Source organism: Numida meleagris, chromosome 6, assembly GCF_002078875.1.
Source record: "Numida meleagris isolate 19003 breed g44 Domestic line chromosome 6, NumMel1.0, whole genome shotgun sequence".
Taxonomy (NCBI): domain Eukaryota; kingdom Metazoa; phylum Chordata; class Aves; order Galliformes; family Numididae; genus Numida; species Numida meleagris.
In genome coordinates this window covers 45305860-45377948 of record NC_034414.1, presented here as the reverse complement: position 1 = coordinate 45377948, position 72089 = coordinate 45305860, and the positions used below count along the sequence as shown (strand labels likewise).

At 42.9% G+C, this 72089-nt stretch overlaps 1 protein-coding gene across 1 annotated transcript; it reads right to left on the bottom strand.

The window, feature by feature from the left end:
* CALM1 (calmodulin 1) lies at nucleotides 60431–71240 on the bottom strand. Its single transcript, XM_021402001.1, has 6 exons — nucleotides 71087–71240; nucleotides 68562–68592; nucleotides 67602–67745; nucleotides 65523–65629; nucleotides 64015–64150; nucleotides 60431–63793 (listed from the first exon to the last, which is right to left on the bottom strand). The coding sequence occupies exons 1-6, from the start codon at nucleotides 71087–71089 to the stop codon at nucleotides 63765–63767; spliced, it is 450 nt and encodes a 149-aa protein (XP_021257676.1). The 5' UTR covers nucleotides 71090–71240; the 3' UTR covers nucleotides 60431–63764.

Here is a 72089-nt window from a genome sequence, read left to right as displayed (position 1 = left end):
TTTGAGCAGATTCTGGAGGACTCAGACATCAAGTAAGGGCAATGACAAAGCTTTCTGATCTTCTCACTCTGTTAAACTGCACTCTTTCAGAGCCTTAAATAGCAGAGCAATGCCTCAGGGTGCAATGGTGAGGCCTCTACTGGGATTACAATGCATCAGTTATTTCGTTATCGTTAAAAATATTTAGAAGAGGACCAATTTCAACACAGCTTGGTATAAAAAAAAGGGTGGAAATGAAAAGAGAAAAGGCTTATTTGTGCTTTATCTTACATTTCTATCTTAAATGTATCAGTACATATATTGTCCATTTTTCTCTCAATTCATTATCCAGACATCATCAATCTCTTTAGGTGCTGGTACAGTACACTGGACTTCACAGGACTATTTAGGCCCAGTCACACTTGCATTGGATCTGCATTTGTAGGAAGCATAGTCCAAAGATATTTCTATGACCAGGGTCACAGGGTGTTAGCATTGCACTGGTAATAATAGCAGTAGCCGCAGGGAGGACATCTTGGCCATTTACCTAATTTCCATAAAATATTTTTCACGCAGAACAAAAATTCAATACGGAACTAATAGAACATAGTGAAATAAACCACCAAAGGGTCGACTTCACCTAGGAATATCTGCCTCATTCTACTTCTGTCTGTTAGTTTCTGTAAAGGCATACTAACAGCTGCTCCTCTCAGTGCCTACTGGGGTGGCCAAAGCCATTAGTGACAATGAAATGCATCTGAGGGAGGTGCCATGGGAGGGCAAAATATGCTGTAGACCATCCCTGCCCCCATAACTTGCCAGCATGGGATTGGAATGGGATCAGAATCTGTGTCTGCAACATTATCACTCCCTCAGTACCCCTTCAGATTTTAGGCTACAAATGGTCCCATTCCCACGCAACAAATAAGCATCCTTCCCTGCTTTGGTTTCTCTGCAGGGAAAGTAAAGAGTATGGTATAGCAGAAATGAGAGGCTGAACTCAGTGCATTGCCCCACATTTCCTGGAGGGTAAGTAAGTGGCTTTAACTGTCATGTCAGAGGTGGACTCTTCATTCTGTAAATGCAGAGAAGATGACAAATTACAATCGGACATGAACGACAAACATATCCACAATTGTATTAGACAGGATTAAAAATATTTAAAAGGGCAATTCATTCTCGTGTTTTAAATCCAAGCTAAATACTAAGTAGGAGTAGAAGAAATCTCTCTAATTGGCAGATTATTCTACAGTGAATCAATGCATTATCTTAAAACTTCCCTGAGGGAGCTGATCTTTGGATGAGGATATTCTCAGACACAGGGTACTGGCTAATGCTGGCTCTATGACAAAGAGGTGGCTGTTGTTATTTATCTATGATTTCTGTTTTTATTGTACTGTTTAAAAGTCAAACCGCAGACTTCATCAGGCTGATGGGCACGTGTTCAGACAGACATGCTGGTTGCTACTTAAAGCCTTTCAATACCAAGGGATAAACTGAGCACATTTATCAAGGTTAAACAGGTCTGACTGCAATCATTCTATCTGTCTCTAACATGCTATAGGATTGCAAAAGATTGCAGAATGTGAATTCTTATGTACTCTAGCACCCCAGCTATATATATATTCTGGGGCTCAGTAAAGCTACTCACAGATGGATGCAGACCAGGAGAAACACACAGAAATGTAGAGCAGCTTGAACTCAGTTCCTGCCTCACATCTGCAGCGCTTGGTGATGAAGAGACTGAACTTCACTTCAAGGTCTGCATGTCCAGTTCTCCTGTACCTGCTGCCTGTCAGAGGAGAATGTAGGCACTGAACAGGCACCTCAAAGCTCTCTAAAAATTGAGGATTCCAAGATGTGTAGTCACTTTTGAAAATCTTGGCACTGGAAGAAACAGAAATGCATCAACACGCAAATGTAGAAAAGGAACAGAAACTGGGAGAACTGGCTGCCATACAGAAAGCTTCTGCTTTTGAACTGGAAGGTTCTTTTCTATCAAGATATTCTCCAAAACAATTATAGTTAGAATGAATTCCTACAGCCCTAATTAGGTTATATAGAACGCTTTTAATCAACTCCCTAAATATATTGGTGTTTGTCTGAATAGGCATACAAACCAAACTCATCTAAGATCCATGCATCATCAATGTAAAAACATCTATCATATCACATAAGAGTAGTCCACAATCTTTTATCTTCTTATTCTCACAAAAACCTTTTAAGGGAACAATATGATTTACTAATGTATATAGGTTAAGTAAGATATCCAAGGTCACTCAGCTGTAGCTGGCCAGGAGCATTTTGATGATCCAAGTTAGTGCTCTATCAGTGAACAGCTTTTCCACAAAAGCATCTTAGGCTGTGCAGAAAAAATAGATGTAAAAATATAATAATCTGCAAATAACCCCAATTATTGTTCTCCTTCACCAGTAACCAAAGCAGGTAAACCAAAGGCATATTCCCTACAGATAGCTTTCAACGAAATCTGTTTTAGGAAAAGAAGATCTGTCGAAGGAAAACAAGACCTATGCCACTTTTAGGAGCTTCCGGAAGCTGTGGTTGTATGCTTGCATTATGTGTTACTATACTTATAACCCTTTTCCATTCAAAATCTGCCCCATGCTAAGATTCCTATCACAATAATGGGCTTTCTGAATGCCAACCCTTTCTCTTTCCATTTTACAAATAATCATGTAGCTTGATGTCAGATTTGCTGTACCTAGCATCCTACTAGGAATATATTGAAGAAAAAGAGAAGTTATTTCCTTCACAAACACAGTATTTAAGAGCCAAGAATTTTTAGGAAGAGAAGGTAATACCCAAAGACCAACATCTACTTAGTGGCTCACTCTACTCATCCAGTCCTTTGGGATAGTTTCCATTTCCAGGCAACGCAAACTGCATTGTGTGACAGGGAGGTGATGACAGACACTGCAAATCACTATAGCTACCTGGCACTGCCAGCATGTTCTTACTCATTCTTGCTTGCTTGCTTAACGTGTACCCTTAGCATTGCCAGTGAGGACTGCAATAAATGGTAGAAAGAAGACTTCACTGAACAGCCCTGGGCTGACATGGAAGAAGGTGTCTCCCCAGACCAGCATGGAGTCATCTGCAGCCAGACCCACTGAGCACAGAATGTCCACGATAACTTTGCTCCTTTTGTATTTATTATTATTATTGGCCTTCTGGTATTGACACCCTATGGATTGTGGCTGTCCCTAATGCTGGTGAGGGTCCCTGCTGAGGGGTACTGTGCAGGCAGTGTACTTCCTGATGTGGGGTGGGTCTGGGCCTAGTGCTGTTTGTGCTGTCCTTGCATTGCAGAGGTGGGTGGAGATAAGATACAAAAAGATTTTATCAATTTTTGTGTTGTTCAGGTGAGGACGGACCCTACCGTTCCCAAAGCAAGCCGTCCCAGATAAGCAAATTATGCAAGTTAAAGTACAAGATTAGCTCACAACAAAAAACGATACTTCAGAGAAGTACTAGGCAATTAATAATGTGGAGCTTGTAGACCTCATATACCTTCCAGCTAAAAAAGCATAACCTTTTGGGCTCCTTCTGTCTATGGATATGTTTAGCCTAAATCTCATGTGAACAACTTGAATCAGCAGAGAGACTGGCATGGAGCGCTAAGAGAAGTATTTATATCACTTAGTGGCACTACACGTATGCTGTCTTTGAAGTTGCTGTGTTACTTGCCATGTTGTATCATGTCTCTTCTATTGCTTCTAAAAGGCTCTGGACAATGCTTGGATTCATTCCAGTGGAAGTAGGGATTACATTACTAACATTATTCTTAGATTGTCCACAGTGGGATACCCAGTGTTCCCACTAATCCCATCACTGGCAAAAGCTGCAGACATAAGGCTAATTCTCTCTTGGAGGTGCCAAGAAGACATGGCTACTGATGATGGAGGACAGGAAAAACTTGCTAGTCCAAATGTCCCTACAATTTCAAGTATTTGATGATAATCATAATAAGCTCAGGCTCTGTTAGCAGTTACCTACACCTCGTCCTTTCAAACTGCTCTTCATTGTGAATCCCATGCAGCAAACCACACCTTCAACTTCAAGCAGATGAATAAAATTAAAAGATCTAGCATTACATTGTTTTACCTAAAGTCAGTGGAGTTGCTCATGTACTGAACGCAATAATCAGTTTACTGGGTCTCTGCTCCATCTTGTTTCTGTTATTGGTTTTGCCTCTCTTTATTGTAGCTTTTTGCTACAAGTTGTTTGCCTTGTAATTCTGCCTGTTGGTGAGAAGAAAGTCCTGATAATGCAGCCTAATATTTCAGGACCTTTGTACATTTAAATATCCTGGTTTATGACAAGGGCACTTTGCTAAATAATATTTAAAAAAAAAAAAAAAAAAAGCTGTCAAGTGCCCAAGTGCCCTTAGTAAGTGGACATGTCCTTTTCAGAATATTTCTTTCTACTTGGTTTCTTTTTTTTATATTTGACACACAATAGGTTCTGAGTGACTTGTTATGTAAATTACATTTTGTTTAAGTTCAGCTTTAGAGTAAAGGAAGACTAAGTAACTATTTAAATGAAGGAAGAAACTTAGAGCCTTACAGGAAATACTACTGAATGAGTAAGACCCTCTAGCAGAGAGAGTACAGTATGGTGCAGGGGGAATACTAAAAAAACTGATCAGAAAGCCGATCTGTGTCATGTACATTTAAATGAAAATTGTCAAATTTGGAATGTTGCACAGAAAAACATCTCCTGTCAAAAAATAAATCCCCAAATCACCTAGTCCAAACACATGAAATTAAGTTAGCAGCTTCAGAAATATTTCTGAGTCTGGCATAAGGCTATGTTACTAATAGGTTGATGAGACAGGCTTTTTCTGAAGAATCTTTCATGAAGCTGCTGCACAAGCCCTTTTCAAAATAAGGAAGTCTACTTCCCTAAGGACATAGGCATTAGACAGCACTGCAAAACTGCACTTTGAGCTCAGCGTTATCCACAGCCCACTGACACATTCCCCTGCTCATGTTTGCTTCTTTGTGCCTGCTTAATGCTCTCCCCAGGATTCCTGGTCTGATTTTTTCTGGGGGGGAGGGGAGGCTGGAGGTGCCAGGGAACAGTTTTTGCCCCAGATTTGCTATTGTTTCGGCCAGTGGTTCATTTGATGTTTACTGCAAGGGTAATGTTATGTATGTGAGGCTCTACTGTGCAGACAAGGTTCCCAGTTTGAGCAATTGGCAGAGTTTTAGCTTCATTAATCATAACCCATTCATGTCAATAGTAAAATTCTTCCTGACCTCAGTAGAGCCAAGATTTCAATCTAGACAGCCTAAGCCTGATCAAAGCAAGTCTACACATGAGACAATGATCATCGGCAGAAAACAGCTGGCTATGAGTCCTTGACCAGACAAAAGAAATTGTGAAAAATTTTGAGTCAATGCCCTTAAAGGCAAGAGTTCAGTCTTGTGCTCTGTCACACTGGGAATTCATGAATTTCCACTCAATCCTGCAGAATGAACTATTGTGTGGTGTTAGGCAGATCATCCAACTGCCATCTAATACCAGCTTTCCACCCCTAAAGTGGGAATAGTTAAATCTGAGCATGTAGTTTATTGCTCTGAGAATCAAGAACATGGCTCAAGCTTTGTCTGGTGCAGGTGATGAGCTATGCAAGATCTCCTCAAGCCAAGCCTGCTGTCTCAACAGTACCCTACTATTGAGATTCAAGCTCTGCAGAAAATACAGCTATATACTACCTGTGGATTTCAATGTGTAGAGAAGGCAGCTTTGCACATACACAATACTGAAATAGAATTCAAGCAATGTTGTGCTAGTGTCCTTAGCTAATCTGGTCTTTGCTTAGCAGGTAATAAAAATCATGCTGCAAAGCTACATGTTCACTATCACTGGCATTCAGATTCACATCTTTCTGGTTCATTTTGCCAGTGTAGACTAAATGTTTGAGACTTTGTATGTGGGAAGGAACTGCAGTTGAGAAAAACATTACAACACCTTGGCAAGCCCTGACTCATTATTAGGGTGTTTTGGCTTTTTTTTTGTACAGAATTGTCAAAACTGAAAGAAGAAGACTAGAGGGTAAAATTATGGATTTAGACCTCCATTTCTTTCTTTACTAACGCACCACGTACAGATCTTTGCACTCCTGTAGTCCATGCCCCTTACAGATTCAGTCGCTCTATGTTGCATGCTGGTATAAATTCATCATGTCTCACTGGAGCCCAGTGCCTGTTTCTCCTGCACTGCAGCAGTGTGATTTCACTGATGTTAGTGCTGCTGCAGGGCCACTAGGAGCTCTGCTGGCTCAGGTACCTCATGTGAACAAGGGTTTCTCTCTGATCTGAATCAAACACAGACCATGATTAGAACCACTGACAGCAGCTGGATTATATATGCACAACAACACCCTAGTCAGTCACTCCAATCTACACTCTGCCCATAACAAAATTGCTCCATCAGTTGCATTTCAGTAATGTCTTATTAAAATACATTCTACAGTATATAAAGCAGAAATGAAAACAGAGGATGATACACAGGGGAAGGAAAAGATTTACACCAGCTGAATGTTATTGTTGATAATCCTGGTCCTAGAAAATGATGGAAAGATCTCTTTCTTTTCCAGAGCTTTAAGCCCTCCATCTTACCCCTCCTTTGTCAACAGCTCTAAAAAAGCGCGTGAATACCCAGAAGTAGGTCATGATTGCTAATATCCAAGGATACCATGTTTCTGTGGTTACCTTAGTGCTCTCTCTCTTTTTCCTCCTCCCTCCTCCCTCCAAGCAAAGCACAGCCCCCGTTCTGCTGTTCCACACCAATGGTGCATCGCCAGCTGCAAAGCCACCGCTCCGGATTTATACCTGCACTGCATAGGGTCTGCACCACAGTGCTGGGTTCACATCTGAACCAGTGATGCCCATGCAGAGATATGGGAGAGGCAGGATGCTGGGACTGGGTACCACACTGTGTCATCCAGGCTGTCCGAACCCTGTCAGACTGCATCAGCACCTTCTCCAGGTGACAGACAGGACGCAGCAGCAGAGATCAGCCCCCCCAAACCCACAGCCAAGCCACGTCTGACAGGTGGGAGGTGGGAATAAGTGGGCTGATGAGTGTCAGGACATCCCCCTCACCCCAGGACATCACCAAGAGTCAATCTGAGAAATCAGATGCAAGGCTACAGCATTACTGAAAGCCCAGTGCCCACCTGCATGGCTGAAGGGGATGTTTCCCTTGCACGTCTCCCAGCTAGTATGACATAGAATAGGCTCAGGCTGTGGACACAGAAACAGAGAGGCAAAACTCAAGCCATAAACACAAAGCAAATCACACCATGGCAGCTGTGTACAAAACGGGCCGGCTGTGCATTAGAAAGCTTGAGAAAGGAGCAGGCTGTGCGCAGAAAGGCAGGCTTCTGAGATGTGACAATTTTAGCACTGATTCATCACAGGGTAAATTCACCACAAGTGGGGCTGGGCCACGGCATTTAAAGGGCTGTATACTGACTTGCATTTGGGCAGGCTTCGTATCAGGCTTTTGCTCAAATGCGATGTTCTTTCCCTTTTTTTTTTTTTTTTTTTTTTTTTTTTTTTTTTGGCAGGACTCATGGAATTGTAGAATTTACTGAGATAGACAGCTTAGCAGCTGTGGTTCATTTTCGGCAGTCCTACAGAGTACAGTGACTGTTAAGCACTCTGACTAAATTTGGGACATATTTGCCCTTATTTTTTGTTGACACCAAGGTTCGTGCCCACCAGCTGTCCTGTTATACTGCTCAGAAAGTGCCCACAGAATTGGGAAACATACTGGTCAAAACAACAGTGTTTGCAGCACTGGGAGCAGAGCTCCTGCTGGTACACACCAGCGTATTTTAGGACCATATGACTAGAAGCAACTGAATTACTGAATTCAGTCATGGTTGCAGAATTCATTTAATACTTGTTTAATCCAGAAGAGTCCAGGTGCCATCTTCTTACTCCAGGCAGTTCCCAGTGCCCTTTCAGCCACTCTCTGACAGTATTCGCACAGAACTGTGTCTCATTTTTAACCATTTTATGTACCTACCATATTTTAACCAACTTTCCACTTTGTCAAATGAGCACTTCTGACCAACTTTTACCAAACTCATATAACCTTTATACCTGCCTTCCTGCGCTGTTAGCCCAAGAATCACTTTTTGGAAGTCAGTCTTGATTAAAACTGAAGCTGTAAGCATTTTGATTTTTAATTATAGCTATTCAAGAAATGTATTGAGGATCTTCAGGATTTGGGTCCTGTGTGCTAACTGCTCTGCAAAGCAGAAGCAGGTAAAGAAGGAAGTCATCAGATAAAGTGGGTTTAGTAACAACATCAAGCTATTGTGGACACATAAGCTTTTCAAGGAATTCTAGGCAAAAAGAACTACCATATTATATCACAGGCCACTAGCTTCCACCCAATATCATCTGTGCTGAATCTCAAAAAAATGTGTAGTTATCTGAACCTCTTGGAAAGGAGTTTAGCCCCGATTTGCACTTCCAAAGATGGAAGATTTGGCACTTAACGTTTGTCCCGGTCAGAAATAATTCCTGCTGTTAAAATACAAATTGTGCCTGATTTTTCCTTTAAATTTGTCTGGTCAGCTTCAGTTTGCAACTACTGTATCTTACTATACTTTTCTCCATTAAATTAAAGTGTTCTTTAATACGTGGTGTTTTCTCACCTTGAAGATACTCAAACTGTAATGAAGCCACTTCTCAATCTTCTTTTTGATAATCTTAACAAGCTAAGCATTCTGAGTCTCTTACTGGAAAGTATTGTAACAGTAATTCTAATTTTCTCAAAGCGTTTTTGGAAACCTTTCCTGCAACCTCATCATTTCTTCAACATCCTGCTGAAAATGTGGACTCCAGGGCATTATCCAGTAGCCCACTAGAGCTGTCGCCAATGCCATTTGCAAAAAGGAAAAATCACTTTACCACAAAAAATTATTCCCCTTTCTACTCATCCAAGAATCACATTTCACCCTCTTTTTAAATTAACATGTGTCAGCCAATGAGTTGTTCATCCAATTATTTATGGATTTTCATTTGTAATGTGTCTAGATATACTGATTTAAAATGTTAGCTAAGTCACACACACAGTTTGACATCTCCAAACCCTGAAAGTCAAGAAGACACTTTAAGGATGCATTCTTCCACGTATGTACCTGTAACATACAAGAATGCAATTGCCCATGCCTGTCAGCCTGTCCCTTCTCAGCTCATACAGTCCACTATCCCCACCACTACCCACAGCATCCCATGTCTCTGTTTTCCAAACCCAAAAACAGCTCAGTGATAATGCAACTTTTCAAATCGCACAATTCTGGCATTGCACTGTGTCTCTGAGTCTCAAACAAGTTTTGCCTCAGAGAAGAGGCCATAGGTTGCCCTTTCACAGAGCACAGGATGATGTGGTGAGCAGGGAAGGAGGCACCTTTCATACAGAGACACAGCAAGGGAGCTGAACAGAGGGCCAAAAATGTGCAGCAGCCTCACTGGATGATGAAACAGAGACAGGAGACATGCAGGCAGAGGAGCTGCTGTGCTGACTGCCTTTTTGTGCAAACGCTCCTTTTTTCACCACCATCAGCCTCTGATCTTCAGCTTGTCACTGACTGCTGTATCTTTTCCTCTACCCTACTCTCCTCTACAATGTCCTTTCTCCTACTGCTTTTATCCTCCACTGTGGTTATTCCCACTCATTCCCAATTAAGTTCACTCTCCCCTGCCAAAGCTCTTCCTGGAAACAACATTTCTGCTGTTGCTTTCACACCGCTCTCCAAGCTCCTGTGTGTCACCCCTTGCCCCGTGTCCTCCTCCTGCAGAGTGTTTGAAAGTCTCTGGGGGAGGGACCGCCTGGAGCTGCGTTCTCCCAGTCCCTGTGCAACATGGCCCCCCTGCTTGCTAATTTTATTTTAGCCAATATCCTAATAATGTGACTAATTGTAGCAGCACTGTGATGTCTAGTAGGAGAGAATGATGAAATAATTGTGTAGCGGGGATGAAACAGCCAGGCTGATGGTGAAGCAGAGCAGGCATGAGCTGTGCCAGCCTTACATAACATTGCAGGCTGAGTGAGAAGCACCCAGAAGGAATTCATTCCTTATCTCACCCTTTCCTCCCCCTTTATTATTAAGAAAAAAAAAGAAATTATTTTCCTTTCCTACTGCCGCATGCCTGGTTGCGTGTGCCCAGGTTGTCGGTAGGGCAGGAGGGGCGGCTGCTGCTCTGCACCAGCACAGCACTCACTCCAGCTCTGATCTCACACAGTTTGCTGGCCACAGAGTCAGGTGTTGCTGCTAAAAAATGGTCCTCTGCCTCCTAATTCTTGACAGCTTTTTTCCTGTCTTGCAGAGGATGAGAAATATAATTTGAGTTTCAAATGTGGCTGGGGGTGCTTCTCTCTCTCATTAATTAGTTATAACCCTTGCCTGGTGCTGACGCTTACGTCGCTGTAGATGGCTGATATCTGCTAACCACCCTTCTGAAAGATTACAAAAGAGCCATGAAAATGAGAACGGGGGGATGGACGGATAGATGAGGGATGCCTCTATTACAAGGAGCGAGTACAGAAAGCTTGGATTAGGGTGAACAGCTGGTGCGGATTCAATAATCAACTGCTCTGAAAGAAAAGCCTATTTTTTCTCATCCCATGGCATTAGAGAACAGGATACCAGAGCTGCCAACCTTACAATTGAAATCTGCCCACACAGAATAGCAAATTCCCCTTGGCTTGCATTTAAATGCTCCTGGCTCATTATAACTCCATACAGCCTCTAATACGTACATGTGGTCGGCATATTATCCTGCAAACAGAACGCTGCACTGCTTCTCTCAGCACGTCTCTGCCTTCATTTCAACACCAAAGGGAGGGACGGAGCGGGGGGAGAGAAAGGAGGACACGCAGCTTATCGAGTTTACAGCTGCTGCTGAGAACACTGGTTTGATCCTCGCTGCTGGTTAGGGTTCGTTTCCACAGCAGGCAACAGGCAGCAGGTAGGGATGTTAAGCATCAGCTGGACGGGCTCAGGAGGTCATCCTTTGAGATAACACAGCCTGTGATAGGCCGCAGGGAGCCATCCTGGCCTGCACCCTTGGCTGCCAGCATCCATACAGGGGGAGTAGTCGCTATATAAGCCTCCATCTGAAAAACAGGCTGTTTATTTCCCCAGGTACTCTGGTAATGCTAAACATGGCAGGGTTACCAAGGCTTCCTCCATCTCTATCAGCGGCAGCAGCAGCTACTATTCACTCTCCTTCTGCCTCCTGATAGCAGGACTCCATTCTTGCCCAGGGGGCAGCCCTGGGGGCTGAGGTAAACCCCACACTTTGCTCAGTGTCCTTGGCTGCAGAGCTGCCTGGTGCTGGGGATGGGCTGCGACCCAGAGAGTGAGAGTCCACCTGAATGTGACAGTGACAAACAGGACACTGACCAGCTGCCAAGAAAGAATATTTCTCACTGCATCTCGCCAGATGTAAACAAGAGGTGAAAGGCTCTATACATGATGCTTGATCCCATGAGCCAACCAGTCTCTCGGCTTTTCAGTAAAAGTAGAGGAAATCTTATTTTTTAAATGCATTCTTTATTCTAGAACATTAGGACGAGAGTGGCCAGAATCCTTGATACCAGTGATTTTGATTTGTAACAGGGTACTGAATATTCAGGGGGAGAGAACCTGGAAGCTTGGACCACAATCTTCCCTCAAACTCGCTATTGATAGTCACGTCATGTTCCTGTTCGTTCACTGCCCTGGTTTTTAAGGGAGAGAACTGCTTGTCCCTGCTGCCCCAAATGCAAGAAGAATGGAAGGGGCTACAATGAAATGTGTCAGCCTGAGTCCGTCCTGTGCTTCTTGCCGAAAGGAAAGGAAGATATTAATGCAGATGATTTTGTTACATAAATACATGTTGTATCAGGGCCATTTTTAGCATTTGTGGGGGTGTGAAGAACTTCTCCAAGCTGCGTATCTATTTCATAGGATTCAGCTGAACTGAGGAAAAGGACAGAGAGTTTTAAGGTAAAACATCAAGATACATTTTGTTTAAACCCACACAATTCTGTACAGGGCTCCGCATGACAGAAAAAAGATTTCTCTAGCACCAATCTGGCCTTAGTATTGCTTTGTAATGTTTTGTAACAGAAAGACCTCTTAATATAATTGGATGAAATTAAGGACAAATTTGTCATCAAATTTCAACTAATAAGTCTGCCATTTGGCATCAGACATTTTCAGTTTCTTTAGATTCTGCATGGCTAGAACATTCGATTAAAATAGAATTTGAAAATCCAGAAATCTAATTTGTTTTTTAATCTCAAAGTCATTTAGACTTCAAATAGATAGATTTCTATTCAGGAAAGAGCCTGTTTCTGAATGAAGAATAACATCTGGGGGCATTTTTAGCAAATGAGGCTCACAAAATACAAAGCTTCTCTCAATTTCCAAGCAGATTTCTATCATCCCTTTCACCTCAGCCTCATGTCCATTCCGATTCTGGACTGAACATGGTTCACAGTGTCCCTGATATGTCCATCAGTGCAGAAGGCAGAGAGCTAACAGCAACCCCACTATGGCTATGCCAGCTGAGAACATGTTACACCCACCCCAAAAATGTGCTCAGTTTCTTCTGTGGGCATAAGTTGAGCGTGGTCGAGATTGGCATGGGCAAAACAGGATTTTGCACCCCTTCCACACTGGAAGTGTCCAGCAACTGGAACAGCAATGTGATCCTCCAAGGTTTTTTGCCTGCAAATGTTTCTGAAAAAAAAATCTTGTTATCTACATGGTCATCTAAGAACATTTTCCTTCTGGACAGGGAAGCAGCTTTTGGAGATTGTGTGTTACTTAGAGAAAGGCATTGTCAAAAGGAAGTTTCCGTGGGATTAACAAGTGCTGCAGTTTTTGTTTCTCAGGTTCCAAAAGCACCAGATTATTTGGAAAGGAAAAATAAATAAAAGGACAGAAAAAGCTAACTTTTTACAAGTCATCTGAGCTTGGAAAACTGGCTAATTTCTGAATAGTGTCTACACTGTGTCTGTTAAATCCCATCATGCAATCCACCCCAGCTGGGTCACTGATAGCTACATTGTGCTCAAAACTGGAGGGAGGAGAAGGAGTTACCTAAAAATAAGTCTAATTTAGTACTTGGCACATCCCTGACAGCCTTGGCCCAGTGTATTTTACAAACATGGAAAAGAATGTTAGTTTAATTTCATGAAATCAGACATATTTTGGACACTTCATATTTTAGAAACTCAAATTTTCTGCAATAAAGGTCAAGTTCTTCAAACTGATGTTTTAAATTCACCCTGAATCTGCTGCCCCCTTTAAATTACTGCCCTAAGAAATTAATTCAAACCACCCTCTGAACTAGTGGTCTGAATGTCAAGAATTCATTTTGCTAGTTAAAATAGTGCTTTCTGGTGGTACAATAACAAAGAAGAATCAAAAGCCCTATGTGTGCTCCAAATTTGCTCCTCTGTACTCTGTCTCCTCATTCAGTTGATCACTTTACCTTGGATTTACTTTGGAGGGACTCAACTCCAGCTGAAAACCAATTCTGCACACAAGGAGAGAAAGATTTACTGTTATTGCTCAGCATCCATCAAAGAAGGAGACAAGATAAATGCAATATATCATAGCAGTAAGGATACCTGGGTGACCCTGTAGATGCTAGGGCCCAACTTTGGATGTGTTGTTAACAGCAGGAGGTCGTTCAGGAACTTGGAGAGATTTCAGACAGATCATAATCTGTGAGAAACAATAAAGCTGCTAAAACTATGCTTTGCACAGGCTGACTGCCCCTTATGAAATTTTCTCTTTTTGGAGCAGGAAATAAAGTGAAGATCTTTGGGATATGCATCTCCAGACAAAGAGTAATATCCATTTACAGTAATACTGTACTCAGCATGAGAGAAAATCAAAGTAAAATAAGGGAAATCTCATCATTAGGAGCACTTCAACCCGGTACGAAATAAGACATACACTGGAAAGATGCTTCCATTACCAGCTGTGAGGGCAGCTAAATGGATGGGATAATACACTGAAACAGGTCTTTTCTACCTTTTGTTTTCATGGGAATCATAGTATTTCCTTGAGACATCAGTTTTCTCAAACTGCTTGCCATCCATCTTTTGCTCTTTTCCAGTATCAACACAACAACATCACAAAAGCTCTTTTCAGCTGAGAATAAAGAAGATTTTGCAAAATCCAAACCTCACGACACAAGTCACTGGAAAGCAGGTTAGAAAAGAACAGGAGCTGCAGACAATGACAACATCATCTCAGAGTGCTGCTCTGCATTGCAAAAGAGAAAATAAGCAACGTACAGAAAGGAGAGAGAATGCAGTTCAATGCCTTCAGCACGTGGCTTGGAAGCAGGATCAGATCAACACTGGAGTTCATGAAGATTTCACTAAATTCAGTATCTGTAGGGGCAGTCCCCATTGGATACAACACCTCCAGGCCAGGTGGGAGCAACTGTGGGCATGATGGTACCCCAGGCACCTCACCAGCATTCTTCTCTTGTCACAGCAGAAATGGAGGTATCTCTGATGGGTGAATCAACAGGGCTAAAATTTATATTTAACTGTGGAATTGCCTATTCTCTTCCCAGTTAAGGTGCTCAAGTTGGGAGCTTTAAAGTGCTTGATCCCTTTCTATGTAGGAGATGAAAACTGTACATCAAGATGTGTTGATTGCTTTGTTCCCATGGTCATTTTTCTTGGCAGCAACAGCAGCATAAGCAGAAATCATGTCCTTTTTTCCCATCCTATACCATCACACAGAGAGCACTGTGGTAAAATGGACTGGGGCCCCTATCTGGGTTAAAACAAGCCCTCTGAAAACAAAACCAACTAAACTACCAAACAAAATCTGCAGATAATGGATAAACCTAATCAGCGTAGTGGAGGGAACAAGCAGTGCCCTGACAGAGGGATCATTTTCTCCAGAGAAATAAATCATCTTCATGAGTTTCTGTTAAGAATAGAGAGGTGAACTGAACCATTCTGGAGAACTTTGAAAGATTTCTCAGGGGCTGGGAAAGTCTGAAGGGCAGCATGAACTGACACCAAAGGGAAAAAGAAAAAGCAGGTAAGTCACAAATTCATAGTAAATCTACGAGAAATTGAAGGACCTCCACTCTTCTTCCCTCATCTATCATTCTTAAAAGGAGAGAGGGAAAAAAAGAACATTTTTACTGTGTTACTTTAGATCTCTTTCAACAGACACAATAGAGTATATTTTGTTGCTGTAAACCTACAGCCATCAATGGTTATCTTTGTCCTATGGCATTGCTTCCCTCACAGTACTGTACAAAAATGGCATTATAAGGACAAAAACATAGACACAGTATTTATTTAATCACTTTAATACATTACTTTCCTAATGAGGGGTGTTTCAGTGTGCCCATACAAGAGTTTAAGGTGGTAAGTTTCCTTAGGTAAATGTCTTCCTCTTTATTCTCATGTATCTATACTAGACTCTTAACCTAGACGTTAATGGATATGAATAAACTCGCATCATGTTGTTTTGCTATTGTCATACATGGCATACAAACATTTTTGCCTCGTCAAACAGGATCTCAGCTTAGCCGTGTTTGATAAGTATTGCCCAAATTCTATTTGATAAATGCTCCCTCTAAGATCTTCCCTCTATAGCGTGAAAAGTCAATGCCCTAATTTTAAGTTGCCCTTTGAAAGCAAGCCAATATTCAGATGGATATCGACTCTGGGCCTGCTGGTTGTTCTGCAGCAGTATTTGGAAGGCTGCTGGTTTAATGAATGTGCTAACATTTGATACACACACTAACAAAATCAATAGCACTATTTTTAAAAAGCATGTGGCTTTACTAAGTACATTGACACTACCCTGTTGTGCAGAAGTTTACTAGAAACCTCCCTATATGACTAAATTGACGCATCTGGCTCATTTCTCTACTTGCTTGCCAGAATGCGTAATACCAAGCTTGAAGGACATTCAAAGTCAGCCTCTGCTGCAGGAAAAAAAAAATGCTTACTTAAGTTTGAAGTGATGTGATAGCCTGTACCTGAAACTCCCCTGCAATTGTCAAATTTTCCTCATTTCTTCCCACTGTTGTCACAGAAGAAACCAAAGCTTTCCACATCAGAAATTCCTGATTCTGTGGTTTCTGAAGGAACTTGGTGACTATGGGGAGAGAATAAAATATATTTATAGCCAGCGTTGAACTAAGTCATTCCTGCTCTTTTGTCTTCAGTAGGCAAACACATTGAGGTCCTTGAATCCAAACCTTGGATCTGCCATAGCTCATCTGCAGTCAGTAGCTGTTTTCCAGGCAGTGACTGAAAATATCCGATCTATGGGAGTGAACAGGCTAGAAACCTCAAAGGAAGAGGAGTGTGTAAGAAGTAAATCCAGATGAAATTATAATGCCATGTGTATTCACACACTACTAGTCACATTGACTTGGCTCCAGCTTTGAAAATGCGTCTTCTCTGTAAAGAACTGATTCAATGCTATAGTCTGTGGGCATACAGTTGATCTGGAGACCACATATAGCACAAAAAAGTCAGCAGTTAGGGCAAGATGGAAGATCTGGCAACTTTGTTCAAAAATGTCTTCCTTCTCTGAAACATTTCATAATCCAGGATTCTAGAACTACGTCAGTCAACCAAAATTAGTTGTTTCCACCATTTGAATCTTCAGTGCTACCTAGTTGCCAAAATACAGCATCATTCTCATCAAAAAGGAAGATAAATTTTTCGTATGCATTTGCATATGCCTATAACCTGGCACTGGTTGGTCCGGAAAGAAGAAAAAAAGCTACACTTCAGGAAATGTTAAAATTGAAAGTCAAAAAGGTTTTCTTTTTCTTCTATTTTGAGCAAGCAATTCGCTTGCTTGGGAGGAAACAATATGACTTTTATTTTTGTTTTTTAATTTTACCATTCCATTTCAACACCAAGGCTGCAGAAGAAAATATATTCCTGGGAAATTCCTACAACATGCAGATATTCTTCCAGAATCCTCTGGAACGGATATAAAATTTAAAAAGAACCATAGAAAATATAAGGCATTCTCATCGGAGTTTCAGAGGGTATTCACTAAATAGAAGGTTTGGTAATTCAAAGCTTTATAAACAATATTTTTTCACCCAGTGAGCAATTAGACAGTGAAAAGTCATTGTCACAGCCTGTTAGCCAAGTGGAGAGTAGAAGATTTAAAAGGAGACGAGGTATTTTAATGTGTTAGAAATATGAAATAAGCACAAAATAAAAGAATTTTGGAGTGAATATAAACTACGTTGCGTGTAATATTCACCATGGAGCGTCAGGAAGGAGCTTCTCTTGGTGGCAGATTACCGCTATTTATCTTCTATGCTGCTGCTTCTTGCTTCGTCCTTCTTAAATGCCTGGTGGGGGGCCTGGCCAGGCAAAATACTGGGCTGACTAGGTCACCAGTTTACTGCAGCAGCTCCTACCTGCTCAATACACTCCTATCTTGTGTAAGAATGACTCAGACTACACAGAGAGTTTTAACAAAGGGTTCATGCCTCTGACCATGAGGCTCATGGCTACGCTTGTCTCCAGGAGCCCACAGCCCTACTGGCAAAGCATGCAACCGAGCCCATGCCACAGCTGCACCTCTGCAAATCTTCTGCCTTGCTAGTTAGCTCAAAGCCACTGATGATGCCACTGCTGCAGCGGTCAGCCCAGACCTGCCATGATACTACGTACTAAAATGCCACCACTCCCATTTGAAAAAGACACTTGACATAAACAGAAATGAACTGAATTATTCAACTTATCTGTATCAAGCACGGAACCAATGCCAGTGTTTCTGAGCCCTAATAAACTATTTTAACCCTACATTCAGAGACATTGCAAAATTAGACTGAAGTAGCCTCTCTGCATCTATAAACGCCCAATACTGGGAATGCAGAGAAGGAAAAAACTATTCTCCCCTGCACACCCAAGCAGCATCGTGCAAACAGGAAGGAGTGGGAAGGCAATCTCTGATGCAGGTCTTTCTAATGAAAAAGTATTTGTGAAAAAACCCAACGAGGGGTTGGCAGGAGAACACAGGAAACCATCTATCGATCCACAGCTCCTTTGGAGCCCACATGATTCAAACTGAAGCAGCAGCTTCCTACAAGAAGCTCAAAACGGATGGCCATAAAGGCATTATGCCACGATGCTGTGCAAACAACAGAGTGGTGGGGTGGTCAGAGGCAGCACTGACCATGTCTGGAGAAAAGACCCCTGCAGATGAATGGAAGCCAGTAGAGTCAGAATGGTTGTCAGTGTCATGTCAGGACACAATGGCAGCAAGAATTGCAGGCAAACACACCTATAGCTGCACCCAGACCAGCTCGCTCAGTTGTGAAAATTTGCTGAATTGTTCCCCACACTCTTCTGTCTCATATTATTTAATCCACCTCAGTAAATGCAGCCTTTAACAAAAAACTCAAACTATTACAGACTGTTCTGTGGCCTGGGCATCACATCAGGGTGTCTAGCACACAGATATTAGGTTAGCTTCTGGGCAGGTATTCATCAAATCTAACCTGATAGAGTACCAGCTAATTCTTCTCTTCAGTTGACATGCCTTTCCACATGTAAGCAATATAAATGTGCACATTTCTGAGCAGATCAGTAGACAATATCACCCAGAACAAAGGCTGTGCTGAATTTTTGAGCTCCTTCCACTCCTCAGGCGGTTTGTTCAATCATGACTCATTTTAAGCAGATGATTTCCACCATGCTGGACAATTTCTTCTTCTTTTATTACATGATCTTTCCAACTATAGAGGAAATTTTGGCACGCAAAAAAATTTTATGTGTATGGATACATCCTGCAGGTTGTAATGACTCCTCTGGATCTTCATTATTTATAGGCTCCAATTTTATGAGAAGTACAACACAGTTGATATTGATAGGCATTTCTCTAAGATCTGATACACATACTTTACCATTGCTGCAAGAGAACTAATAGTGAAAGGCATTAATGCATCTTACCCAAAAATCACAGATTTGATTAAAGCACTAAGAACATTTCCCTCAGGCTCAGTTAAGACACTTTGTAGAACAAAACACCTGATAACAGTGGTAACAGCCATCCAACGAAACGAGGCATGAGGACAGGATGAGCAGGGGGATTCTGTGGCCCAAATCAGCACAGATTCAGTGTTGCTAGTGGAGGGAGGAGAGCAAAACCTGCCCAAAATATAATGGGCAATGTTGTAGGAGTAGCCCCAAGAAGGAAGGAGCTCTGTGGGCACAGAGTAAGGCAGATTTGGGATGTTAAAATGCCCTTGATGCTGTTTGTCTCTATACTAATTGGACAAACAAGATTGTGTGCGTATTTGCTATAAATAATAAGATTTTGCTTAGAATAAACCTCTTCCAAAACGTTCCAAAGGGGAAAATAAAAGGAAAAGCAACCTATACAGGCTCTGAATACTCACTAGTTATTCAGAGCAGAGGAACCATGGTGCCAAAGGACATCTCATCATATCCCCCTGCCTGCATTGCACTTCTTACTGACAGCCCTTTCACCTGGCTCCCAACACTGAGGGGGTACCCATGTAGGATCCCACACGGTTAGGTTCTGCAGGGAGTGTGCTGCACTGGGATGAGCAGGACAGCAGCACACACCTCATGTTGCAGCGCTGACTGCTGAATCTGAAAACTACAAGGGAAAAAATACAGACCTTGGGTTTCTTGTACATGAGATACTTCAATTTGCAGGAACACAAGTAACAGACACATTGGAAGTTTCCATTTTGTGTTTTGTTTTCATCTTAATGAATATTATCTTATTTTCTGAGAAAGCCCAGAGAACACTGAACAAGAGAGGGTCCTCTGGTCCTATCGCTAGTTACACGGGAGAACAGGATGACATCACCTCACCACAACCTCCTTTCAGGGAGTTGTAGAAAGCTCTAAGCTCTCCCTGAGCCTCCTCCAATCCAGACAATTCCAGTTCTCTCAGCCACTCCCCATAAGTCTCGTGCTCCCAACCCCTCACCAACTTTGTTGTCCTTCTTTGTACAGACTCCAGGGCCTCAATGTTTTCTAGTAGCAAGGGGCCCAAAACTGAAGACAGTACTCGAGGTGCAGCCTCACCAGAGATGAGTACAGAGGCATGATCACCTCCCTGCTTCTGCTAGCAACACTGTTTCTTATACAAGCCTTCTCAGCCACCCGGGCACACTGCTGGCTACTGTTTAGCCAAGCATCAACCAACACTCCCCCGTCCTTTTCTTCCACACAGTCTTCCAGACACTCTGCCCCAAGCCTGCAGCATTGCCTGGGGTTGTTGTGGCCAAAGTACAGGACCTGGCACTTGATTTTGTTGAGCTTGACATGCCATGTCTGATGGTCAGGTTTCACCAAAAGGAGCTAAAATTCACCACTGTGGCAATTAAAGAAAGCTGCAGCAGAATCACCCCAAAGCTGAAGAAAGCCACAGGACTCCTTAAATTTGTTCACACAACCAGTGAGCAGCACATGGTTGCTTTTTCTCCTCAGCAGCCTGAACTCAGCTAACTGCTGGCTCCTTGGGCTTGGCAGCTCTCCGGCCAGCTCCTGTGACTTTGGACATGCTCCCCTTTGGCCTGGCAGAAAAAAATGTGACTAGTTTTGTGCCAGCTTAGCATGCTGAAATAGCTGGGCACCAGGGCTGGCAGCACTGAAATGATTTGAGGGAGGAAGCAGGATGCAGTGGCAGGGGGGAGGGAGAGCATGATCACGGCAACTAGCTGTTATACAGCTGAGGTTGTTGTGGAACTATAGACCAAACTGTGAAAAGCAATAGTTTTCTTTCTGTGACATTAAGGCACTAGTGCCAATTAATAGAGATGTGGCAACATTTCTGGTGTTTGCCAATGACCTAAATATCTGCTGCTACAGTGCAATAGAAGAAAAAAATTACTTGGACTGTCTAGCATCTAAATTACTTGTTTTCTTGTTAACTGATGAACTTCTTGCAATATACACTTTCTTTTTATAGAACATCATATTGAGAAACTGAAGCAATTTTTCTGCAAGCTATAATATACAGTCACTGCAAGTGGGCACCAGTGCAAATGAAGCTGCCAGTGCAGAAACAAATTAAACCCCCTGACAAATAGCCTCTCTTTGTATTAGCAATTTGTTAAAATAACCTGTTCTCTGCAAGCTGAATTTCAGGTTCAGGTTTGAGTTGGACACTGAGAGTGCTACAGGAACTGCAGAGGAAGCCTGTCACTGTGCTGTATCACCTCAGCTCAGCCCTGCTGAGCACAGGAGGACAAGAGTCCAAAAATGCTGGGTACTCCCGGCTGGCACTAATACCAGGGCATTACACAGGCACATGGACATCCCATGGCATCTCCTTATCTCAATTAATTTAACTTCACAACGCTCTTCTCAGTTGGATATTGCATCGGTTTCCCCAAGCAGAAGTCAGGTATGTGGCAGTGAACAGCTAACTAAGGCACGAGTGTCAGTGGCAAGGCAGCAAGGGGAAAAGCCATGGCTTCTTGTAACAAAAAGGAACAGGAATAAAAAGAGAAAAGGAAAAAATTGTGAAAGGGAAGATCAAAATGAAAGCAAACAGGGGAGGTAGGGTGGAAATATGTCTCCAAGGTCTTCATCCCAGGTTTCTCACTATGATAGCAACTGTCTCATGTAGATCTCCTTAAGCTCAAACTCACAGTTTCTTACTTTTCCTGAACCCCTCTACTCCCATTGGAAAGTTATTTTGGAACCCCACTTTTCTTGTGGCTAGAAGCCTTTTAATTTCCAGCCTAATTTTATTCACAGCCATATGTCCATCTGTTCTTGTGCCAGCTTTGTACTGTAGCTTAAATACTTCTTCTCCCTCAATGATGTTAACCTCTCAGTTCTGGTTTCATGCTCATCTTAGCTGGTTCTGCGCATGAGCTGTTGCCAAGCAGGCATTCCCTCACCTCCCTGCACATGGTGACATGGGCGCATCCTGCATCTCTGCCCATGTCAGTGCGGTCATGCTGCCTCCTCTGTACTGGCACCAGGGCTGCTGCTGACAAGCGCTACCGCTAATGCTCATGCTACTGCTGACTTCATGGCCAGCCAGTTGAGAAAACTCAACTAGCTGAAAATCAGCCCAGAAAAGATCCCTCCCCAGTCCCACAGTTATCCAAGCACTGGGACAAGGGAGGTGTCAGGAATATGCAACACGGGAAGAGAAAGGTGGAAAAATCCAGTGCAGACAGCTTGGACATTGATCAGTGTAAATCAGCTGTGAATCCATATCTAAAAAAAGCAAGACTTCATTCTTATGCTTTCACACTGACAGATAAGAAGTCATACTTCTAATTTCTTCTTGTCAGGTATTTTGTCTGTTCTCCCCAGAAGGCCTCTGCATTTCTTCCTGCTGGAGTGTGGTGTGAACTGACCTGGACATACTATTCTGGAGTTGATCTCACAGGCATTCGTGCTTTCCCTTTCTGAGCTAGAAAAAGCTTACCTGACTTGTCCTCAGATTCCATTGAGAAAGACAATGAAGAGATATGAGAGATCAAATGGGGAAGGCAGAAAAAGAGGGCACAACTGTCATCTGGGATGAAAGCAGAGCCCAAAGGTTTCTGACAGTCCTAGGGCTTCACGGAGCTGAACCCTGCCCAAATGTGCTTTTGGGACCTTTACTTTCCCCAGAGAAGTCCCTACTTCTTAATTAAAAGCTTTCCCTGGTTAGCAGTTTAAGCATCACAGTGGCAGGGAGAGGAGTCAATGCTGATGGACCAGGAAACCGCAGTGCCTGATCTAGTGGCTTCCTTACATCAAACATATGCCTCTGTTGTTAAGCACAAGAAACACCTAACCACTTACGCATGCACTCAGGCATATGCTTATGCACATTGTTGACGTGGAGCTTAGAAGTCCCTTCAGATGATATTTTGTAAAATGCAAGAGGTAAACAAACAGAACAGACCTCAGAAGTGTAGTAGGAAGAAATATAGGGAGAAAACTTTGGAGAAACAAGAAAAGAGACCAGGCATTCTTTAAATGATTTCATGTTTTAACATTTGACAGGTTAGCTGGTCCTTGGTGCTTGGTCTATCATCACTCTCTCCCATGCCCATGGTCATGCAGCACAAGCGATATTTCTCCGTGGGTCCTTTGTTTTCAAGAAGGATGTAGAATTCCCAGAGTACCTCTGAGAATTCAGCACTGAATCACTTCACACCTGATGACAAAAATATATCCAGACAGGATGTTCTCTAGCCAAAGGACATCCCTCTGCCTAGCAGCTAAACTATACAAACCCCGTGGCAGCTTTGACGCAGGACCCTGATCCCAGGAGCTGTGTGATAGGGCCCGCCTGAGGCCACAGACTGGCAGCACAATGAACCTGCAGCCTCCATGTGCAGAAGTTTCCTCTGGATCATGTCAATCACACATGGAAAACACAACCATTTTCTTCCTTCTGTCTTACAACATTGCCTGGCCTGGGGCTGTGAGCCCACGGATCTCTATCAGAAAAAGGCTTGCCAGCACTGGGGAGGACTCCTGCAAAGAGACCCAGACTTCCTGGTGCGTGCTGTGGTGGCTGCGCCGGGCAGGCCCACGTGGCAGAGCCACTGCACGCCTGCAGCCCGCCCAGGCCTCATGCGTGCAGTGAGTCTTGCCCCGGGGGGACACCTCAGCTACATGCATACATGCAGTGATGCTGCTCCGTGACTGTCTGCAAACACCACTGCCATCTGGGATTTCTGAGCACCTTATTCTGAATAGTAAAAGAGAGCATGTCAGAGGAAAAATGGATACAGGGTGGCCCTACAGTCAGATGTCTGCATTCGGAGTGTTCTGCCGAGGTTTTGACCTTTGGAATATGAGAAATCTTTCCTTTAGATTGCCTTTGCCTGATTGCAGAAATAAGTATTATTTCATACAAACAACTCCCCTCACACACACACACACAAACAGGAAGACAGCTATGAAATACATAGGAATTACTTCTAATTCTGTTTTAGAAAACCCTACAAATGTGAAAATAACCTAATCCTTAGATTAAAGTCATATTAGGGGACCAGAGAGATACACAGTTGCTCTGCTGTCTGGATTATCTGATGAAATAAGGCCCAGAAGTACTGCTTGCCAACCACATACATAAACCTGGTTTATTGCATCCTCAACAAAGTAGATTATATTTTTGTGGTGCCCTTATCCACACATTCAATCATCGGGACTACATTACCTTTCCCAGTGACCTTCCTATTGCTCTTCCAAATGAAACAGCCAGACATTAGTCCCCAGCTTCAGCTCAGGTAATTGGCTGTGGTACAGGTGGTGCAACCTCAGGCAGAGCTTGGTGGCGGCAACAAGATCACTTACCTCAGAGGAAACAGCCCAGCAGAGACCTTCACCTTCAACCTGCTGTGCATCACTACAGAGGCTCTACCACTCAGAGCACTTTGTGCTGAACCAAGGTCCTTCCAAGAGCAGCATAAAGCACCTGAGAGAAAGGAAAAACAAACAGCATAGTTTCCCCACTGCTGCTCTAATGAAGTCATTAATTAGGTATGTGCAGGTGTGGATGAGCTGCTGCAGTCTGGGTTTGAGATCCTAGTCATAGTCAGAAAAAGGACAATGGAATAGATTTAGAATCATAGAATCATAGAATCATAGAATGAGCTAGGTTGGAAAAGACCTACAAGATCACCTAGTCCAACCATCCACCTACCACCAACAACCCCACTAAACCATGTCTCTCAACGCTATATCTAAACGTTTCTTGAACATCTCCAGGGACGGTGACTCAACCACCTCCCTGGGCAGAGGTTCAGTTTGAATTAGGCTGGAATATTACTATTTGATCTAGTAGGATTTTCTCCAGTGCTGAAGGACTTCATCAGTTTTATGGGTGTTATAGCAACCTGTCTCCTTGTTCTCACTTGGCCTCTCAAGCTGTCAAATCTGGGGTATCTGTGTCTTCTATCTACTAATCCATGTCCCTTTGGCAGCTAGTGCTTTCTCAAGACAGACTTCAGATCCAAAAGAAACCCTCAGAAAGACCCTTTCTGCTGAGTCCTAAAAAAATAGCCAACTACAAATGTTCACTATTTTACATTTTATCATGTGTATTAAAGAAGAGGAATGTATTTTGAATGAGCTAAAAACTGTTATTTTAACATTCACAATAGTTGATAACTACATTATAACAGAAATTCTCAGATATTTGAGAGCTCTAACCATATTGTCCCAGCTGTGTTATCTGTAGAGAATGATACAGCTATGTAAAGCTGCTATGATGGCTAAGTATATTCAATTATCTTTGCTAGTTTTGTCCCTCCTGCTCATACTCTCCAATTTATCTCAGCAATTGCTAAGTATTTTAAGCTGCTTAAGTTAATTCATTAATGCATGTTGTCGTTGCAAGCACATTGGGAAAAATATGGCTATTTTATCTACTTTGATGTATGAGTTTGAACATACCACTAATCTGTGTACAGCTGTAAGGCATGGTCCTTCTCCCCTTACCCGCCCCCTTCCAAAAACAAACTTTGGAAAACGGGTCATGTGAACAAAGGGATTTCTATAGGGAGCCCACGGAACAATGTGTACATTTGCCGGTGCATAGTGGGCTCCCATTGTCTTGTCCTCATGCACATAATAAGAGGTAGGCCAGTAGGGAGGCTAAATGGGGAACAAATGGATGGACAGTAAAGATGATGTTGGTGGAAAGTGCAAGAACCTCATTCTGTTTCTTTCAAAGGCTTGTTCATAGTAATTCCTCACCATTGTGATATATGAAGCATATATATTCATGATATGCTTGCTCAAGAAACCCTGTCTGTCGTCAACAGAGAGGCCTGCCTAAGTGCCTTTATTCCAAGAGCCCGTTGGAGTTGAGACAATATGGCATCCATGAGTGGGGAGTAAAATCACCAACTCTTATGGTAATGAAGATTACAGTGAAGAATGGATGGGATGAATGCCTGGTGGCTTATCCACTGACAGCAATTCAGAAGATTTTCCCTTACAACAGCAGCTATAGCTACGTTTCACTAGAGTTTTCACTACAAACCACCTTAAAGGCTTCACAACCAGGCCGAAAAAATCTGCATGGAAATAAAACCTTCATACCATACCTCCAAGCAAACCTAAAAAAGGGCCCTTGATTTTGTGTGAAACACTCAGAGATGAAACAAGTAAAGCCCTGCAAATACACGTACAAAAAGCTATATAGTTAGAGTCTGAGTTGGTACACACTCCAAGAGCTGCACACAAGTCAGCTAGATTGATTTACCCCATCTAATAATTAGGCTTGTGAAAATTAACATCTATTTTCTAGCACTTTCAAGCCAGTTTATAGCAGTCTGCAGCAAAAAATAAAATTTCTGTTAAGTACTGTGGGTTGTCTCTAGGAGCTGATAGAGGTGATTTGTACCCATTCACTTCCGGAGGACTTCTCCCCAGAGAATTTAAAGTGGCAATTGGCAACAGTAGTTCTTCCATCCCTTCCTCTTTCAGTCTCCTCCATAAGCTCTTCACAAGTACTGAGGTTTTGAACACTACTCTTGCTACAAGTGGAGAAATAAAAGACATTGCTGAAGTGTCATTTTTCAGACCATTTATCAGTCGTGAGAATATTTTTGGTCTGGGAAAAAAATAAGAAAAATTAATTCTTTGTTTCTCCTGATATTTTGTTTTCATAATTCTTGATAACAAGATCTATTCCAAGTTCTTGTACCAAGAATTCCTTGAAAACTATGAAAGACATCTTCATATTGCTGCCGCAGGAGGTGATGGAGTCACCATCCCTGAAGGTTTTCAAGAAAAGGGTAGACATCACACTGAGTGACATCATCTAGAGCGGTCATGGGCATGGGTTGATGGTTGGACTAGATGATCTTACTGGTATTTTCAACCTTTATGATTCTATGATGTATAATGTTATTTGGAGAGCAAGACGATGTCTAACCTGTATGTCCTCACCAGCTCCACCCTGAACTCATGGTGATGGAGCATCCATCTTTACTGTCCAAGATGTGGTTGTGGCCTTGCTCACAACCTTTGCCTTTGAAGGCACGGACCTGAAACATTGCCCCCTCTGAGGAAGAGGAGAGATCATGGGGAAGCTGACAGCACTGTCAACATTCTACTTACTGTGAGCATGAAGCCTGTCTTAAATATAGGAAATTGATGCCAAGCATCTCATTTAAATGGCATTTTCTTTGGGTCAAAAGCCAGGAAGTATAAATATTGGTTTGGTCTGTTCATCACTCACATGACTGTGCCCTTTGTTTTTAGCCCGTGATGAGCAGTAAGGATAGAAAATCAGCCCCAGCTCTGAATTTCCTGGTTTTTGTCGGTTTATGTCACACCCATAACATTATTCAAGTGGGGGGTTTTGTGTGTAACAGATAAATGTCGACAAAGCCCCATCTAACGCCTTTAAGGTTGCTAGGAAACTTGACTCTGTAGCCACCACAGAGATATCTCTGGCTAGGGGCTCAGATAAGCTCTGACTTGCTTTGATTAGGTGAGCTTTATTACAGAAAAGGCAGCAGCCTGCTTGACATCATGAAAATATGACCTATTACAAAAATGATGGTGCAGAGATCATTTGTTGCTCACAAGTTGCATCCATCAGAGGACGCTAAGAATACTTTTCTAGCCCATCAAATCACTTCCACCCAGAAAAATCCACACCTCTTAATAAAGATTTCCCACAGTCCCCTTGGACTTAGGGCAGATGCTGCTAACACCTCTGTGTTGAAAAGTCATTATTAGTCTGGCTTTATTTCATGTGTCAGGAGAACAACAGTATTTGTGGTCTGCTGGGTAGAGGAGATAACTAAGAATTAAATTACCTACGTTCTTCTCTCAGCTCTGCAATTTAATGATTGTGTTATAAAATAAACTTACGTGAGTTATACCTGTATCTGACATTTATGCAACCCTGTTAATGAAGGTGGCAAAGTGATGTGAGCCTCTCAGCTGTTGCTTGTGGTCTGCTCAGGGGCACTGATAACTCTTCTCCCTTCAGAAGGAGTTCATCTCTGCCTGCTCATGTTATACCAGTGCCCTGCCCCTACATATAACGTGTCCAACAGGCATTTGGTGGAATACTGTGAATACCATGCCTTCCTGGTTTTCATCCTTCACCTCCTTATTGATAGAAGGCTTTTCCCACGGCCTATCCTACTGCAGTTCCAGCAACTTGTCCTGTTCATTGTGTGCAGACAAATAATAGATTATTCCTTCCTCTCTGTAGCAAACTTCTATATGTTATCCTCTCTCCCTCAGCCAACTTTTCTCTAAACAGGCTAAACGTTCTCAGGCTTTTGTTATAGGCCATATTTTCCTGAACCTCTTTAACTCCATGCTGGTTGCCTATGAAGCTATGCCTCCAAGCTACAGATCTGTGAGCTACGCAGTTTCTGTCCATGGCACTGGCAATAGCTTGGGATCACATAATCTCCCCTTTAATCAGGAAGGGTTCAAGCAGCTGTATCTGATGATATACAGGGTTGCCATTGGGTAGTTGTGTTGAGTCCAAGAACAGCTGAAGCTGTATGGCAGAAACCTTGGGACCACACTGTAAGCACTCTCTGGATTTTCATTGTGGTCTAAGTTCACATTTACGTATTTACATTTATTAAGGCATATGGCTCTTTGAAGTACCCTCATATGACAGATGCAAGTTGTACCAGTTGGCAAAAAATCCTGCTGAGTTGCTTGTGGGATGTATAAAGGCTGTCCATAAATTTATGCCCAGTTACATGAAGGGTTTTGTTTGTTCAGGAAGTACAATCAGCCAGTAATCATGGCATTGTTAAAGAAATCTCTATTCATCAATCTATCTCAAGTAAAGCTATTAAAGGAGTTAAAAAGTGATCCAAAGGATGAAAACAAACAGACTCTTTCCAGCTAACTGGGAAAGCAAGTTTCAGAATAATGACTTCTGTGCCAAGGACTGTGCAGCTGAAGTGTTTCAGTTGAGAGTGCTCAGTACAAACAGGTACCTTCCACACCATTCAGTATATAGGTTAATATTAACATTAGGCATTGCATATTTAACTCAGTAGCCTAGGAAGCAATGATCTAGTATGCTTCCCTGCTACCACTATTAGACCTTGGATCTGTGTACAGTATTTGAACATACTCCCATGTACTGAGAACCTGCCAGAGAAGATTAAAAATGCCTGTTTTCACTCTTTGCAGCTTGCTTTCAGAGCAACTCCCAGTGCCCTGGCTGATTTGGACAATTTGGCCCAAGTCCCTTGGGAGCATGTGAACCATGACCATATAGCAGTGCTCTGGGATTAAACCTGGCATCTTGCAAGTTTCTGTTGCTGTCTGCAGCTGGGGCTGGGCATCCCCGCACCTCCCCAGCACTTGCGCCACAGCAGAGGACCACGCTGGTCTCTTCCTCACAAGGTGGCCAAGACCAATCAGTGTGTACAAACGCTGTTCAGCCTTTGTTGCAAAAACACACCACCTGCTTCTGCTATGACAACTTCTGCTGCCATTGCTTCCTCAACACATGCTGTCAGAGCCCCACCACAAAGAAACTTACCCACTGGGGTAGAAAAGACAAGCTCAAACCAGGGCTATGAATGGCTATACACAGTAGCCCATTAGAACCAGTTTTGGTCAGATGGTGTTTGTTGTACAGTACTGTTGCCTCAATTATGTTCCTGGGTCTTAGCTGCCAGCCAAGCTGTGACTTAACAAGTTGTTACATGGAAGTGCTCTTGGGGCCCAAGTGTTGCTGTTGGCAAACAAGGATGGGAAGATGCTGGTGGAAAAGGCTGCTCACGTATGTGTTTATAGCCCTAGAGAATCTCACCTGTCTCAAGGTTTGTTAATGTCCTGGACCTCTCAGACTGGAGCATGATGCTCCAGTCCCAAGTGACAATGCAGCACAGAATTTACTGTTATGTCTTGTAGATCCAAAACTAGCATAGCACGTGATAGAGGCACGCATGTCAAGCTGCACCAGCACAACATGTGCCATCAAAGCTCGTTACATGTGCAACCTTTGTCTTGATTAATTTAAGTCAAATTACTGCTGCAGGCCCAACCCAGTACATCAAGCTGGCCTCATACCTTCTGATTCTTCTCTCTCTGCAGCACAAACCCAGGCCTCAGCGCAGTTCTGAATTCCTTCTTGCACCTCACAAACTTTCAGGATTTTTTAATTACAGATTTCTCTACAAAAACTCAAGTAGTCAAATTACAAGAGGATGGCCTTAGAGGTCCCCAAACTTTACTTTTCATGCCAGCTAGGGTCTGACAAGTGCCGGAGCTGACACAGGGTAAATGGCAGGTGTGCACATCTGGAAAGGCAAGAAGTCAGTTCTTCAACCACGAGGATGAACTTTTAAATGAGATTAATGATCTCCGGGTCACAGCGATCAGAGATTGATGAGGTCCTCACCAAAATCAATTTACTCTTTCTTCCTACCAAGGATTGCTGCCACTCTGCTGCATCCCAAACTAGGTCACAATTAAGACAATGTAGTCTGATCTGCTTTTGCCTGACCAGATGCTTTAATTCAGTGTCTACAGTTTGTTGTATACAGTTTTCTGATAACCTCAAAGGAGCCTAATGGTAGCAGTGCATTAACCCACTGATGCTAATCTGCAGGATCAGGTATCAGGATATGCAAATGAATTAAACTAGATCTTGTTTTCAGAAGGTATCATAAGATGTCCCTTGAGCTTCATGTGCTTTTGAACATAATTTGATGCATTAACATTTAATTTCTTCCAGGTGGGGTTCACCTTCCCCTGAGGTAAAGAGCTTACAGTGTGACACAGATCTTGTGCCTGCCTTCTTGTTCTTCTAACAAGAAGCACAAGATCCAGTTTCTCTCTCTCCTCTTCTTTCCCCCACTACTTTCCTCCCACAATGTTTTAAAAACCTGACAGTAATGTGAGAAAAATTGTTTTGCTCCCATTAGGGCTCTGTTCTCACTCAGTGACTCCCCGATCACATTTGCTACCTTGATGCGCCAGTGTTGTTGGGATCTAAGCAGCAATTGTTCTTATTTTTCCCTTCTCTTCACCCTGTTAGTACCCTGGGACAGCTATGTTAGTTTTTTGACTTGAACATAAGAACTGCTAAGAAGAAATTTGCACCGGAGACCCAGTCCAAGGCTTGTACAGATCCCATTAACTGCTGGGGCAGGTTTTCATGATATTAGTCTATCCAGCAGGAACATTAGCCCTACACAGGCCCTCAGAACAGTTTGTGGCTTCACAGGTCTCCACCCTATTTGATTTATGGAGTTCCAAGTGACCTGGGAAAATAGCCACTGCCAGTAGCTAAGATTGAAGAATTTAAAGGTCAGCAAGGACCACTAGCCTTCATTATACCAGAAGCCAAATGATGTAATCCAACAAATCCTGCCTCAAATCCATATCTTGTGGTTGAGCTGGAACATATATTTTCAGAAGCTGCTCCAAAGTCAATTTAGACATTCATTTTAATGAGGTAGCCCACCGAGCTCTCTGCATCCCTGTGCACAGCACTGCATACGATGTGCTCACATCTTCCTTCATACAGTTGAGTTTTGCTTAAAACATTGCAGACTTTCGTTAGAGCAGAACTGTTTACCAAGTTACAGAGCACACTGAGCTACCAATGTGTTCTGCCTTGCTTAAGTAATGGTTTTATGATGTAAATTAGACAGATAATACTATTCATAAATGATACTGCATGATGAGATGGCAGACTAAGCTTAGTGAGATAGAGATTTCCTCTTTAATTAAAACTGCAACACTTCTGTGCAGTGGATTAACACTGAAAGGGTCACTGGAGGAAGGGAATTAAAGTAGGATTTGAATGATGAGAGAGTGGCCATTTCTGAGCAGTTTAACAGCGTAACAACTGTGGCACTTCCCAACATCTTCCTTGAGGGACTTCTAAGACTATATTACCTTGAGTTAACCCCTAAAAGTCCTTGAAAGGTCGTAAAATATAATTCTCATTTTATTTTTATGAAAATTGGGATGTAGAAGGTTGAAGTAAAAGTGAAATAATCTTTGTTTTCTCTTTTGCAACGTTCATCTTGACAGTGAGAATTTCTTTTTGAAAGTACCTGGTACTCAGGCTCCCATCAATCTCTGTTGAAGTTGGGGCATCTCTAGTCATTCTTTTTAAGTAAATCATGTTTTTCCCTTGGACAGCGTGTGCACTCAGCAGTTAAGCTGCAATACAAGTGCTGATTTTTAATTCCCATAACACCTAACCCTCCTGGCTGGCTGGCCAGCCCCAGAGGACTATCAATAACCAGCATCCACGCGTCACACTGCACTGAAACATGTTGGCTTTTTGCTGAAAGAAACCCTCTCAAGCTACAAGGATCTTGAATCATACTGATGCATGCTCGCCTTCATTTAGGCCTCAACATGGATTTCTCCTAGTTAGATTTTAACAGCTGTTCAGCTGACATCTGCTAACAAAGCAGAGTATAATGACAGGTTAACTTCAAATCTAAAACTTGCCCATGAATTCTTTTGCTAAACGCCCAGAAATTAGACATAAGCTGAGTAAGACAGAGACTGCAGTATTGTATCACTAGGAAACAAGCAGGGGGAGAAATCTGAGCTGCTCTTGTTCCATTTAAAAAAAAAAAAAGCAGTAGCTGAAATATTTCCCTCTATATTCCTCAGGTATATAAGAAATCCTGAATCAGCCACTCAAAAAGAATAAAGTTGTTATAATTAAATTTCCACATTGTCTATTTGCAGCAGCAGACTAAAATGTCTATAAATTCTTAAGCAAATACGAGCTTTCTCCCAGAAAAACTGACTGCTGGAAAAAAAACAAATCCAGCATGGTTACAGACAGCACAGAGCAGCTATTTGGTACAGAGCCTCAATAAACAATTTCGATAATCAAATATTTCTGTGCTGGAACACCTACCCCTCCCCTCCCCCCCCCCCAAAAAAAAGTATACCCTACAGACAGGATTATTGGGAGGATAAAAAAAAAATGAACTCCATTTGTCACTTAAAATTTGCTGTGAGAAAGTGACTTCATCCTGCTGAAGCTTCTGTATGAGACTGTCTACAGGAAAAGCAAAAAGCCTCTAACACACAGGCTGCAGGCTCTTCCAGAGGGGCTGAATTTACTCTGAATACTACCACAGCACAACAGCACCATCCTCCTCACGGAGGGCCTCTTGACAGACGTGAAGTAGATTTATAACAACAATAAATGAAATTATGCTTACCCCATTGAGAACCTCAAAGGAAATTAATTTTTAGTTTGAGAGAATAACTGAATAAAAACCACACTAGGCAGCATAGACCCCACAAGACTAGTTACAAGCAGCACTAGATATTCACACATTCAGGAGCTGGAAAGAGAGCCTAAGTGCGCAGGCTCTGCTCCCAGCTCTTTCCAAAACCCGCATTACAAAAATGATGAGCTCGCAGCTGCAGGCAGCAGCAGGAGGGCCCGTGCCTCTACCTGCGCTCACCTACCCCCATCGCTTTGTTGCCAGCAAGCCCTGCAATGCAGCAGCGAGCACTCTGCGCTTGGCTAAGTGCTTGCTTGTCTCCCGATGTCTGTGCCAGTGAATGTGTGCAGGGAGAGGGGAGCTTTAATAAAGCAAACTCTGCAGTAGACTGCAGAGCAGACTGACAAACAACTCCAATAGCACCGAGGTGTACCAGAGCTCTCTGCCTCCCCTCCTCCACACAGCCTGTAAGCCTGATAGATTAAAGCTCTGACCAGCATCAGGTGGTTAAAATACAGTTCATTAGCTCACGTTGCTTGCTGCCTGCTTGCTGTGGAAAGGCTGCAGGAGCTGCTCATGATGATCACGTGCTGAATGTGTTTACTGGAGTTCAAAACAGCTTGTCTCCCTCATGCCAAGCCCGCCCTTTAAAATGATATTAATTAAGCAAACAGCTTTAATACAACAGGCAAATAATATGTAATCAGTGATTACAGCAGCAGGCAAGGGTGTGATTTCACCAAGATTTAATGAGAAGGGGACAGAGCAAGACTTGGTCTGCACAGCTGGAGGCTCCAACAGTCCTGCTCCACTCCTCCTCCCTGTGCTCCCAGGCCCTGTCAGTGTCCTCATACCTTGTACCAGTGCCTCCAGAGGGACATCTGGGCTGCAGAGAAAAGCAGTCTCCTCCCTCTGTAAGAACCCACTGGGGAAGGAGATGAATTTCCTCCATTTTGGGAGCAAAGGAAGGCAGGGCAACATACCTGCAGCAGGACACAAAGTCATGGTCAGCCCAGGCACTAGGGTGGGACAGTAAGGAACCAGCTGGAGCCAGGGCAGCACACATACACTGATCCCACAGAGCTTACCCAGCTGATCATTATTTACCAGAATGAGATGGAAACCAAATTAATAAATTGTCCCAACTCACATCCTTACACTCCCACTCACAGTGTTTGCTTCTTTCCCTTTTGTCTTTGCTCCTGCTCTCCCACATGAAAAAAGCAAAGTTATTTGTTTATCTTTTTCACAGTCCTTTACAATGCCTTATAAAACCATTACCCAGACTTCTGGGCCAAAACTCCATTTTACAGCTGTAGAAGATGCAGCTCAGAGAGGCAGGGTGACTCAGTCCAGATTTATAGCCAGCCCACATCAGAACCAGTTTTTGGGATGCATTTTCTTTGGCTCTCAGAATGAACCTTGCTCCACTGGCACTAGAACTTTCTATGGAGCCCTAACTAACCATTATACTGAACTTTCTATCTTTATCCCCTCCAACATGTATTTATTCTTTGTTCTTCAGAGTGCTGGACGTTACGAGATGTAAAGCAGAGCATATAGCATTGTTCGCTTCAGCTTTGTGCCGGTGAAAGAACAAGCACAAAGAAAAGAGAAAAGGGGGCACTTTCTTGTATAAAAGGCACTGAAATCCCATATGGAAAAACTCCATGCAAGTGAATAAATGTGATTCTAAAAGCCTATTGAATTTGAGAGAGAATGATCTCCTTCCCACATGGTTTTCAAACAGCATAGAGACTGATGTAGCGTTTGAGCACCTAGAGAAAAGAGATCCGTCTCTTTTCAATTCTATGGATTTATCCATATAAGACTATTGCTTTCATTTCCACTAAGTACCTTATGGAAAAGGCCTAGGGAAAAGGATGAAAAGATAACTAGGAAAACAATTTTGGTTCGTTTGTTTTGGATTTTAACGCAGTTGCAGAATAGCAAGCATTGCTAGTGCTTTCTTCTTCTGATTCACAGTGGTATTACATTTGTTTATTTTGTTTGTAGGTTTTCTGTGGCAATTGTCATTACAGCATCAGGCAGGGAGTTTTTAAAATAGTGCGAATGCTTGCCTAGATGTCTTTCTGAGATGAGTGCCTTGCCTGAATATTTATCTTCACTATACACACAGGAGGCTGTGCTCAGAGAAAGGCAAAGTGAGTCTTCATGATCATTTATCTTGTTGGATGAGAAAGCAGTAGCAAGCGAAACAGTAGTAAGTATTGTATCATCTAAAGCTTCTCAGGGGAGGAGAGGACTGCAGAATGCAGAAGAGCCTTTTCTGTGGAATGGCTGCAGAGGCGCAGTTGGTCTGCCAGGAAGGGCACAGCTGTGCCTGATGTGCGGCAACACAAGTGCAAAGAAATCCAACACAGCATTCAGGTAGGCTGATTTCCTACCCTGCATTCAGCGGAAATGTTACCCAGCTCTCCTGCACATATGTGCATTTGCGTAGGTACATTACATAAAGGCCATGCTTACCCTGGAAGCCCAGAGGGAACATTCAATGACTGCGTGCGCTGCTGATGACGGACAGTGGAGTGCCTGAAGGCAGCTTTTCTGTGGTAAATTTATGTCAGATTTTATATGCTATAACATCTGGGCCAAAAATTGGAGCTAACAATCAAATGGGACAGCTTGGCTATGAACAGTCACTCCAGTGTCTTGCCCCGATCGTCTCCGTTTCCTTCAGACAATACCAAGTGTGACCTGCTCACTGAGGGACTGCTCTCTGCAGCTGTTCCCAAGCTGTGTGGTCTAGCAGGGCACCGGAAACAGTTTCCTGATTGTCCTGAACAAAGTGTATGCAAGAGCACTTGGAAATGCTGCTTAAAATAGTCTCTCCTTTAGTGCACCATCTTCCCAACTACCCACGCTGCCATCTCCATCCCAGTGAGAGGTCCCTTTGCTGCTGGTGGTGGACCACACAGTTCCATCCCTTGGGGACGCCTCTTGTTTTAGGTGACAGGCAGACAGACCAGAACTGCCAGCTCACTCCTGGGAGATCATCTGGGCCAGGAAAAGTCATGCAGGTAAGCTGCCACAAGAGGAAAGGAGAGGTCTCCCTGCCTCTCCCCTGGCCCACTCACAAAGGCCTTCCATCTCCACAAGCTTTTGCTTATCCAGACATAAAGTGGGGGAATCCATCACTCTCACCTCACAGCAGGGTTGAGAGGCTTTGTTCTTACTCATAATGAATGAATGGCAAGGTAGAAGTGCTATGTTTTCATTAATTACTGTTGGTCTACTCACTGTGTGGTGAGGAAGGATGGCTGTGGAGAATGTGGTCAAACCCCAACAGGTACCAAGAGCCATGTCTGTCACAGAAGCTGCTCCCAAACATGTCATGGCATGGCAGCCTGCACTCGCCACAAAATGTGACTCAAAATAGAACAAGATGCTGCATTGTTTGCAGCTTCTTGCCCTTCGGATGGCATTTTTTCCTATGCTCATACACTGTTTCCAGCAGGACCTGGATTTAACCAATGGTTTCCCCAACATACAGTCATGATACGAAGGAATGCTAATAACACTGTAAAACCGAATTAGAGCATGTGTGGGGCTCTTGGCCCATATTTCACTGGGTTTCAGTTCCCAGCCCTAGCAGGACATTCCTGCCCTCATACAGGCAAAGGAGGTGAGCCCAGTGCTGCAGCTTTGTCCCTGCAGGGCCCTCCTGCCTGGAGGTGCCCAGGCTGAGACCAGGGCTCATCATTCATGTTGAGTGCCCATGGTACCTGGGCTTGAGGGATTCTGTGCTCTTTTCTAATTAATGATACATTTTCAGGGCTATTAACTATCTTAACTTCACCATTGTCGTTATTAAAGAGAAAATCTGAGTGAAAGCTTCTGGACTCTCTCCTGCAGCAGGTTCCCTGTTCACAGCAGCAAACTGTGGGGCACATCCCAAGATCAGTCTAATATTAGCGGATCACTTTCTCACTTTACAGACATCTGCACCTCAGAAATTACTCTAGGGTTTAGGTTGTTCTTTCTGAAACCTATCCGCAGAATGCCCCTTTGCAGCATAAACATCCACTTTGTTCTTTAGGATCTTTCACACACTTTGAGCTTCTCTCCCCACCTCTGCCCTGCCAGTGCTTCGCTCTCGGCTTGCAAAAGCAGGGGTTTCATTGTCAACATGTGCATTATTGTCTCACCCTTGGCAACCTCCAAAGGATGTCTGCATATCTCATCATACAACCTGACACAATATCCTTCCCAGATGGTACAGATACAGCCCAGTTTCATTAACGTGTTTCTTGCTGCTGCCAGATCCCAATAGAGTTGTAGAAATTGTGGCTAGGGAGTGCAAGAGTCAGTAATGAGATTTTTCTATGTGTGTCTTAATGGCATTGAAGAGCTTTACATATCATCTCTCTGAGCACTGCTCTCGCTCAGGCTGCTGCTGGTGATCATGTTCTGTCTGGCTCCCACACCAGCCACAGCACATCTTGATTTCCACTTAAATCAGTTTCCTACCATTTTAACCCCAGCAGCCTTTGACATCAGGACGCCACTGTAACAATAGGTAGAATTTATACAGTGATTTTAATCTTCACAGCAATTTTCAAACAAGAATGAATCAATCTTTAATGCTCCCCTATGTAGGACATGACAAAAGCCTGTGAGGCTGATTTTACAGTCTGGAAATCTGAGGCTCAGGAAACCTGAGGGACATGCTATAAGCCAAGGAGAAAAAAACATGGTCTAACAGCAAAAAGAATGGATGAGTTTGCAGTGCCTCTGTACTGAATTTTTACTTCCGTGTCATGTCAACCTATGAGGCAGCTCATTCTCCATGCCCTGCCTTGCACCACTAACACCAGAACCAGGACATCCACTGTCACCTTACTGTGTCATTGGTGCTCATTAATGTAGCTTGCTCTTCCAGTGGAAGGGAATTTAATTATTGGAAGTTGCAGGGCATGTGATGAACCAGTGCCTGGCAATGCTGAACGCTATGGCTGAGTTGAGGATGTACTCGAGGCTATTCACAGGGAAAAGCCTTCATGTTGAAAATGATTCCTAAGTGTCAGGAACACTCCCTCATTGTTACGAAATGCTACAGACTGGTTTCCCCATGCTGCTCAGACTAATGTTAGCAGGTAGTTTTCTCATTTTACAGACTAGGGTATATGTGCACCTTCATTAATTGCTCTAGGGTTTAGGTTATCCTTCCCAAAACCTTTCAACAGAATGCCTCTTTGCAGCATAACCACACACTTTGTTCTTTAGGATTAAAGACAGATTGGGAATTAGTTATATTGTACGTTACTGAGCTGAATCTGCTCTGGTACGTGTGAAGGTTTGATTGAGCTAGTAAAATGATAATACAAGAAATCAGACAGATAAACTGTGGCTGCCAAATGTGAAGAATGGCTGGAAGTTCTGAAAGGCAAATATTGCTTAAAGTCATAGAATCATAGAATCATAGAATGGCCTGGGTTGAAAAGGACCTCAAAGATCATCTAGTTTCAACCCCCCTGCTGTGTGCAGAGTTGCCAACCACTAGACCAGGCTGGGAGCACATGTCCTGTTGACTGTAATCCCTGGTCTGACACCAGGCTGGCCTACAAGCTTGGAAAAAACAGTCGTTACACTTTGCGGTAATAAACTTCTGAAAAATAAGTTCATCTTTCTACAGCTCAAAAGTAGGCTATGAGACGGAAACAATACATGTTTTTAAAAGTGTTCTTGCCACCTAAAATGAAGAGCAGACAGCAAAAAAAAATTAGCTTTCAGGTCAGTCATTAAGAATCCCTATAAAAACAAGAACATAAGCCCAAGGAACCACAGCAGGCAGAGGTTTGTAACACAGCTTCTGCCTTTAACTTGCACTTGGAAGTAAAAGAACTCTTTTTAACAAATTCTACAGCCTCTCCCTACTCTTGAGTATTTTCTCAGTATTCCCAAATAAGGGCATCAGGAAGAGCTGACAATGTTCAGAAACTGCAGGTGCATCTTACATTCTGGCACAAGTGCAAATGGTCTGTGAAGGACTCCCTACAAGGTTTTTCCTGAACAGATGTGACCCCATATTTTCATTTGGGCAAACTGAATCATTCCAGAAAAGAAAAGGAATTTAACAAATGCTCCTGGACAAAAGCACATAATTTGCTAGAAACTAATGAATCACACACAGTCATGCTTCCCTTTCATTCTCTTTATTAGTGCCCACACCACTGGTCCTCCTCACTTCAGTTTATTAAAGATCAGAGACCGTCTTTTAACTTCAAAGTCAGGGATATTAAAAAGACCGAAAGCCATTAGCAAATACTAAAAGAATGGTATTTTGTTTCCCCATTTCAATTTTCACTTGCTTGTATTATTTTTCCTATTTCCCATCAAAGCTGTGGGAGGCGGTGATGCGGTTGGACTATATCTTTCCAGTCTGCCTTTTTTAGTCCTTTCTGGCCCATTCTGGAACAGGAAAACAATGTGGGTGGCAGAAGGGCAGCTTCCACCACTTCGTTAAATCACCATTTTTTTAAATTGAAATGTCTTGCAGAGGCTCTCATTATACCTATTAATATACGACTTCACACCATTCTTAACAACATTCAGCTATTGTCATTTTATATTCAAATCCATGCACTTTTGATTTAATGCACTAAACCTATCTAAGCCCCCATATATATATATATATATATTAGCTTACCAGCTGGTAGCTGAGTAACATATATCTACATCAATGATGTTTTAACGATGCATTGTTCTAATATATTACTGAAAAGATAGCACTCTCATGGTGGACTGGTGCCATATATCACTGTAGCAAAGCATTTTTTTTATGTTGTATTATTCAAACAGTGTCATTGGAAAGGAAGAAAAGCCACATAGGAATTAGTAGGTTTTAATTTACTGCATTTTAAAAACACTTCTAATAGTCATAAAACAATAATAGCTGACTTAGTCTGAAGTGGAAGCGACATATTAAAAGGGAGTTATCTCAAGTGCAATCCAGCGGGTCAGAAGGCATCGTGCAGACTTTTAAGACATATCTTATATCTATTTACACAAGCAGATAGAAAGGAAAGAAAATTGAATGAAGAAGGAACCTAATTTTTTGTTTTCAAAATGTACAGAAGTCTGATGAGAGAGGTGGGGCATCTCCAGATGCAGGCAGGATGGATGCTTTTGCCTAACAGCTCCAGCCGATTCCAGCTGCATGGACCCAAGAAACACTGGAGCTGGCAGTATTCATTTTGATGGGGGAATTTCTTGCCAAAACCCAGATGTTTGGATCCAACCATTGTGTCATTTAGGTTGGTGTGACTGTCAGCACCTATACACTTTGTAGGGAGGGAGAGGTACAGATCTCCCAGTTGCTTATGCTCCTTAGCTTACTAACAGCTGTGAAGCAAGAGCCAGAGCTATGGTTTTGCAGTCATGGACCATTGGCTGAATCTCTGTTGGAACAGAGGGACAGATGATTGTAGAACTGCACTCTGGATGCAGGCACTCAATGGGTTTAATATCTCCATCTCCTCAGTGAGACTGGAAAACAGTTGCCTGCAGGAGTGGGTCCCAGCATGCACTGGTGGCCTCTGTGAATCCCATGCTTCAAGGTTTGCTGAGAGCTCCGGTAACTGGGCATCCAGAACAACAGTGCAGCAAGCGATCCAAGAGAAAAAGAGAACAAGCACAAGTGGGCTGAGCATTGGGCCAGGGTGCACAGCAATCCCTGCCTCCTGCCCACTACTGCTGCCTCTGCCCATGCTGGCACAGTTGCATGTCTCTTGTAGGTGCAACTGCAAAAGCAAAGCTTGAAAGGGAAATTCCTTCTCCTCCCTGCTTCCCAGCTGAATCTTGTACTAGATAATCATACACCAAGCAGAACTTCTGAGAACTTCCTTCTCCAAAGCATTTCTTTCATCCCATGGCTGCTTATAAAATCATAAAATCATAGAAAGGCTTATGCTGGAAGGCACATTAAAGATCATCTAGTTCCAACGTCCTGCCATAGGCAGAGTTGAAGGTTTTAGCTTAGTGTTCCAAGTATAGATGCTGCAAGACAAGAAATTGCATGTGCTACCTATATACCAAAACTAGTGTGGAAAAAGCATTTGTTTCTTCAAGAAAAAAATGCTTCTGCACATGAAATATGAAGTGCTTTGAGATTCCTGATCACGCTTTTCCTATATATGTCCTTCCACTGACATCAGCTGGAACAGTGAGTGAATAATAAAGAAGAGAGATATTGGTATGAAAAAACAGAATCTCTGCTCACTGTTAATATGCAGTAATGTAGTTAACATGTCTCTAATGTAGGAATAAAGGCAATGAGTCAATACTGTAGTCCAGGCAGAAAATGTTAGGCTTTAATTAAATGAAGTAAACATCTCATTAAATGTCTATTTTTACAGATGGTATTGAGTCTCATTGCCCAAGGGGTAAAGGAAACATGGCAATGAGTAAGGTAAAATGTGTTCCTTAAGAATTTTGAGTAGTAAATATTTTCTATGATCTAATGAGGTATAATAAGAAATCCTGCTACATTAAAATGCCTTTAAGGATGTAAGAAAACTGATCTCTGGTCAAGTCAGCTATAAATTAGACCACATGTTTCCGCTTAGCTTTTAAGACCTCCTACTCTGATAATAATGCACCACTGCAGAAGATAACATTATTTATTTTAGGGTTTTTCACACTAGGAGAGCAGAAGCTCTCAGCTGCAAGGCAATCCTGAAAAAGGTATAGAGAAATCTGAACAATAAAGACATCACTTTTAGAAGTTTTCGTTAGCTTTTGCTAACAGTTTTTGGACAGAGTATCCTACTTTTATCCAAACCTCGTCCCACAGGTTACATAGTGAGATTTGTACTTGTCATGTTCTCCTTTACCTTCAAAATTGAGGGCACACAGCACTTTGCCCAAAGCCTGCTTGTCACAGTGCTGGGCCTTCTCAGGTTCTGCATTTTCCCCATCTGGTATGAGCCCCTCATACCCATTGCCTTCAACCTATCTCTGAGATGAGCTGTCCTCACACCTGGCCCAGCCCATCCTCTGTCCCACAGAATCATAGAATCACTAAGTTTGGAACAGACCACTAAGATCATCTAGTCCAACCATCAACCCATCACCACCATGCCCACTAAACCATGTCCCTCAGTGCCACATCTATACGTTTCTTGAACACCTCCAGGGATGCTGCCCTGGGCAGCCTGTGCCAATACCTCACCACTCCTTCTGAGAATAAATTTTTCCTCATATCCAACCTGAACCTCCCCTGGTGCAGCTTAAAGACACTGCCTCTCTCCTCCTCCTTTCCCACATAACTTTTCCCACTCTCCCAGCTGATTTAATGGACTCGTTTGTGTCCTTGCCAGACTAAACACCCTGCTATCTGCCATCTCTCCAGCCTTTTGCCCCTGCCCCAGAGCGAAGCCATCCTCCATGCCCAGGGCTGGTGCCACCATGACCTGCAGCACACACACCAGGCTTTGGCATGACTTCTGCTTCCTGCATGTTTTTCTTGCTTTGAACTCAGCCCTGTTCTCTACTCTGTCTACAATTTTAAGGCTTGCAAGGCATGCTTGTGTTGTCTTCAAGCCCCAAGAGACCCAAGAGCTGTATATGTCTCCATCCTCTGTTCCTCTTCCCAACCAGCTCCTGGATGAGCTTTTGATCAGCCATAATACTTACGTGCAGAAGGAGGTGCAGCTTTGTATATACATCTCACATTGTTCATCAGATCTTGCCTGTGTGGCTGTTGGTTATTTACAGGAGACCCTGCCTTTCTGTCATGCCCAATGTTTTTCTCTGAGGCATCAGAAGATGTTGTTGGAGGCACAATGCCCAGTGCGGGTGATCAAACCCTTTTCTGTCTGCCCTAGAAATCAAGATCAGTCATGGCTCACGATCCTCAGAGCCAGATGGTTAGCAGGGCTGTTGAATTCATTTCTTGGTCTTGCTGTGCATAAATCCAACAAAGTGCTTTTGCCTTCCTACAGCTGGCACATGTGCCTAACGATTTGATCTTTTGCATTTAAAATATTTATTCAGTATTTAATTTAAACCCCTGAGACTAATCCCAGTGTTTTAACTTAGCCCTCAACTAGTTTCAGTGAATCATCTCTGTCACTATTCAGTGATCTTCAACAAATTGGCTTCATATACTAATGGGACACAGTCCTTAGTCCCTTCTCTATTTGTATTTTGGGGGTATTTTGGAAAGAGCTACTGGTGATTTTTGAAGTATTACAAGACATTAAATCTGTTGTTTCTGTCTTTTAAATTATAGATGGTCTCCATAGAGACGCTGAAGTTCTACAATGCTCTCTTGAATTGCCTGAAGAAGTGGCACTTACGATTACATTGAGAACAATGCTAATTAGCAAATGCTGAATTTTAAACAAGCTTCACAGCAAGGTTTTTGTCTGAGAGGAGCAGTAACCAGCAATTGACTGACCAAACCAACAAAGCTGAATTACAGACAACATGGTATTTAATTATTCATTAGACAATTTACAGGGTTAACTATAATAACAGGCACCATTTCCTTTCTGAGGGATCACTGAGCCAAGCATAAGTGCCTTAGAAATCCAGCATAATAAACAGTTGGACAGAATGAGCAAAATGAAATCTGCTTCCCAAATTATAGAGTTATTGAGGAGGGAAAATGCAGAAACAAACCTTTGCTGCCACTGGATGAGAATGTCCCAGTGCATGCACAGAATAGGAACCACCTGTCACAAACCCAGTGCTGAGCCTGCAGACACAGTATGGAGTAGCCTGCAGACTACTGTATGGAGCTTTATGAAGGAAACCAATGCTGAACTGGGAGGAGAAAGAAACGCTTGTCCCTTTTCTAGAATTAGACCTGGAGGGTGCAATTGGGCTATGTCCAGCAATTCCAAGTGAAGCGAGATCCAGCAGAGCCTGGCTGCTGTTGTTTACCACGTCAGATGGACACCACCACTCGTGGTGTCGTGGTGTCATGATGTCATGGTGGAAGCTGAAGAGGAGATGACTAGATGCAAGAGCTGCACATAAGGCCCTGTGAGCAGCACTGCCAAGAGCGTTGCAGGTGGTATCCAGTTACTCATGGTTAGACCATAAGCCTAGAGGTGAACTAACATTTAATTTCAAAGTGCGTTACAGACCAGGTTAATAATTTGGGGCCACACTTTGTGCCAAGATTTACAGTTGGATGAGGGCAGACAGGCAGGCTGTTTGCATGCTATGCCCATTCTATGTAAGGTAAGGGTAGCAAAGATTGCTGGGATTGCTGGCAGGGAACTCAGTCAACATGCTTATAAGTGTATGCTGGTGTAACTGATGTTTGTGGAGAGCACTGATCCATAGAAGAAAAAGTGTTTTAAAATAGTACCAAAGTGATAGTTCATTTTCAGTAGCAATGTCGTGCATTCTCTTACTGTCCTATATCAAACTTTGTTGGGAATGTGTTGAAAGGTCCTAGGATGATCACTGCAAGCCTCAATTTGTGATGCTAAATCTTCTTCCTTTAATACATTCAGTTTTTCTATTACTGTCTCAAATGTTTCCCATGCACCAACAAGGTGCTACTGTTGATGATGGATCTGGACATGAAGAAATAAGCACAGCCACAGATCAGGCTTCACTGCATGCGCACATCTCCAGCAGCTCTCTGGTATGGATGTGACACCTCAGAATGCAGCTCAGTGATGTGACAGGCTTGTGTCTGCCACCTCCTCTATGTCAGGAAAAACAGAGGTGCAAAATAGGATGACTGCACTCTGCCTTGGCCAGGATGATGCACTGTATGTCACACATCACTGTAAGGGGATTGTGTCTTTTGAGATGAGGCAAACTACTGAGTAGGATGAAACCTTCTATCTAATCAAAGGGAATCAAATGTAACTGGTAATGCCATCCACAGTGATGGTGGTACTTCACTGTCCTTATTCTAGTATAACTACATACCTACAGGCTAAAAATTTAGTACAATAAAATCTATCTATCTAAAGCGGTTCACAATTTGTAACCACTTATTTTCCTACTACTGCTCTTTCAAATAAGTAGGTGCCATACCACAAGTATTTGAATGTTCTGATGTCTGAGAACTTTCCAGTAATTACTGTGCATTGTAGTTCTGATAAATAAAATCTGTGCTGAACCTGAATATAAGAATAATCTCATCTCATGTATTACTTTCTGCACAGGGTCCATCATTATTAAGACTGCATGTCCCAAAATGCAAGAAGGGCTCCCATAAGCATACAGTTACTTCCCTTCTCCTTCTAGCCTGCATGTTGTATTCTTGCTAGTTTTCTCGGTAGCACCAAAAAAAGCTGGGTGCTAAAGCCTTTCAACTTCTTGTTCTGTCCTGGAAGTGAACCCCACACTCACCTCAGAGAGCAAGCAGTCTCCTTGCACATTTCAACTGAGGAGGGATTTTGCGTAAGGGAGAGCTCAGAACAGGGCATTTTACCTTGACAAATGGGAAGCACACAGATGCTGGCTTGCCACTGCTGGTGGCTAAGACTGCTATTCTCAGCAACATCCAGGCACATCTGCTGAGATCAGCACACTTGCATAGGCTTTAGTGAGAATACAGCTCTACCTGGTCACCAAAGGTTTCCTAAATGATCACACAAAGACAAAAAAAAAGAGAGGGCAACAGGAAGCTGAGGGAGCAGGCACTGGTGGAGTGCACCACAGCTGGAGCTGACACTCTCTCCAGCCCTGAAGATTTTAAGAGTGCAAAGCCCCAGTGAGACTCAGCTCCTTCCTCCTGACTTCCCAGGCTAGGAAAGGAGGGATCTGGGCTGAATGGAATGAACAGAAATGAGAAGGAAATGTTTGTTAAATAGTTTTATTCACTTTGATGTGTTTTCCTGTTACCTAGGAACAAATTAGCAATTATTTCAAATCTGATATCCAAAGAATGCACCTCTGGAGCTGACCTGACTGCATGAGTTTTGGCTGTGCCTCAGCCCGCATGTGTTTTTGAGCAGTTTGGTCTGGGTCCAAAAGTAATTTAAATCCAAACAGTGCTTGTTGTTTTATGAGAGTGGCTCCAATTGCTGAATTAAACAGAAATATGAAAAATAAAATGAGAATGAGCAAAGGAGTTTTTAACTGCTATAAAGCCCATCTGAATTTTCCATATGTATTACAGCGGCGCATTACTCGAACGAATCATTCCAATCTACATTGAACTACGGAGCAGCAGTACTTTCTACCAAAAGCTGTAATAAAGTCCATTATCCAGAGAGATCACTCTCTCAGAGCTGAAGATGTCTCTTTAGACTAATGTTCAGCTTCTGTATTTTCTGGCATTTGGCTGATTTATCCATGCAGCCATAATATCACAATGCTGCAGACTTTTATGTTTCATTTCCCAGCTTTCCAAAGGAAGCAAGAAAAATAAAAATGTAATTTAATGCACTCCACAATTACTATTTAAGCATTACATCATCAGAAAAGCTGTCACTAACTAGAAAGTTATGCCAGTGACAAGACAGAATTACCTAGCAACTGCAGAGAAGTCATTAACCCTTTTTTGAGTATCATATGGAAAATATGTTGTAGGGAGCAAATGCGTATGCCCAAGTGCCTGAAAAATACTGGCTTCTTCCATCTAGTGATTATGGTGTGAAGATTTTACTCTGTAATTCTGAAAAGATGCCCAACTCGGTTCTGTGAAAGAGCATATGAGGACCAAACGGCTTTGAAGGCAGCATCTGAGAAAGAAGGAAGCACAATGAATCACATGAGTGCTCGGTGTGCAGACACAGGGTGAGACAGGTTTTATTCTTTAGCCTGAAGAAGGACAACTTGTTCAAACATTGCCACATCTCAAGAGGTTTGCAATTATTATTTGCACAGCTCATGGGTCTTTGCAACACTTCAGAATTTCATCTGGTATTTTAGGAAGCATGTTATGTTCATCCTATGTTCTGCATGGCAGAAAGAGACAGAATTATCTCTAAGTTTCAAATTTAAGGAACTTTTATGTGAAGGAAGCGAAATTACATCTGATCTCTGCCATGACTTTCATGGGAATCAGCAAATCCTATGTGTCAAACCCTACATGACTAAAGAATGGAGGGAAAAGATGTGCATCCTCTCATTCCCACCACCAGCCTAGACAGGTTTCTAGGCTCTTTGCAAAGAGCTCCATGGGGTCTGATCAGCAGTCAGCAGGCTCTGTCTGTCTTCAAGCACTGTCTTTCATTTTGTTTGAATATAGATGTAAAGTAAAATTTACAGCAGGCCAATTTGTGGGTCGTTTCTAAATTGCATGGCTTGTGGTAGCCATAAAAGAAAGCAAAGGAGCGGATCATGAATATGTGAGGAGAGGAAGAAAGAACATAAAAGAACAGCAAGGAAAACACACTATTTTCTTTTCAAGTATGAACAAACGTCACTCTAATTGGAGCAATTATTCTGTAGTTTATTCCAAATAAATAAACTGTCCAACTGTTATATATGATGTGTTATATTTGTTCCAACAGCCTTTAAATGGGTACTGGTACTGCACAATTTAATGTGTTTCCATTCCAGATGACTAAAGGTTCTTAAAACCCATCTCCAAAAATATAGAGTTCCACTAAAATACTACTCCAATATGGTTACAAAAATATTGTCTTTGATTAATGTATTACTTTGTCGCAAGCAAAAATAAAGGACGACAACTGGCCAGCACAAAAAAGCAAGCATTTTCGGGAAAGCGTAGAGAAGCATCCAAGTCCTAATTTGCGTTCTGTAATGGCTCAGGCCAGGAGGTGACACTCTGCCTCTTGCTGACTTCACTAGAAATCTCTGAGTGTCTCCTAGGCTCACTGAGCATCTGGTAACACCAACCTCATCAGCACAGTTCCAAGTACTCCGTGCCCACAACACCTGTTAACATAAATTATGGTCAAGGGGATACAGTATTTTTAAGAGTTGGTCTAAACATTGACGAACACCATCACTATTTCACCAGCTCAAAAACACTGCACTCAGTCGAGTCATCAATGTGATTGTCACCAGCCAGTGATATCAGCTGTCAACGTGACAGTCAAACCATGCACACAGATTTTTCAGTATTTTCATATCCTAAAATATATACAGACATTGAAGTCCCCTGTCTCGTTGCCTACAAATGCTGTTGGTGAGTAGGAATTTGCTAAACTACATGCACAGCTTTGTGAACTGGCTTTAGGACTTGAGCCAAATCCCTGAGCCTGATCCTTCTTTGATGTTATGACCCCATTTCCTGCACCCAATTCTAACTGTTTTCCTTATTTTAATTAACCAATTTCTTAATAGCAACAAGATGCTGTAAGCACTTCACTGTCAGAAGATTACTACACCAATAAGTTTGCTAAATTCATTTGGTCTATGACCTTGCATCCTCTAACACCATCTAAGTGGGCACTGGATTTACAGAATACCACTGCATCACCTGCAGCATGCAGATACCTAAACCCTTGCACCTCACACAGAGAAACTCATTAGAATACTGGCCTGAAGGGATGGAAATAAAATTAAAACAAAACTTGGAAACTGTTGTTTCAAAGTGAAAAGTGGCCCAAAAGAAGGTAATTCCATTAGTACAGTTGCCAACATAAGGCAAAATGGCAACACTAATAGAGACTTTCAGCAGAAATTTTAAATGAGCAATGAAGACTCTGGTCTTTTCAAGTGCCTCATGGTTCAGCGGAGAACTCACAACCATTTAATGAACAATTTGTTAAAGAAAAGAGAAGGAGCAAATTTTGCCCTCAATTACAGTCAATGGGATTGCATGTATAAGTCAGCTATAACTCAAAGTGACATTCTTTTAATAGTAAATATTCATTGAAATTCTGCATTAGAATATGTATAGTTCTGATAGATCGTTTTATTCTCTGTGAGTGTACAATCCCCTTTTTTCAGCACAGTACTTCAGTTTGCCTAATCACACTGAGAAAACATACACAATTTTGAAATGCTGCATTGTTGAAAAGTTTTAAAGCTCAAGATGCAGCAGCATTGCCATTTTAGCAACTTTACTCTGAGGGGCAGACTGTTGAGAGAGTGATACCTCCTCTATTCACCAAGGTAAACCTTGACTACCTAAGCAAGAAGCCAGATTTCTCTAAAATCCCTGTATTTCCTGTCCTCTCTTCAACTAAGTTATTGTTAACTTAGAAAACTTGGCCTCCTGGACAGTCTGCAATATAGGAGTTAAACTGCAGATATTATTTCATTTAACTGCATATTAAACCTAACAGAGAGAAACACAAAATGCAGTGTCAGACAATGAGGCCATTAGAAACTTCCCTTTTGCATATCCTGGCATTTGCTGACTTGAACAGCTTGCATTTAATTTCTTTGTTTGTTTTCATTTCAAAGGAAAAAAAACAACCTTGTGGGTGAAGACAAAAAAGGTGATAGTCAAACTTCCACAAAATATTATCCTTGGGGAGCAACCAAATCAAATATATTTGCTTCAAAGCTGTTGTTTCTATTTTTATTTTATTTTATTTTCTGAGTTAGGAATGTGTGAGAAAAAGAGATCATAATGGAAACTGTTTTTAATTCTTGACCTTAACAGGTACTGGCAAGATCTCACTATGATTTATGTGCATACATCTTGTATTTCTTTCTCACATATTTTTGATTGAGTTGGAAATAACTCATATAGAATGGCTCGGTGGATAACAGAGTCTGTGAACCCCTGAAGACTGAAATCTTCTAATTACCCAGAAACAGATACAGCTTGGAAGTGGTAACATAAGGTTTCCTTACCCCACATATCCATGGCCCAGAGCTCATCCCTATGCATGAGCCCTTCGGTATCCACCTTCCAATTAGTTCTCAGCTTGTCCTTCAAGACATCATCCAACAAGGCTGACAGCAAAGATAACGTTCATAAAGGACCACATGCCCTCCAGGAAGTCAACTGTCACTATCAGATTTGTTGCAGTAAAAAAATTAAATGTTTGGTGTGTTGTAATGACTTACCTGTCTCTACAGCTTCAGACCAGGCTTGAGCCTAATAAAAAAAAAAATAGGCTAAAAGGGGCTTATTGAGCCCTTCTTACCTCCCAAGAGGTCCCCTCTCTGAGCATTGGCTCATAAGCTCACTGACTTGAGTACGTACTTACGAAATTTTGGTAGTAATCTGAAAAAAAGATGAAAAGAAGGCAGGCAGAAGCTGAGTTAATCATTTGGACATACGACAATAATTTGGTAATGTTCATATGGAAGCAAGGAGTCCAGTAATAACATCACTGCAAAGCACTTGGAGGATTTTAACTGGAAAAACAACAATGAACCTGCACAAGATACCCAGAATCCAGCAGCTTTGATTGAAAGCTCCTCTTCTGTTTAGTTTTCCGTGGGCACAATGAGCAGGATCTGTAATTGATGAAGAATAATAAAAAACTACAGCACAATGCAAATTTAAAAAAATGAGGGAGATTTTCAGTTAGGAGCTGTACAGATCAGAGAAACATACCGGGCAGGGAGAAGACACCCATTTTGCTGTAAGACTCCTGAAAAACACTATAATAGACTGCCCTGGCTATGTAACCCCACTGTAAGCACCATTATGAACATAGAAGATAAGCTCGGGGTTGTGAGATTTGGGCAATCATATAATATATTCCTTTCCATATGGACTGAGCAAAAATTAGCCAACACTTTTCCCATGGTTACTTACAGAAAAGAGGCCCCACAGCTACACTCCTCTGATGCCAGGCAACCTTTAATTTCTATTGTACTTCTATCCTGAGCCCATTCCTACCCATTGGTTCCACTAGCATTGTCTTTTGCTTAATTTCTTACCTGGTACTTTTTCCAGATGATATTTATAGAGAGTAGTCTTGTAAGTATTTAAGATGTTCATACTGATCCAGAAAGGTAAAAATGGAACAACATACATGTCATGCTGTACAGAGTTGCAGGGCAGGAGGTTTAAAGGTGTGAAATTTCTATCTACATCTGAATTTCAAACATGCCATGTTGAGAGGTGTTTCCTTTCATTAAAAAGAAAGGCACTCCTTAAAATGTTTAGATTTCAAATTGCCAAAGCATTTTGGGTGCTGGAATATAAGTATTGAATGCAGATTGCTGTGCATGGCCCACATCCATCTGTGAGATGGATGAACACATGCATGGGTATGTGTTGTATGCTGGGCAGTAGTGGGAGGGGCTGCTGAGCCAGGACCAGCCCTCTCCAGCCTGCAAATCTCCCATCACATTTCCCTAGGCAATGAAAACAAGCCCCAGGTGCAGTACTGGGGTTAGCTCCAGGCTGATCCAGCCCGGTGGCTGTTCTGCCCTTGTAGGCATGGGAATGTTGTGCTGGGTGGGAAGGAACCAGCCCTGTGGCAGCTTCCTTGTGCAGGACAACAAAAGCAGCAAACCAGGAGCTCACACAAGCCTCCTTGCTCCTACAGTAATACCAACAGTAACAACAAATCCCTTTTCCCAGTCTGGCTGTGACTGAGAGTAGGCTCAGAGGATGCAATGCTCAGCAGCTGAAGCATGGTGCAGGCCTCTCCAAGCCAGTTTAAGCCGGGTCCACCAAGCACCAGCACTGGCTGAGGCAGCAGAGCTTGCAGCACAGGCTGCCAAACCTGCCAGGGAAGGCAGCGATTGCCCACGTGCCTCAACCCAAGGCCTCACAGCCAAGTGGGGACATGAACACCACGATGTTCCCACTAAGGCCTCTGGGTAGGTAGTGAGGATGCATGGCAGTCAGCACTGTGACACAAAGACGCACTGGACCTCAGCCTCTGCATGCAGGGTTTTCTCAGAGGCAGGTGCTGGATCCTCAATGTGGTGTGCCCTCAGCCTCCTGCGAGTGAGGGCCTACTGCCCCTTCATCAGCAGGGTCTAGGAATGAAGATCAGCAGCCACGGCTACTTCCACGGGATGACGTTGTAAACAAGGCTCGTCTGTAGGCTGCCTAATGGGCTTTTGCCAGCAATAAGTCTGTTAACTTCTTGCAGGTCGCATCTGAATCAACAAACTCATGCTGAATGACTCTACCATGCTCCTTTCTCTAAACCATTTGCTAAACTACTTAAAAGGAGGAAACTGCATTTGACTTTGCTAGAAAGTGTTAATTTGGGGCCTGTTATACCTTCTCCATAGTCTTTTGCTAGTTTTAAAAGTGGTGTGATGAAATAAAAAACTAGGGCTACAGGCTAAATAGAGGAGCTGGAAAATATCCTGCTATATTTTGTAACTTCACTATTGTTTCAGATATGCGTTAAAGCCCTAAATCCTTCCTCAGTTGCTATCAAGGAACTATTGGCATCTCTGTTTTTAACAAGGAAGGTTCCTGTGCTCTTGGATATGCCTGTAAGTGCCTTGACATCAATATTTATGAACAGTATATGCTCTGCCCCCCTGAGATCTCTGCAATAGGATCCCAAGTGCTACTCGATTCAGCAGCCATCCTTGGAGTGAATCTAACAGGCTTAGTTGAAAAAGTCCCATTTATCTCACCACTTCTTACACAAAAGAGCAGGAAATAAAAGAATGGACTCTACCACTTTTTCCCCAGCAGGAATACACTCGCAGCATGAGGCTGTGTGCCACCATGAAGCTGCTGCACTCAGCAATGAACAACCAAACGAAACAGGAACAAAAACATCTATAGGAAAAAAAGTCACTGATAGGAGCACGTGGCAGTTGGTTGCCTCACAGCAGGGGTGCATGGGCCCATGCACCAGCTTTAGGTCCACTGACAGCTTTACTACTGTGAATCCAGCAATGCTGGCGCAAAGATTTGGGAGGGAAGTTTCCCCACTCCAGGGAGAGCACAAAGTGAGGCACACACATGCTCATGCCTAGTCTTTTCCTCTGCACCAAGTGGTGTTTACTTCCCTGTGCAAGGTGGGAAGCTGTGTGAGGGTGGAGGGAAACTGTCCCCTGTCCCCTGTATCGCAAAAGATCACTTGACAGCCATGGCCCTGCCTGCAGTCAGACTCAGAGCACTGACTTCTCCCACAGTGCAGGTGCCTTTCTGCATCCCAGGGTGAAGCAGTCAAATCCTGGAGACTGAAAAAACGTAAGGGATAATCTCTGAATATGGTGATGATCTGGTGGAAGTGACATGGCCCTCAGCTACTCACCTTTCAGGCAAGTAGTAATAGACATGGCACTGGGCAATGCTTGTGTACCTTTCCAAGTAGCAACTCTGTCAGTTATTCATAGCTTTTTCCCAAAACCCATATTAAACAGGTTCCTACTGAGCACTCCCTGAAGCTTCTTATCTGCATCAGCTCTTTCCCCTCTAAGCCCATGCAAGGAGTCTGGGAGATAACACGCGTATTGGCAGTTATGCTTCTGTGGCAGGGCCATTGCAATTTGCAGTGGGTTGCATCCACAAAAGGCATTTGTATGTTCTATCTTTTTTAGATCTTCCCTCAAACACTTCTTCCCTGGCTTGCCTCTCTTCTCTGCAGGGATTCATTCTCCCAGGACTGGCTCCACAGAAATCTCTTGTCATCCCTAGCAGAGCTCTTCCATGTGAGTGCTTTGCCAAACACACTCATCTTTTATTCCTCCCTGAGTCCATCAGTCCAGCTTTCTTGTTTTTGCCTTATCAGCAACATCTTTTCCCTTCTAAATCTTTTCTTTTTTTTTTTTTTTTTTTTTTGAGAGGGTACAGTGAAAAATTAAATGAAACCACTAAGCCTAATTTCATAAAAGTTGGTCTGAACTACATCTCCAGAATCAAAGAAATTCTGAGATAATGATGATTCTGCCCTGTTTGGCTAATCCTGTCTAATTGCAGAGTTCATGAGCATCAAGCTGGCAGTGCAGGAACAGAAGGTGGTTGCAGGGTGATGCTTTTGCTAGTTCTCAGTGAAAAAAAAAAATAGAATTTTTTGTGTTTGGAAACATAAAATGGGATAAAATTCACTGTGAGATGATAAATCTGCAAAATGGGTCAAATCCCAGACTGAAATATTTAGCAGCAACTTATTCACTCAAAGTGTACTCAAGTCATTAGAAAATTTGTATATTTTTCTTGGACAGCTTGCAGGCCTGTTCAAGAACAAAGAAAACTTCACTGGAAAAAACAGAGCTGCCAGTAGTCTTTAGGGTGAGCAGGGGTCTTCAGCGGGTGAGCAGGGGTTCAGGGGACTGTGCGTTGGGAGTAGTGGGACACCAAATCTTTTTGTGTTTCTTGTTCTAGCAAAAGACCTTTGCAGTCCAATACAGTACGACTGAGGAGATGAAATACATTCCAAAACTAATAGTCAACAGTATACAGTCAAGCAATAACCCTAAAAAAATGATTCAGTTTTATCAGCAGTTCAGCTGATACGACCTTAAAGCTTGCCCCGCTTATTCTTGTCTTAACTGATAAAATTAATTTAATCTAGAGTTTGGTCTAGACTATCTTACAAGTCTGTAAATCACTAAAAGTACCCAAATTGCCATACAAGTTGATTCTATAATCTTTGGGGAATATCCTAGGAACTAAAGCTACACGTGAGCTTAGGATACTTGTGAGACAGATAATAAACAGTCTACAAAGTGATTAGTTCAGTACTTCATCCTTAAAGTGATAACATCATTTGATTGGCAGTTTGTAGTCATTTACATGTGAAGAATATTAATCATGAATAAGAATCTGAATTCTTCCCTATCCTGTTGAAACCAGACGCACCGAAGCACGTTCCATTATTTCATAGTAAGCAATGTAATCTACCTAGCTGTATATATTATGAGATTTCAGTTTTTCATTTATACATATTCACTAATGGTAATAGCTTTGATATGAAGGAGTTTTTTGCCACATTGATGAAGGAAGGTTGTTTTTCCCCAGATAGCAACTACCTACTATATTGAAGCAGGTCTAATGTGTCTAAGTACAGAGTACTAAAACGACATTATTAGAACTTTTGCTTCATAAAACTTCAAACTACCATAATAATTTAATATCAGTGCAATCAGACTTCATGTGATTTTCCTGCAGGCCTACTTCTATAGCTGAGAGCTTTCTAACTTGTACTTTTTGCATGAGTGTACTCCTGCAGCAGTTTAGTATACAGTATCTGATCTCATCTAGAGCTGCAAGTTAACAGAATTAAGTTCAGTCAGGTGCTCTTTGCAGGAGAGGAAAGCTGTGGCTCTGAGGAGCAGAGATGGAGACTGTGTGGCTGGTAGAAGGAAAGACTTGGAGGCAGAAAGAGGAGAAAATAGGTGGAAAAGACGGTCAGGAGGGATCTCAGTGTTTGGGGACAACCTATCACTGGTCCAGCTTTCCCTGCTATCCCTGACTTAGAGACATCCTGCATAACGTTATGGCCCCACTTTCAAAACTTGATGCATTGACCTCCACTGGGAATAACCTCTGTGCAAAGATGGTCCCTTACAAATCTACCACACTTCAGGTTCAAAATCGCTGGATGTCAGTGGCAGGTGAAGTGACATCTTAAATTTACATGTAGGTAATGTATTTACATTCTGCTCAGGAAAAGTGGACAGCTAATCTCTTTGATTATACAAAGATGTGTGTATATATGAGAAAGTAGGGCAAAAGCAGTAACCCTGCAATGAAGGCTGCACATCAGGCATGGTGAGGAAGCACAGCACACCCTCAGAGCCCCACTCACTGCCCAGGCAGACGCTAACAGTCTGACTACCCCAGACCACCCCAAGCCTGAATCTCAGGGAAATGACTCTGTGTCTTGTTGTGCAGTCACAGCTCTCCGCTGCTGAAAGCAGCCTGCGCTGGGCCTGGAGGCAGAGGCCTGGTGGTGGCTCAGCGTCACTTGGATGCTTTGCAATGGAGCTTCCTGTGCTGGGAGCACAGTTCTGTTTTCACGCTGCTGTAATTGTGTAGTAAATCACAGGACCGAAACAGCAGGGAGAGGACAAAGTTAAGCCTCAGAAACTGCCAGAACTGAGTTTCTTTAACACTTTTCTTTGCCTACTTCTCTTCCTTTCTGATGTGGTTTTAGCATGAAATCCTATTTGTTTCAGCTCCTTCCTCTTTCCTGGCAAAAGGGGAGCTTTCCGAGCATGAATCAGGTTGGTGCCATGACAGAAATGCCATGCAGTTGGTCTCTTTCTTTGTGTTTTCTGGTGAACCCTGCTCTGTATGGGTGGGTTCTTCCTCCATGAACATTGTTCAACAGCTGCCTGGTCCAGAGACTAAGATGGATTTTCAGCCATGAAAAAAGCTTGCTGGTGCTGATGGGATCTCTTTGTACCATGAACAGCTCATGATTATAACTGGAAAATCTAAGTGTCTCAACCTCTCTGATAATTCTGCCTTGGACTTCAGTGACTGTTCCTCAGTTCTTTCTCTTAAAGGAGGGTAAAACATGACCTTACTTCACTGCGTGAAAAGAGAAGGTGGTGTGTGTCATAAAAAACAAAGTAGTATTTGTGGAGTGCTTGGACACCTCAGTGCCATAGGAAAAAATGAAGAAACTAGTAATTCTGACTTCAAAAAAAGAGCTGTGTAGTGAGTAGTGACTTCAGTATGGAATAACACATTCAAAATGAAAGTTGAAATGAAGTGTTTAACAAACAATGCAAAAAGTCCCGTGGGCAGCGTAGTAGGAGCCTCTTCGAGCCAAGACAGTGTCATTATCTTTTGCAATTACATTTGCAACAGTCCAAACTGGCATTTCCCAGATGACCTCAGTTGGGTATTTTCTAAATTTTGCGTGCTTCGTTTTGCAGTCTCGAGACCATTCTTTTGTCATAATATTTTCTGCGTACAAATGTGCAATACAGAAAAGAAACTGCAGACCTTCCTCTGCAAGTTAGTTTGATAGAAAATACATCATAAGGGCATTTTTTGCAATTTAAGTGTGCTTATGTTCACTGTGCTGTAGAACATGGTATCTTCCTGGCCAGCCTGATCTAGTGGGTGGCAGCCCTGTCCACTGTCCAATTCCTGTTGGAATTGGATGATCTGAAAAGTCCCTTCCAACACAAACCATTCTATGGTTCTGTGATTCAGTGGCAGTGAAAAGACAGTTTACTTGTTGTCTGGATGTACTGATTGAATTAACTCGTCTGCAGTTCAGCTGTGTAGGGTGGACAGCACCATGCTCACAGTGGGTCTGATTGTCAGGGCATTCGGTATCTGTGTGTAGGAATTTTTATTCTTAATATCTAAAGAAACAGGCTATTTGAAAATATCCATTAAATTTTATGTCAAAATGCCTGAGAAACTAATTTTGATTATGTTGCGCACAGATTCTAAAGAAGCTAAATATTGTGTTAAAATATTAAAAGAGTCAGTAAAAAACTTTTAGAAGTCCTGGCTATGTTTTGTGTCCTACCAGGATGTCTGACAAAAATTATGTCTTTTAATGTATTTGAAAAGAAAGCTCGGAATAAGCAGAGCACATCTGGCAAGTTCTGAACTGCAGAAGGCTTCCTAGGTTGTGTGTTTTTAGGTATCCATAGACCTAGTGTGTAGTGGTCTGGGTTTTTTTTCTGATGGATTTTTGATTTTTTGTTTTTGAGAGACAGTAGTGGTGTTATGGAAAGTGGACAAACTGAGTGACAGCACCACCACTAGAAAAACTTATTGCCCAGAGAACTTGCTATCAAATATTTATAAATTTGTGGGCAACAAATACTCCATGAGACAAGAAAACAAAACAGATCTATGCTCAGGTATGCTCCTTGTTTTCTCACACCCCATCCCTTTCTTTCACCATATTCATTTTCAGTATATTTACTGTACTGATATACAATCATAGACTCCTACAGTCGTTAAGGTTGGAAAAGATCTCTAAGATCATCAAGTCCAACCATCAGCCCATCACCACAATGCCCACTAACCACATCTCTCAGTATCATATCTACATGTTTCTTAAGTTACCAGAAAGAGTGATATCAGTGTTGCTTCCTTTTCACACCTGGCAAATCAGTATCAGGTCTTTCCTCTTCCCTGTCTCATGCAGCCTCCGTATCTCAGCTCCATTATCTTTGTCCAGCAAGTCATAGCCTCAGATTCTAGATGCTCTTTTCATTCTTGGTCTCTCCTAGCTTTTCAGACTTCCAAGTCCCAGCCTGCATTTTCCCATCCTTTTTCTGCTTGTTCTAGTTTCTACTGTACTCAAGTCTACTTTTCCCAAATGACCTCCCCCTATATGCCTCCTATCTTTCCTCCACTGTGCTTTGGCTAAGCAAGCAGTTAGCAAAGAATCATCTCTCTTTAAGTCCAAAATTACAGCTAGTCCAATGACAGCAATTCAGAACTATCAATTCCACTGCAGTCCAGCAAAATGAGGAATGATAAATTTAATATATCTTTATGGCTTGCTCAGTTGATTCAGTTGGCTCCTATTCAAATACTGCGTTCATTTTAAATGCTGAAACTGGTAGGGCAGCTTTTGTTCAAGAACCATTTTTTCCGAACATTTCCTATTTGGAGACGTAGAAATAAACTATTCAGAATGTTTCATTTTTAGGTGATTAGCCCAGTTCTCACACTGTATTCGAACCACTAGTTATCTTGAGAAATGTTGCCAGGAAAAAGCTGCGTTTTATGCAGTTTTTTCAGTATTTCTGCACATGCTAACTTCCAGGGCAAAGGGAACAGATTTGAAAGTGACTTTTCTGAGATCTGAACAAGATTTCCCTGTCAATCAAGTTTGTGTGAAAGACCAGAGCAAGAAATTAGTGCATATGAGGCTGCAGTATTCATTGGCAGCCACATCCAGCTTTGTCCCACACTTGTGGGATCTGTGATGCTGTACAGAATAACCTGCAACCTCTTTATAAGAGCGTTTGGGGGAGATGCTGGGAGACTTGTTTCTAAGTAAGTGCTTTTCCTGTAACACTGCTGGTGTTGCTCAGCTTCTTTGACTACTGCCCAGGAACCTGGGAGAAATTTAACCCAGTGCTGCAGTAAGCTCCCTTTCTGAATCAAATGTTTTGGGTTTTTTTTGTGTGCAATGGAGTAGTTCAATGCCAGGAAGTGACATTCTCACTTCTGAAGTGCATTCTTGCCTCTGCAAGAAGTACTCGGGAAAGCAGGAAGAGGCTTCTGGTCAGTGCCACAGGGAGGGGAGCATCGTTCTGCAAAGTTCCTCGCTGCTGTTAGCAGCAGGTAGGAGAGCAAAGTAAGCACTTATTTCTTACTAGATAATAGCTGTGCTTCATCATCTGGGGGACTGTAAGTGATTCAGTCTCTACGTAATAGGCAGCTCTGTCATTTATGCAAGATATTTGGCCACTTCATCTAGATCTGGATTTATCAATATCAAACTTAAAACCAATTATAAACTGTTACAAATATCCTCTGAATGCCTCCTTGAAATACTTGCTGATAGGGGCTCTTAAAAAACATACAGTGTCAATCTTCTAAGTACTTGGGGTCTTCATACAAATTTACTATGGCAAATAACATTAGGATTCTTCAGAACCCCAAATCCATATGCAACTAATTATTTACTTAATTGCTTCAAAATCCTATTTGATTTTAAAAGCAAACAAATGAAAAATCCACAAGTTTTAACATTTTGGAATTGCAACCCTCTTCTGTGAAAACCCCCAAATAATATTATGCACATTTGTCTTTCAAATTTTAACTGTCCACCTGTTCTACTTAGGAGTATAACATTTGCTTTCCTAAATGTCAGCCAGGGAAACATGGCACCAGCCCTCATCACCTATCTTCAATTGACTGGTGGATGTCAGTAGCCAGAACACACAACATGGTCTCACCACAGTACCTTCAGTCGGATTTCACTAAGTCCTTGAATTTAAAATAAACAAATAAAAAACCCAAAGCTTAGTTGGGTTTTGGTAAGGTAGGTGCTCCAGTTAGTTTTCACAGCAGGAAAATGCATGCTGTTCAACTCCATTACTTTTAAACACCAAGACTTTTAGTTTAATGTGGTGTCACCCGGGAGGAAGGATCTGCACTACTGGTATCACAAGCTGCTCTAGAGGGACCAAGGCACAGCCTCCTTCCCCTCCCACCAAGCTGTGCAGGGCACAGGCATGTCAGCTACAGCACCACGCACTACCCAGAGATCAGACCCGAACCCACGCAGGCAATTGATGAATCAATAAGGTGTAGGCTAACTTCTTGATCAATTCTTGACAGCGTCAGTGTTTCTTAAGCTGCAGAAGTGGGACGAATTGTTGCAGGGAAAGAGTTTTCTATCAGACTGGTAGCCCCCTCCTCCCCCTTCATCCCATCCCACCCCAGCAAACAAAGCAAATGCCCCATACCTGAAGACATTTTAGGATATGCGTGCCTGAGTGATTAATAAAATAAGCATGATAATGAATAATCTATGTTAAGCATTTTCTTACCCTTTATTTTTTCATTATGATCAGAAGAGGAATATGATTAACAGCAGTTTAAACTTTAGCAGTACAATTTCAGTATTAAATATAAAACTACACTGCAAGTTGATGTATTTTAAAAATGGTTATGTATACTCTAGCCTTTAAATTTATGTATCAAATACAACTCAACTGTTTCTTGTCTTGACAATTAACACATCTAACAAGTTTCAACAAGCCAGACATCCATCTTTTCCATTAAAAAAAATAAGCAAGCACACCAACTCTTATTCATAACAAGGGGGTGTAAAGATTCAACACTTTCCTGAGTGTTGTGCAAAGAAAAACATGTTTTGAGAGAGTTAGTTAAATAAGTGTAATGACAAATCTGAAGCTAAGCTGGAGGACCTTTTGATTAACTTCATATTTCATATGTTACTTGCATCAGTTGAGAGCAACATGAGTTACAGAACTTCCATGAAAACAAGCCACTTACAAGCAGGTGGTTAAGCTTGATCAGTTTATTAAAAGGATTATATGACACGGTTGCCTGCAATAGCAGGGGACTGGATCTGATGACCCAGGAAGTTCTTTCCAGTCCCATGTTTCTAAGCCATGCACCAAGTGTATCCAGCCCACACTTTCACATTTGGAAAAAGCCAAAGCCACACGCACACACACACACAAAAAAAGTCCTTGATGACACCACTTCTTCTCTAGATATTCACTACGCAGAAAGGAACAGAGCTAAAGTCCTGTACAGAGGATACATTTACTCGAGGTTGATGTGGTACTGAAGTCAGTTAATTAGATACCTCCAGGCAGATTCAGTTACAGGGCATACCAACACTGCACGCTGCCAGACAATTTCTAATCAAGCCAAGAACCTCTTGCAGGAATGAGGCCTCTGCTAGCAAGCACAGAGCACACTGAATAAGCTAAAAGCAGCTGTTCTTAAATGAACTACCCTACCAACCATGAGTGAATGACAGACAGATGGTAAGAATTATTTACCTACTAGACAAGATCTCTCTGCACACTCAGGCAGAAGTAATTAGCTCAGAGCAGCAACCATTGCTCCTACCTTGCCTGCCTCTTGAGTACATTCTCTTTAAAAGTCAGTCTGCAGAATCAGCGCAGCCCTTCTCAAGCACTACCTAAGTAGCAGTTTGCAGCTGCCATGCAAGGCTTACTTCCCAAATGATAGTCAGGCATTTTCATCACAGCAGCCGGTTTGTTATGACAGCATACGCAGCCATAGCAAAAGCCTTTACAACCAGAGATCTACGCTACTGCCTAGATTCAGCCCATCTAACTTTCAGGCACTTGGTTAAGTTATCTGGGTACCTAGTCACCCAGAACCACCCCCTAACAACAAAAATTAATCACTGAAGGCAGATAGTCTTAATTGCCTCCTGGAGGTGTCTCTTTACCCCCACTGAATGAGGCTGCATTTCCAAGCAACCAAGTTCTTAACACAGGCACCTCAGTTAGACAGGATGAACGGAGACTCACATCTCTCAAGAGAGAGATAGTATCAGTACTCTCCAAAACCAAAGGCAATTAAGCAATTTAGGTTTGCAACTCCAGTTACATTTGGAAACAAACTTAATCAAGTAATGAAGCTGTAGTCCCTCCCTCCCAAGCGTTAACAGCCTTCCACAGGGAGGCTCTGCTATTAAAAAAAAAAAAAAAACATTCTTCATTCAAACAAAGAAGAGCGGGCACAGCTGCTTTGCCACTCATTCATGGGGAAGCTGAAGGATCAGAGAACACTTACTCAAAGACCTGGAATGACTAAGCATTGCTAGTGCATGCAAAGCAGAAGTAACAAGACTTTTAAAATTAACCCTAGTCCTCTTCTCCACCCCATAAAATTCATGCAAGTGTTTGAGAAGATAGTCAAGACATAATAGCCCCAGTTTCCAAAAAGGCTTATTTTGTTAAGCATATTGTAAGAGAAACGTTCATTTCTTTTCTTTCTGTGGGTAGAGAAATGCATTTTTGGCATGTTTGATAACCATAGATCTCTATGAAGCCCATGCTGTTCTAGTGCTCCAACTGGTTTCTATAACCTGTCAAAAAAACCATAGCAACCTATCCATGTTTCCCCCAGTACTGACATGCATGCTGAGAGCTCTCCACTTTAGTGAAATGAGGTGTTACTTCTGTGCTGATAGTTGACGAGTCAGCATTACACGACTTTAAGACCAACTAAATTAACATTGTCGTAATATGAAAGGCAAGCACAAGTTCATTTATTTATAGCAAAGGTCTTGGGTTACAGGAGGTCAGTTCTTGCCATCTTGAAAAGATAGGGGATAACTTATTGCATACATGTGCATTATAATTTAGCAGCAAGTCATTCATAGAAACGCTTCCCTCCTACTGCTTTTTTTGGTTTATTATCTCAATTATATATATATTTTAGCTTTACAAAGCATTTAACACCACCTTTAAGTTAATGGTCTTTTATTGGAAAAAAGACTAGCATTTACAACTTGGAATGGACATAAATTGTAATATCTTGAACAGCAATGTTGATAGTTGTGCTGAAGTCCACAGGCTACTCCGCCAGCTCCAAGTCATGGTACAGAAGGTTTTAAAAATATGAGAGTCCAAAGATGCTCCCTTGGTGAAGGTTTCTTTTAAAAATTTTGTGAACGGTAACAGCCCGACACCCGTTTCACTATAGTGCAATGCAGACAATGTTAAACCAATATATTTTTTTTTTTTAAACACAGACATGCCATCCATAGTTAAGATCATCGTATTTTTGGAGCACACTGCTACGTACAGGAGAACCATTCAACCTTTAGGGCATTTTCTCTAAGTTTTGCATCCTTCAACCATTTTTGCTGTATACCATCCTGAGGTATAAACCAATTTTAAAGTAAACCAGCTATGACAATTTATACTACAAATTGATCTAGAATCCACTGTTGAACAAAAGAGTGGATCTTTTAGTATTGTTTTTTTTTCCTTTTAATACAAATGTCTGACTGTGCTCAATTGTCAAGCTGCATGCATGAAAAACTGGCCAGCCCAAACAGTGTAATAGTCATTAGCAAATGGAACTTTCAAGTTCACTAAGTGCTTCCTTTTTTTTTTAAAATTTATTTATTTTCAAGGTAGTACAATTAATTATATTGTAAAACTGATGTTTAACTTGATCTTTTGGGGACAGGACCACCAACCATTACATGCAGTTTGTGGACAGAAGGTATTTTGACATTCAGTTTTGCTATACAGAAACAGAATGAATAAATGAACTTTTTTTGCAAGAGGTAAGTAAAAGATTCAATTTGATTCTTCTAGAGGAAAAAAGGTGTAAAGGAGTTCTCTTCACTTTGCAGTCATCATCTGTACGAATTCTGAAAAGATAAAACGTCACCAATTTATTGTCTCTAAGGTACTTTCAACTGTTACAAAAATCTCTTAAACTTGGCATAAAAAACTTCACTGCATCTGGTTTTTGTCCATGGAAGTGGACGCCTGAATAACTGGTTGCCTCCAAGTACAAGGAAATACATCCTATCCAGCATACATTCACTAAATCTGACTAGTGGTTTGCATCAATATAAGTATCCGTTACCTTCATAGTTGACTTGCCCATCCCCATCAATGTCTGCTTCTCTGATCATTTCGTCTACTTCTTCATCTGTTAGCTTTTCTCCTAAGTTTGTCATAACATGACGTAGCTCTGCTGCGCTGATATAGCCATTGCCATCCTGGGGGGAAAGTTTCACAAGATTATGATCAGCAATCCTGATAATGATTAACACTGGAACTACAACTAGGTTTCCAGAGACTACTTTTAAATTAGCTTTACGGCATGTGAAACATACCCAGTATACTGCAATAATCCTACAGTATGTACCAGTCCCATCACCTTATGAAGCTTACAACCCACCAAATCCTTCTCTCATTATTGTACTTAAAAGAGTAAATTGCAGTATTTAACATGCTAGATTTGTAATTGTGATAAGGCATTTTTAATGCTTCTAAAGATCTTTCAGATAAAGCAAATGTTTTAGTTCATCTCTGCTGCTTAAGTAGAAAAAAGATCAATTTCCCTACTGGCAAGAATAAAAATCAGCTTTCTATTTTGTGTAGCACAGCTTCTATGAAGAGACTGCGGGCATCTAGGTTATAGGCTTCGTTTAACATTTAGAACAAATCACACCTTCAAAAAAAGCATTTTAGTTCTACTCATAAGCAGTTGTGAAAAGCACAGTGGCAAAAAGAATGACAATTCTAAGTCGCGTTCCCATTAGTAACATCCAAACCTAGAGCATATATCTAGACATCACAGGAATTGTCCCCTTCAGCGTACATGAAAAATGCACTAGCTGACAGCAGGGGCTTTGATGGTGTCATACCTGCCACCACTTAAATCTAGTCTGCAAAAATAAAATCAGAGAGGAGGTAAGTGCTAACTGAACAATCCAACATTTTTAACATGTTTTCCAGCAGAGAATCAGAAACATGCACTTTTTCCACAAAAAGAAGTAGTGAAACCTTTGCCACAAGCTTATCAGCTGCATCAGCCACTGCACAATAATTCCCTTGTACCAACTTAGGGAAACCCCTACTCCAACAATAGCTTGTCAGAATTTTTGTTATGTACACCCAGGTATTCTTAGTGAAGGCGGGAGCTGAACTCAAGTTTCACTGAAAGCAACTTCCAAGTCCACACCTTGAATGCAGAAAATGCAATACACTTCATGTCCCTGTAAATACTAGTGACGTTTGCTTCAGAAGCTTTCATGAATTATCAAAATCTCACACACTCACGCAAATGTTTCCCCAGTTCCCCAAGTCAGTAAGTACAGAAGATTAAAAGACATCCCTTCACACCCCAGGCATCAAGTTCTGCTCATCTCTGCTCCTAAGGGAAGGCCAAAGGTTTCTCTAGGAAGAAAACTTAAAGTTCAGCCCTGCTGTGTAATAAGGTAAGGGCCAGGACTACTGTCGCAAATTCCCCTGCTTATACTACAGGACTTTCATACTAAAGGACTTTTCTGCTTCCAGGCAAGAAAGGACTGAGGAAAAGATACGCAACATTGCTGCTTCTAAAGATATCTGAAAATTTAGGAATACCTTGTCAAAGACTCGGAATGCCTCACGGATTTCTTCCTCGCTGTCTGTGTCCTTCATTTTTCTGGCCATCATGGTTAAAAATTCAGGAAAGTCAATAGTGCCGTTACCTTAACAAAAGAAATTCCCCAAAGTTAAACTTACACGCTTGTTTTTACGCAAAAAAATCTGGCATTTAATTTAGCCAGGGACAAGAATCAACAACAGGTTCTCTACACTATTCTTATAAGAACCTTACGTTTTCCTAAATTGTTACCACTGCCTTTTTCCTTCCACAATACGCAACAGTCACCTCCACACCTCAGTGTTTCAGCACAAGTTCTAAAGTCACCTTCTCTCCAGGATAAGCCATACCTTTTCACCACCCAAGCCACAAGTAAAGTGTCAGTCTGATGTTCCAAGGTTAACCAATTTGTAGACTCACCTACTTAAAGTCATTCCCCAAAATTCATCATTTAGTTTGTTCAACCTCTTCTAGAACATTACACAGCAATTGGGAAGAGCAATACAAATCCACAACATCTAGATTTTGAGGAAGTTCTCAAATACTTGTTCCTTGTTTAAAAGGAACTTCATTAACCCATGTTGTACACCATTAACAGTAATGCACAATTTTAAGGGGCAAAAGACATCTGCAAACTTATGAGAAATATCAAATAATGGCAGCTTTTCTCGTAAGCTCAGCAAGTGTTCTGATAAATATTTCTCTGCAAAAACTGAAAATCTGATTTTTAAATTCCTCAAAGTAAGGATTCAAACTGGAGACTGCTCAAAGCCAAGAAAAAACAGTTAAGAAAGTTCCTCCAAACAGCGCAAACCAGGTTAGCATAGTCACAATTCAACTCTACATGCTGGAAGAAAACATGAAGTAGCTCACTTCACAGATAAGATCTACCTGTTTCTTGAAGGAAACAAACTCGCTCAGTAAATATAAAAAAGCAGGTAAAGGCAGTTTCAGAAAACCTCTGCCATTTAGGGATTCCAAATGGAAACGTGCAGCTATTCATAATGGCAAGCTTCATTTACCAACTCAAATACATGTCTTGTACAAAGCTTAAAAAGACTCTCAATGAACTGTAGACTACTAGCAAAGCATCTTGCCATGAAACAAGTTTAAACGTATGGGAAGGGAATACTTATCTGAAATCCTCAGATTCCTTTCAATTTTAATCAACCACTGCAACACTGCAGAATGGTGCCTGAATAAGCCACTATACACATCCTCTATGTGTCACTGCAAATGCCAAGTAACAGGAACTTTTAGTATCTGCAAAGACAGCTGGCAATTAAGGTCAACTGCCATTTTTCTAAAAGCAACTTAAATATAAGTCCAACAATAAACTAATTCATGCCCTTGCCTGTGCACTTTCCACTCTTCAGGATATTGCAGAAATTGAGACTATCAGCCAACATGAGATCGAAGCCTTGGCACCACTGAGCACAGGAGGCATTTCACTTTTTTTCTAACCACCAGTCTGACTTAAGTCAGAGAAACAAAAACTTGTCATTATCCCTTCTGGCATCCATGTGAAGTGATTCTGATCAAGTCTGACATAAGGTTTTCCTACTTCTGCAAGTGATGGCCTCCAGGCCCTCCCCCCAATTAGTGACCCAGTACATTATATTAAACTACGCAGTCTCTCCCTGTTGCATTGTCAACTCTTGAGAGTTCAGCACTATCCCATTCTTATCACATCTTTGACTTTAAGACAAAGCTAGACATTAGCACAGAACAACATGGGCCAATGAAATATGCTTAGAAAAGCTACATGGGAGCACAGGTTAAATGCAGGTCAGGGTAAGCTGGGCAGCAATAGGAAGCCTGCAACCCATAAAATATTAAAGACTAACAGCATAACTTTGTCTCTGCCCATCCTCTTTCAGATCCTCACTTAAGACTGCTAGCATCTTCGCTGCGCAGAGAACAACAAAAACTAGACACCTATGAGTTTACTTTAGCCAGTATTTCAAAACTTGGCTTCAAAAAAACAACATCATAGCAACTTCTTCATACAGTCTGAGCATGAAAGACGTACATACTTAGAACGCTCACAGCACTAGAACCATCTTTCTAACACTTACCATCAGCATCTACCTCGTTGATCATATCCTGCAATTCTGCTTCTGTTGGATTTTGACCCAGCGACCTCATGACAGTTCCCAGTTCTTTTGTTGTGATAGTACCATCACCATCTTTGTCAAATAGGGAAAAGGCTTCCTTGAATTCTAGAGGCAAAAAACAGTCCCATTGCTTAGTAACAACGCCAGAATAAGGTAAAACTGCATACAAAATGCATTCCAGTAATAATGCTTGGTAATATTTTAATTAACAAGCTTGTCCATAGATAACTAGAATTAGCATTCTCAAGTATAAGAAAAAAGTTACAGTACCAACTATAGTTTGCACAGCTATGTGACATAAGCTTCAACGTACTACCATCGCATCACGGTGTTGATGCATTTCAACATCTTGTTGCTCAAACCACCACACCACAAATAGCTGTGAAGGATAAGTGAAGGGAATGCTATAGCTTCCCCTTTCACCATCAAATGGCTTATGGGAACAGTAAGAATATAATGAGTAAAATGACAACACTAAGGCAACAGAGAGTAAGAACTGGCGTTGACCTCAGGGGGATGTGACTGGTCTCCAGAAGGCCCAATACTGCTCTCCTTCTCCCAGGCAGTCTGAGTTAGACACACTCAGAAATTAATAAATCAGTTTAAGGCTTATTTGTTGCCATCTCACTTCAAGTTTATATTCATGTGAAAAAGATACCCAATTCTGCCTTGACTTCAAGCAGCGCAATCAAGATTCCACTTGATTTGAGCCAGGCCTACCTAGATTTCTTGCAAACATCTCCAGTCCAATGAAGCAGTGGAATTACCAGTAATCTTCAAGAATTTTTTTTTTTTTAGAAGGAAGTGCTTTTATTCTAAGAAGTGTTAGCACAGATTATAAAGACAGCTTGTCCATTATTTTTGAGATGTTTTTTCATTCACAAGGAATTAGTCAAGAAAAATATTTATCAAGACACTTACCAGCAATCTGCTCTTCAGTCAGCTGGTCAGCCTACATGAAGAATAGAACAGTTTAGAATAATGTTTATTTCTAGCTATGTCAAGCCCCAAGACACTTCTTTCAATTTCAACAGCAATGTATCATCATTAAAGCCACTTTCAAGCCCTGGAATTCTCCCTCTCCCACCCACCTACACAACACAGCCATTTCCAAAGACACGAAAGCCACCTTGTCTCAGAGCTGCCCATTAAGAATCAGATACACCATCCTTTAGCTCAGAGAACCCGAGTTGGTCAAGTGAAGGACACCAGGCAGGCTTCTTGTAATTGGTCAGAGAGGCATGAAATCCTTAATGACATGTGTTTAGAGTTTCACATCACATCAGGTATCGTTTCCAGAAGCACAGTGCCCTGATCAAGCACAGGGGGCATTTGCGCAATGGTGGGCTAACGACAAGTGTGCCACCTAGTGATCCTCCACAGGTCCATCCGCCCAGTGCAGCCTGAGTGTAAGCCTGCAGTGAGCTTCGCAGCAAGGGCTGTGCTGCTACAGGAGGAACTGCTGCTCAGTATCAGATATTTTCACTATCTGATAGAAATAAAGTGCCAGTTCAAGCACTGTGTTTGTTATTCCTTCACCCAGCCAGGCACCATAAGATGTCTCCCACTATCACAAAGGCCATTTTGTACATCCCTTTAGGCAGCACGATGGAAAGTACCTGCCTGTGACCTTCAGCTCACGGGGGGCCAGCACTGCACCCAGGGCAGGCAGGAGCACACCTGCAGCCCCTAACCACACCAACCACATCCTTCCAGAAGGCTCTACCAGGATGGGTAGGGCATCACCCACACCTCTGGCCCTTGCACTAAAGGAACTAACCAGCTCTTCAGAGAAACAAAGCCAAGAAGCTCCTGTCATTGGCAACACAGCAAATCTGAAACAGCATTTAACATACCTTGACACAGGTATTGGAGAACACAAAGTATCACCTCCTTTAAAACACATTTTTTGAAGAGCTTGTATAAACCCCAACAAATAGTTGTATAGGTTAAAGAAAGGCATCTTGTAACCCTTTTGTCTTGAAATCCTATTATTCACAGGCACAACTGACAGATAACTACAGCAGAGTGCAACAAACGCAACGGAGAACTCCAAGGGTGTACGGTCTGTTAACGCACGGGGGAACAGTGCAGAGCTGAAGGCCTGATGTATGCATTAAGCAACAAGGAGGCTGCATCTGTGCTTAGGCAGTGGGCTTCTTTGCTTTTTTTCATATTTTAACGTCTGTAGAGAGTGACTAACCAACACCATGTCCTAGGGGGTTAAAATCAGCAGAAACGCTTGCAGTTAGAAACCAAGCTCAATTTATTTTGTCGTACCAAACAGCTGCTGAAAACACATCCAAAACGCACCTTGGTTTCCAACTCTTTCTGCAGTTTTCCAGCAAAGACGAGATTTTACAGCTCACCGACATTTATGTAAAAGCCGCACGCCCCGCAGGCAGAGCCCCGCAGCGGCACGACCTGCGGCCCGCGGCACCGCCGCGCGTCCCGTTCCGCGGGGCTCCTTCCTACCGCCGCGCTCAGGGGCGGTGACAGCGGCACCCGGCCACGCCGCGCCTCGGCCGCAGCCGCACCCCCCCGCCCCCCTCCCGTGTCCGAGTGATGTCAGCGCTGCCCGGCAGGAAGGCGAGATGGAGAGACAGCGCCGAGCTACACCCAGATGGCCGCAGAGCGATTAGAGCTCAGCCGCAGCCCCAGCTCTCATGGAAACCAGAGCCGCGGGGAAAAATAAACCCGAGCGCTTCCCCAGCCCTTCCTCTTTCGGGGAGGCCGTGCTGGCACCGAGGCGATGCGTTTCCACGGCGGAGCCGGCGCAACAGGCGGCGGCCGCGCTGCTGCACTGCGGCCCCGCTCCGCTCCCCGCGGCCGTCCCTCCCCCCGCTGCCGGTCCCGGGGCTGAGGAACTCCGCCGCCCCTCCCGCCGAGCCCCCACGCGGGGACGGGGACGCAACCGAGGCGCGCTACCCAGCCCCCCCCACCCCCGCCCCTCCATAGCCGGGGGTGCGCGGAGGCTGGGGAGGAAGAGGAGGAGACATGATGTAATGCGGGCGGCGATGCTGCGTTTTTGGGGATGGGGGGTGCGAGGGCGCAATAGCCGCAGCGCGGTGCCCTCCCCCGGCCGCCGCCCCCCCCACCCCCCACTCCCTGCGCAGTGCAGCTGTGCCGGGCTCCCGCCGCAGCCCCGCGGAGCCGCGCCCGGCCCTTCCGGAGGGCAGCGCGGGGAGAGCGAGGCGGGTGGAAGGGCGGGCGGCGCCGCAGCGCCGTGCTGAGAGCCGAGATCCCGCTCGGCAGGGCCCGAGGAAAGGGGAAGGGAGGAGAAGGGAAAGGCCCGGCGACCAGCGCAGCGCAGAGGGGGGAGCGCTGCCGGGCGGGAAGGGCCGCGGCCTCCCGCCACCCCCGCGCCGCAGGGCTCCGCCGCTACCCCACCGTTAGCCCGCCGCTCCCCGCGCACTGCGCCCCGAACCCGCGGCCGTACTACGTACCATGGCGCGGCGGCGGGCCCGGCGGCGGCTGCACGAACTGCGCGACCACGAGCGGCGGCGGCGACTGCTGCCTCCTCCCCGGCGCGGTGCGAGAAGTGCTGGGGATGTGAGCCTGCGCCGCGCCGCTATATATGGAGCGCTGTATCCCTCCGCCGGAGCGGGGCCTTTTTCTCTCCTCCCCGGCGCGGTATGGGTGAGGGTGACTGCGGCGAGCAGCCCTGCCCCCTTCGCCGCCCGGCCCCTCCCCCCCGGCGGCCCGCTCCCACCCCCCGCAGTGCTGCGGAGTCGGGGCTCGGCTGTGCCCCCGTCCCTCCTGTCCTCTCCCCGAGGGCAGGGCCCCCACCCGGCACAGCTCTGAGCAGCCCCGGGACGGAGATGCCTTCCGGAGGGGCTGCGGGAGTACAGGTGCCCTGCGGTAGTCACAGCGCGTTTGTCGGCACCCAGCACCCAGAGCACGGCAACATTCAGTCCAGAATCAGACGGTCTGCGGCTGACGTGTCGCTTCAGCCCCTGCTCAGCAGAACTGCAAGCGAGGAGCAGCATAAGCATGTCCTGAAGTCAGGCGTTCCCTTCATGGTCCCCTCTCTCTGCCCCGGCTTTTGGGGTTTTGTCCACCAACCGATGATAACCCGGGTAAACACTGAAGCATTCACACTGTGCCTTCTTCAATAGGTACAGAAGCATACCAGCGTGGACCTACACTGGGACCCAGCATTCTGCTTCCCTTCACGACAGCACCCTCAGATCTGAGCTCCTTGTAGCCGAGATGCTTTCAGCTGAGCTGGTACCCTGGGCCTCTCTGTGCCGGAGGCCATCAGCACCTCCTGCCATAATTCAGGTGTTCTGTTCACAGCATAGCAATGATCTTTTAAAAAGCATTTTCCTTTTTTTTTTTTTTTTTTTTTTTTGAAAATACTACATACTTTCAGGTTTGAAATACAGACAAAATAGGTTATGTTCTGTTTGCTGAACAATTTCAGTAGCTCTACCAACATAGTTACAA

Bases quoted from the DNA above. Each gene is read 5' to 3' on its own strand.
- CALM1 (XM_021402001.1), bottom strand. The intron at 67,746-68,561 runs GTAAGTGTCTTG...TTTTGCCTCTAG, and splicing joins GACTGAAGAGCAGATTGCTG to AATTCAAGGAAGCCTTTTCC. The intron at 64,151-65,522 runs GTATTCCTAAAT...CTTTCCCCCCAG, and splicing joins CATTCCGAGTCTTTGACAAG to GATGGCAATGGCTATATCAG.